The sequence below is a fragment of the Podarcis gaigeae genome, assembly GCF_964106915.1.
Source record: "Podarcis gaigeae genome assembly, chromosome: 6".
NCBI lineage: Eukaryota > Metazoa > Chordata > Lepidosauria > Squamata > Lacertidae > Podarcis > Podarcis gaigeae.
In genome coordinates this window covers 9,742,710-9,814,798 of record NC_139682.1, presented here as the reverse complement: position 1 = coordinate 9,814,798, position 72,089 = coordinate 9,742,710, and the positions used below count along the sequence as shown (strand labels likewise).

Below are 72,089 nucleotides of genomic sequence, written 5' to 3'. Positions count from 1 at the left end.
TGGAGCAGTACCTATTTATCTACTTGCACTTTGACGTGCTTTCAAACTGCTAGGTTGGCAGGAGCAGGGACCGAGCAACAGGAGCTCACCCCATCGTGGGGATTTGAACCGCTGACCTTCTGATCGGCAAGTCCTAGGCTCTGTGGTTTAACCCACAGTGCCACCGGCGTCCCAGGTGGGGTATTATTATTATAATTATTATTGACATCCCTGTTTTCATTGGAGAAATGTTGGGAGGGTCTGCAGAGCTACAGTTCCCAGAAATCCCTGTGAAGAGGGATTGACTGTTAAACCACTTCAGCTCTATGAACCTTTCAAGGGAGATGAAGCTAACCGCCCCAGCTACCTCATGACCAAGGGTGCAGTGAATGCATGTTTATATCTTGAGTGTTTATGTGTAGGGGAGGCACCCAGAGGCTTCAATAACACCAGGGGAGGGCATTGCACTTAATCCAGGGCAACACTGCACTCACGGGCACCACTTTGGCAACCCCTGTTCCTAAATAAGGGGGGGGATGTGTGCCTCGCACCATGCAAACAGACTGCATGCTTTACCTCTAACTCTCTGTCTTGGGAATAAGCCCCCCCCCCGCCTCTCCCCCCCCAATCCACCCACCCCACCATCCCTTCATCACTGAAGTAATTTATGTCCTCATTTGATTTTTGTTCTCCCACCAACAAAAGCCGACATCTCCAGCATCCAAACCACGGAGCTTCGCCTTATTGTTGAAGGTCATTGGCAAAAAGATAAATGCCCTCGCACAAAAGGCGACTGGGGTTTGGAAAGATCATCCGGATTGAAATACGCTCTCTCTCCCCCCAAAACCCCTTTTTTTATTTGTAAGTTGCCCTTTGTTTCTTATTTTATAGTATGATGGAGTAATAATCTTTTAAGCAAGAGCCCGGCGGTGTGGTAGCAAGTGCATAATGAACACACAATGGGAAATTAGACTGTTAAAACCTTTTGTCAGGCTAAATTCCCTTCCATTGATAACCCACGACCCTCGATGGGTTATTGTTCAAAGGCAAAGGTGGTCAATAGAGTATTCCCACCCCCCCATTCCTCAAAAGCCAAGAGAAATATCCAGAACTTCAAACTTTCTCGTGCTTACGCAGATTCACAAAGAGAGCAAAGGATTCCCTGATTGATAACGACCAGCATTTATATCGTACTTTAAGGTGCTGAAAGAGAAAACCTGCCTCCTGATTTTGCCACCTTTGGAGCACAATGCCAAGGTGTGGGTGGCATTCCAGCAATTTTTGAGTTGGTGGGGAAGAGGGTGGACCAGATCACAAGCTAAATGTCAGTAGTGATGGTGCTCCCAACCCCATCCGAAACATCCTTAGGATCACAACTATTTAAAGGGTTTTGAGTTCCAATCTCGCCATCTATCTTCCTCCAGTCCTGTGACCGGGGGAAAAGATCTCTGTACATGAATCGTGTACATAAAACACATCCCTGTAAGTTTACTTCTCCTGGTAATAGGACTACTACAAATAGCAACCACAATAACCTAGGAGCATACCTTTCTGCTCTTTGGTGCATAGGAATATGCCTCAGATAATTGGTCAGTATTGTCTGCAATGGCTGGGTTTTACACCATTGTACTGTTGAGAATGTATTAACATGGTCTGTGTGTGTGGTCTGGGAGCTGCACGGTCAGGGAAAAAACAATGCTGTCCAGGGTTGTAAAGACTGCTGAGAGAATAATTGGGTGCACTCTTCCCACCTTGGATCAAATCTAGGCTTCCAGGTGTCATAAGAAAGATGCAGAGATAGTGCAGGATAGAGCGCACCCCGGAAATTATCTCTTTCAGCTTCTGCCTTCTGGAAGAAGGTACAGGGTTATAAAGACTAGGACTAGCCACCTGAGAAACAGTTTCTATCCAAATGTGATTTTGGTTTTAAATGCAGTGTAAGGTAGTCTCTAGGGGACGTGGGTGGTGCTGTGGGTTAAACCACAGAGCCTAGGACTTGCCGATCAGAAGATCGGGGGTTTGAATGCCCGCGACGGGGTGAGCTCCCATTGCTCAGTCCCTGCTCCTGCCAACCTAGCAGTTCGAAAGCACATCAAAGTGCAAGTAGATAAATAGGTACCGCTCCGGCGGGAAGATAAACGGCATTTCTGTGCGCTGCTCTAGTTCGCCAGAAGTGGCTTAGTCATGCTGGTCACATGACCCGGAAGCTGTAAACCTGCTCCCTTGGCTAATAAAGAGAGATGAGCGCTGCAACCCCAGAGTCGGCCATGACTGGACCTAATGGTCAGAGGTCCCTTTAAATTTTTTAAGGTAGTCTCTATGGGAGCATTGTTCTTGTTGTTATTTAGTCATTTAGTCGTGTCCAACTCTTCGTGACCCCATGGACCAGAGCACGCCAGACACTCCTGTCTTCCACTGCCTCCTGCAGTTTGGTCAAACTCATGCTGGTAGCTTCGAGAACACTATCCAACCATCTCGTCCTCTGTCGTTCCCTTGTGCCCTCCATCTTTCCCAACATCAGGGTCTTTTCCAGGGAGTTTTCTCTTCTCATGAGGTGGCCAAAGTATTGGAGCCTCAGCTTCACGATCTGTCCTTCCAGTGAGCACTCAGGGCTGATTTCCTTCAGAATGGATAGGTTTGATCTTCTTGCAGTCCATGGGACTCTCAAAAGTCTCCTCCAGCACCATAATTCAAAAGCATCAATTCTTTGGCGATCAGCCTTCTTTATGGTCCAGCTCTCACTTCCATACATCACTACTGGCTATGGGAGTATATTGTATTTAATTATGGGGTATCAGAGTTTCTAGGGGGTTAACCTGGCTGGGATAGCAGGCTTGTTGGTTTTTTGAATGTCTGATGTAGATTTTTTCAATTTCGTTGTTCTGTATGGGACAATGACGTACACAGGGGAGTCACAGCCCCACCTGGAAATGCCAGAGATTGAACCTGGAACTTGCTGCAGGGAAGGTGTATACAAAGCAGGCCTCTGCATTGCAGCTTCCCCTTTTCACCTGAGCTTCCCATCCTTCCCTACCTTCCTCCCCTTCTGATGGTCCTTCCAGTGTCCCACCCAACACCTGCCTCTCCTTTCAACCCAGTGCCCTGTCCTGGACAGCCCTGGATTGCTCAGGGCTACCAAACCCAGCCCAGGGTGGTCCAAGGCTGCCTTCACCCAACTTAGCCAAAGCCTGGCTCCCATCCCCCACCCTCCTTTGAGAGCATTTCTGTTCAGGATTTGGGCAATTCTGGTGCAAGCAGAACCTGAGCACAACAGCACTCTCCTACCTGCAATTCCTAGCACCTGATATTCAGAGGCACACTACCTCTTTCGATGAGATAGTTTTGATCCCGAGATAATAATAATAAATAATAATCAATTTTTATTTATACCCCACCCTTCCCGGTTCAAAAAACCATGCTCAGGGCGGCTAACAATAAATTCAAAACACTTAATTGATGCAACAAAAAACAACATAAAATAAAATATAAAACGTGAATAACAATAAATTCAGGATTCAAACATCAATTTAGGGGGGGAAATCCATCCAATAAACATTAGATGATCACCAGGGCTAGCTGGCTAAATTAGTCCTATTTGGGCCAGCGAGGAGACCAGGGGAGAATTAGCTGTGGGATCCCAGAGCGGGTAATCTTCATAAAAAGGGGATGAAGGGGAATAAAATATCAGGCTAAGTTCAAAGTGAAAGCCAGGTGGAATAGCTCTGTCTTACAGGCCCTGCAGAAGGAAGTTAAATCCTGTAGGGCCCTGGTCTCATGGGACAGAGCATTCCACCAGGTCGGAGCCATCACTGAAAAGGCCCTGGCTCTAGTGGAGGATAATCTGACTTGCTTAGGGCCCGGGACCTCTAAACTATGATTATTCATGGACCTTAAGGTCCTCTGCAGGGCATACCAGAAGAGACGGTCCCTTAAATATGAGGGCCCTAAGCCGCAAAGGGCTTTAAAGCTCTTTGTTGGTACATTGCCTCATTCGGTTCCCTCTCCTCTGGCCAAAAGTGAGGCCAGTCATGTACAGCGTCACATCCTGCACAAAGAATGGAGTGAAGATGGACTACTGTTTGCACAGCTCTTTGAAAGTGATAAGTGGTAAATGTGCTCAGCGCTATGATACTAGTCTCTTATGAATACAGTGAAAACAAATAACGGGGAGATAAAGCTGTGTGTTGTTCAACTTACGCTGACATGATTAAAAGCCTCTTCATTCCTCCGCCTCTTTTAAATCTTGTGTGTAATATGTTTAAAGTTCAATCTTGCCTATATATTTTAATGCTTTAGCATTTCAGTGGCTTAGAGGTTGTCATGATGCCAGACTGCTGATCCAAAGGTATTTGGGCTGAGGCTGAGCAGTTCACTTCCACTATGACCCTAAGACCAAAAGCATCTAGGAGTTGGGGATAGATGGATGGACCTGTCTGTTCCTGGCATGTGTCAGTTTTGAGTATGTTCATTCAAAAGTCCTTTCCACCCTGTTTCTGTAGTTATCTGAATTTTTCCTTTAAAAAATAAACATTTCAGTATTTGCATTTAAATCTATTTTCTGGAATCTATTTTCTCACCATATACTCATTTATAAATATATTTTATCCAAAAATATGAATTTTGGTACTTAAAAGAAAAGAATTCTGGGCTGAGTACTGCATTGCAAAATTCAGAGATGTGCAAAATCTGAAGGTTAATTACAGTCTGCGTGTTGCTCAGATTGGAATGGCTCTGCTCAACAATTAGTTTCTGGGCTCAATTCAAAATCCTGGTTTCGACCTATAAATCCTTATGCAGCTCAGGACTCCAATACCTCAAGGACTGTCTCTCCCCATTTGAGCAGACCCAGGCCTGGTGATCATCATCTGAGGCCCTTCTTTGTGTGCTACATTCATGGGAGGTCCAGAGGCTGGTAACATGAAACTGGGCCTTTTTAGTGCTGGCTCCCTACTTGTAGAATGCTCCCCCCAGTAAGGTTCACCTAGTGTCATCATTACATACCTGTAGGCACCAGGCAAAAGCATTTATTTTTCACCAGGCCTTTGGCTTTTAATTATCTGTGGTCTTTTTGCAAAGGTGGGATGCTTTGGTCCAGTTATTTTAGAAGCACAATTGTCTTTTAGACTTTTAAAATTTCTTTTTAATGCTGGTTTGAATGCAGGCATGTGTTTGTCTGTATACTTATAATATTGTAAGGGACCAATAAACGTAATGAATAAAATACCAGAATTCACAAAGAACAAAGACTAGGCATCCCTTTGCGTGTTGAGACCCCGTAACCACCCTCTCATTGATTAATAAGACACAAGGACATGGATATTAACTTAATGGGTATTGGGCAAATTTTGGCCACAACTTTATTGGTTACAAAAGGGACGCGGGTGGTGCTGTGGGTAAAACCTCAGTGCCTAGGACTTGCCGATCGTATGGTCGGCAGTTCGAATCCCCTCGGCGGGGTGAGCTCCCGTTTTTCGGTCCCAGCTCCTGCCCACCTAGCAGTTCGAAAGCACCTCTAAGTGCAAGTAGATAAATAGGTACCGCTTTATAGCGGGAAGGTAAACGGTGTTTCCGTGTGCTGCGCTGGTGCTGGCTCGCCAGAGCAGCTTCATCACACTGGCCACATGACCCAGAAGTGTCAGCGCTGGCCCCCGGCCTCTTAAGTGAGATGGGCGCACAACCCTAGAGTTGGACACAACTGGCCCGTACGGGCAGGGGTACCTTTACCTTACCTTATTGGTTACAGAATGTGAGCGGTATTGGATTGACCCGACTATATCTGACTCCTGCCCGTTATGCAGGGAATCCGATAAGGGTGAACCACTGGAAGGGGGAGCACCATCAATGCAAACCAACTCAAGCTCCCCCAGGGTTCCCAATAGGGTCGTGTCATGGCCCTAACCCTGCCCCGGGCTTCGGACAAGATCCACACTCCCGGATTCCTTTAACGGAATACCCTTAAGCTTGGAGGGGCAGGTGATGGCCACACCTCCCCTCCCCCACCATATGATCAACCAATGCCTAACCGTAAAACCTTACAAAGTTGTGATGATTGCTATGAGGTAGGCGAAAACCAAATGGCCCATGCCAATTTGCCAAGTGGAAAAACTCCTACTAGGCCCCTCAACTGCGACCAACCAGGTCCATAGCAAGGCCAGATAAGAAAACCCGCAAATTAGGGAAGGCGGGTGGGAGAATGAGGAAGCGAGCCAAGAGGAGGCTCTCCGGCTCGTGCCTCCATTTAAATGAGTCCTGGCCACACCTCCCCAGCCAGCGGATTGACTGGCTGGTCGATGACGTGGCTGGGATCCTCCTTGCAATGTGGGACTCCTGCCCCCCACCCCTGGATGGGAGTGGGTAGCCTCGTGGTCCACCACAACTCCTCCCCACATTTAAGTGGAGCGGATTAAGTTGAAAAGAGCATAAAAACTGATGCTGTCCAAGCCATGACTGTATTGCCAAGTGACAGAAGAAAGGAACACAGGCAGTTGCTGACCAGGAGGGGAGAAGAGGAAACCAGGAGCTTGGCACAGTGTGGGTACCCTGTGGGAATGTAGGGTTGGGCTTTGCCAGTGCACTCACACAGTGCTGACCCCAACACTGCTCCACTCCTCTCTCTCCTGATAAGTCACGATGACACCAGTCACTCCTGAGAACCCATGTGATGGTGTTTCCCATGCTTACTGCCTATATGAGGTGAGCCTCCCAATGCCCAAAGATCGAGATCCCGTTCCAAGATGTGATGAATCTGGGTGGCATCTCTTCTCTGCGCCTGATCAGCTTGACCTAGCCAGCCCACGGTCTTCTCTAACCGGGGTATGCAATCTGGACTTTGAGGTCACCAAACACCAAACAGCCACCCAACATCCAAAACCCTGTTATTACCATTCAGAGTGTTTACATTATGGAAGTCTAACAGCTTAGAAGGCTATAAATGCCTCTTTATTCATCAGCAGTTCTTAAAAGTCTATAAATATCCACCACTATATTTGTTTAATGTACTCTTAAAGATTCCAGAGGAGCTGTTATTATTTGGCTTGTCAGCTCCTCGGTGCCTTGAACAAGCAGAACAATCCCATTCCCCAGCTTGCTTTGCTCCCCCGCCCAAAGTTTCGCTATTACAGCAGAGTAAACCGTCAAGACCCTAAAGCACAGGTTAGCCGACGTGCTGCCCTCTAGATGGTGCTGGACTAAAGCTCCCACCATCCCCGACCACTAGACATGCTGGCTGGGGCTGTTGAGAGCCGGAGACCAAGAACATCTCAAGGAGACTAGGAGGGGAGGTGCATCAGAGGGAGAAAGAATTGATACTGGCTTGTATTTCTTCAAAATTTGCATTAATGCAGCATTTGTACATGCTACAGTGCGAGGTCTTGTAGTATTTCATGGGATCATAGATTTGAAGAGTTGGAAGGGACTGTGAGGGTCATCTAGTCCAACCCCCTTTTGCCCTTTTGCCCATGACCCCGAGATTAAAATCTCATGCTCTACTGTCTGAGTTCTCTCTCTCTCTCTCTCTCTCTCTCTCTCTCTCTCTCTCTCTCTCTCTCTCCTGTTGTATAAGTTGTCTGCTGTTGTTTTCTCTATGCCTCTTAGAGATATTTTTATATATAAAGCAGTATAGAAATTGTTGAAAATGAACAAATGAAATAAATGGCATGTCATCAGCGAACCCACAGGAATAGTCCATAAAGTGCAAGAGATTTATAAACAGGCTCAGGAAAGTGAGGGTGTGTGGGTGTCTTGGTGGCCACTCCCCTAATTTTTTTAAATTTCTATAAGCACATTTTGAAGTGTGATACAGTCATACCTCATGTTATGTCCACTTCATGTTACATTCTTTCAGGTTACGTCCCACAGTGACCTGGAAGTACAGTGGTACCTCAGGTTAAGTACTTAATTTGTTCTGGAGGTCCGTACATCACCTGAAACTGTTCTTAACCTGAAGCACCACTTTAGCTAATGGGGCCTCCTGTTGCCACCGCGCCACCGGAGCATGATTTCTATTCTCATCCTGAAGCAAAGTTCTTAACCTGAAGCACTATTTCTGGGTTAGCGGAGTCTGTAACCTGAAGCGTATGTAACCTGAAGCGTATGTAACTTGGGGTACCACTGTACCGGAAAGGGTTACTTTTGGGTTTTGCTGCTCGCCGTGCACAGAAGTGCAAAATGACGTCATGCGCAGAAGCAGTGAATTGCAATCCGCATGTGCGCAGATGCGCTGCTGCAGGTTGCGCTCTTTTCATGTTGCGAACGGGCCTCCGGAACGGATCCCATTCGCAACCAGAGGTACCACTGTATTACACACTCCCACCTAAAAAAGACAGCCGTATAAGATAATTTCACGTGATGTAATACATGCTCACCATCTACAGATGATCCACCGTCTAAAATTCCATAATTGCACCACTCCAGGTAGGACCTTTCCTGATATGGCACCACAGTTGTGGAATGCCTGTCTGGAAGAGACCTGCCTGGCTCCATCACTGCTTACTTTTGGGTGAGTCCTGAAAACCTTGTGCTTCAGTTGGGCTTTTTCAGCATGGTAACATGAGCCTGCCAGGTGCTGGAAAGATGCACGTGGAGGTTTTAATGTTCCATTCCCCACCCCCTCTTTTTCTGGTTGCGATTTTCTCATTTCATTTTGTGGTGTTTTGAAATTGTTTGGTTGTTCTGTAGTGTTCCGCATTTGCGCACGCTGCCTTGGGCATCCCCTGGGACTGGAAACACAGTGTATTCAATGACAAGCGAACAAAAATCTCCAAAGTGCTCTTAAGCTCGGGAGGAGGTTGAGATCCACTTGGGACTCGGTTGTGGCGGAGACCTGCTCCAAGGATTTCTGGGGACAGTGAAGCTGTATTGACCCCATTGCCTGCTAAGAAGCTCTACCTAAGTTCAATAAATTCAAGATAGAATGGAATTGCGACATCACTGGAGGCATAATACATCTCTCATTATCTTCTATAATGATGTTCCACGTGTCTGAGCGTAAGCAAATGTCTGATTGCTTTCTCCTCCAGAAGTGCTTTGCCAGCACTGGCGGGGAGTATCACTGGGAAGCATGAGAGAGAGGGAGAAAGGAAGAGGAAAGTGCAGGGCTGTGTTTGAGGAATCTGCAACTTCTTTCCCTGGGGGTGAGTCTTCTCCAATGTCCCTCCGCTCTAGGAAATTACAAGTAGTGCTACCTTAGTGTGCAGAAGCATTTAAAAAAGTAATAGCAGCAACTAGATGAATCCCCTCTTTCTGGTCTCTTCCCTATTCACATGATTACAGATTCCAAACAGTGCTCTGATGGTGTTTCCTGCTTGGCAGGGGGTTGGACTCAATGGCCCTTGTGGTCTCTTCCAACTCTATGATTCTATGGGCAGGAGAGGGCTGGCCTGCAATCCTTGTTCAAAAGTCTTCCTAGCCATCGGTGGACTGCAACGTAATCCAAGGTTGGCTGTGCAGTTGTCTACCCTAGAAGAGTGACATGAGGTGGGGGATTTAAACACATCATTGAGTAGAAACTTAATACGACCACATCTGGAATACTGTGTCCAGTTCTGGGTACCACAATTTAGAGTGGTACCTCGGGTTACAGACGCTTCAAGTTACAGACTCTGCTAACCCAAAAATAGTACTTCGGGTTAAGAACTTCAGGATGAGAACAGAAATTGTGTGGTAGCGGTGTGGCGGCAGAGGGAGGCCCCATTAGCTAAAGTGGTACCTCAGGTTAAGAACAGTTTCAGGTTAAGAGCAGACCTCCAGAACGAATTCTTAACCCGAGGTACCACTGTATTCCGGATGTTGACAAGTTGGAACGTGTGCAGAGGCGGGCAACCAAGATGGTCAAGGGTCTGAAAACCAAGCTTTATGAGGAGTGTTTGAAGGAGCTGAGTATGTTTAGCCTGGAAAAGAGGAGACGAAGACAAGATATATAGCATAATAATAATAATAATAATAATAATAATAATAATAATAATAATAATTTATTTATACCCCACCCATCTGGCTGGGTTTCCCCAGCCACTCTGGGCGGCTTCCAACAAAATATTAAAATACAATAGTCTATTAAACATTAAAAGCTTCCCTAAACAGGGCTGCCTTCAGATGTCTTCTAAAAGTCTGGTAGCTATTTTTCTCTTTGACATCAGGCAGGAGGGTGTTCCACAGGGTGGGTGCCACTACCGAGAAGGCCCTCTTCCTGGTTCCCTGTAATTTGGCTTCTCGCAGCGAGGGAACCGCCAGAAGGCCCTTGGCATTGGACCTTAGTGTCCGGGCAGAACGATGGGGTGGAGATGCTCCTTCAGGTATATTGGACCTTCAAATATCTGAAGAGCTGTCGCATGGAAAATGGGGTGTTTTCTCCTGCTCTGGAGGGTAGGACTCGAACCGTTTTGTTCAGAAGGGGATTCCAACTAAACATCAGGAAGAACCTTCTGACAGTAAGAGCTTTTTGACAGTGGAACGGTCTCCCTTGGCAGGTTGTGGACTCTCCTTCCTTGGAGGTTTATAAGCAGAGGCTGGATGACCACCTGTCATGGATGCTGTAACTGAGATTCCTGCATTGCAGCAGGTTGGAATAGATGATCCTTGGGATTCCCTTTCAACTCTATGATTCTATGAGAAAGCAAACAGGAGATTTATTAGGCAAAGGAAAGGAGGTGTTGAGGAAGCAGGATGAGGAGAAAGGGAAGCAGAGACATGGTCAAGTGGGCAGGGTAGGGAAGGGGAAAAGAAGCAGAAGTTAAGGCAGTGGAGGTGCCCAAGTTGAAAGTGGTCAGAGGTCAGAGGTGTGGGATGTGATACATAAGTAGCATTCAAGTACAACATTCCTTGTTTTCCTAGAGTGGACATGCAGGGGAATGTTCAGTCCAGCCAGTCAAAAACTTCCTGTCTCCTCCTGGCTAGGACATACTTCCTTTGCATGTGACTAGAGGTGGGCGTGACCTTACGTGTCCAGGTAACAAAAGGACAGGGCATGCTACTCTCTCTCTCTCTCTCTCTCTCTCTCTCTCTCTCTCTCTCTCTCTCTCGACTTCCTCCGTCATTGGAGAACCTTTCTAGCTAGAGATGCTTTGTTGGCTTCCAGCCAACAGAAGACACTGGGATTATTCCCATATGGGATAGCTCCCGATGTATATACTGTACTTTGTAACTAAGTCTGCATTCAGGAATCCAGCTGTGAACTGAATGTGAGTAAACTACTTTTATTTACTTTACACAAGATTGTGGTGTGTTTATTCTTTTAAGAGGGATATAAGGGAACTTACCAGGAACCTAATAGTGAGAGGCTTACACAAGCCTGCAACCAGCTCCCTGCTGTGCGTTTAAAAGGGGAATGTGAAACTCTGCTACGTAAAGGAACTTGCTCGCACAAGTTAGGAAGGATATTAATATACAATATATCCTCTCCTGCCTCCCTGAACGTTCCCACAAGAGGTCCATAGAAAGGAGGAATTGGGGGCTCTGGGAAGAAGGAATCAGGGAGCATGGGAAGTGGAACCAAGGAAGAGAACTGAATGAAGTAGGAGCTAAATTAAAGGAGTGAGGATAAAACTAGCTAGAAAACCCTATAAGTCATATATGGTTGCCAGGCTTCAAGGCAGAATAGTAGAATGAAACAGTATTCTACTCTGCTCATAAATTCCGATCAAGGTTAGACTGAAAAAGAAGTCAGCATGGTAGACCAACTAGAACAGAAGAGTTTGGATTTGATATCCCGCTTTATCACTACCCGAAGGAGTCTCAAAGCGGATAACATTCTCCTTTCCCTTCCTCCCCTACAACAAACACTCTGTGAGGTGAGTGAGGCTGAGAGACTTCAAAGAAGTTTGACTGGCCCAAGGTCACACAGCAGCTGCATGTGGAGGATCGGAGACGCGAACCCGGTTCCCCAGATTACGAGTCTATCACTCTTAACCACTACACCACACTAGAGAGCCTCAAGATAAAACATTGGAAGGTAAGTCTGCAAGGCTTTTGCTCTGAGTTCCTCTAACAACTCAAATGCCCCAGGATCCTTTAAACTCCCGGGCAAACCAGCTGCAATGCTTTAGTTGCATACAATATCCACAGGTTATGTGGCTTACATGAGTGGATCACACTTATGAAAGATCTCCAGGGGAAGAAATGGACAGATGCAGCCACTGGAAAGGAGGGAGTGTGGAGTCAATTCTGAAGTGACATGAGTGGCGTGTGGTCTTCCTTCACTGCCCATTGCACGAAGTTTAATTGCAAGACAGAGAATATGCCCCAGTTGCTAAGGTAGCTCCTTGGATTCTGGCACCTGTGAGGGGCAATGAAACTGCTCTCATGGCATGCATTGTAAAGACAAGGAGTGTTACCCCATTGCTCCACAATACATAATCTCGTCCCCCGTTCAGGGAAATGCTCCTTCCTTGGCCCTCAGTGATGCTCTCCATAAGCATATCTGATTTGTTCCTAGTGGGAACACTAGCCAACAGCTCTCAGAGTAGCCAGCATACACACACACACACACACACACACACACACACACACACATATGCAATTTGCAATCAGATGTAAAACATTATAGCAGAGCAGTCAAAAGACTGACACCAGCAGAAGCAATAAAAGCTATCAGATTAAAACCACACAGCTGATATGCAAGGAAGACTAGGCTAATAAAAAGGCTTTGGAAAGATACTGAGTACCAGGTGAGCCACCCTGGGAAGGGTGCTCCAAATGTGGGGAACCAAAATGGGAAAGGCCTCCTCTTCAGCCCCCATCTACAGAGCATAAGAGGGCAGGAGGGTGCACTTCTCTGCCTGTGGATAAACTAGCATAACTTTAATTATGGACCACTTACAAATGCCATCTCCAACTCAAAAGATTAAATCAATGGTGTCTCCGAAAATTTTCACATATCACTTGGGAAGACAGGTGAACTAATGCCAGTGTACTGGAAGAAGCAAAGATCACCAGCAATGATTCTTCAGCATCAACTTTGTTGGTCTGGTCATGTTGTTTGGATGCCTGATTATCGTCTTCCAAAGCAACTACTCTATTCCAAACTTGGAAAGCGTAATGCTGGTGGTCAACAAAAGAGGTTGAAAGTGTCTCTCAAGGCAAATCTAAAAAATTGTAGTATAAACACCGACAATTGGGAAACACTGGCGTGCGAGAGCTCCAATTAGAGAACAGCCTTTACCAAAGGTGATCAAACTCAGAATGAAAGGGGAAAACGTGCTAAGAGGAAGGCATGCTTGGCAAACCCTCATTGTGATCAACTCCCGCCCAGAAACCTATGTCCCCACTGTGGAAGGACGTGTGGATCCAGAATTGGCCTCCACAGGCACCTATGGATACATTGTTAAGATTGTGTTCATGGAAGACAATCTTACTTGGCTACGAGTGATCACCAAAGAATAATAATACTAATAATAATGTATTATTTTAATATTGTTGAAGGAATTAATGGACTTGGCCCCCACTCCTTTGAGTTCTCAGCCCATCACTTCCTTCAGCCACCAATATGAACTAGCAACAGTTCCATAAAGCAAACCTCAATTTCTCAATGGAGAAAAAACTTTTTCAGGTATTCCAAAGCTGTTGAAGAATTCCCCCCACCGCCAGATAATATTCTAAATATTCTGCAATTCTTTCGCACGCATTCTCCATTCACAAAAAAGAATGGAGAATTTTGGGGAGGCTATTTTTTCACCCAACTCTGAACTTGTTTAGAGGATAAAACAGTAAACCAGCTTCCTTGAGGACCCATGGAGAACTTTCAAACACTACCCTCGTCTGGCTTCAGCACGGATCTGTGAACCCATAACTTCTTGACCACAGCTTCCATACATTCATTCAGGATACATATAAAAACATAAGAAGAACTCTGCTCTGTCCTGCGTCTTCCAACCATCATCTTCATTGGATGGTCTGAATGGGTTCAAGTATTATGAAAGGGGAGAGAAATTCTCCACATTCACTATGCATAATCTTATACAACTTTCTATTATATTGCCCCTTAACTTACCCTCTTTTTTCAATTAAAAAGCTCCAAATGGTGTAAACCTTTCCTCATGTGGAGTTGCTCCATCTGTTTGATCATGTTGGTTGCCCTTTTCTGTATCTTTTCCAGCAATAAAACACCATTTTTGAAGTGATGCAGCCACAGCTGTACATAGCATTCCAATGCGGTTGCCCCATAGATATGTATAATGGCAGTACCCAGATGCATATATTGATAAAAGTATAGAAACCAAAGCCATAGTTCCAGTTCTTTGTCCATCAGTGAGAGACAGGAAGACTTGGTGGTCTTCTTCCCTAGCTAGTGAGACATCCATAGTCCACCTGATATGCAATGCATTACAATAGAAGCATCTTGGGGACATATACCATTAATCCCATTAGAACTAATGGGTTAAACCACGGAGTCTAGGGCTTGCTGATCAGAAGGTCGACGGTTCGAATCCCCGTGATGGGGTGAGCTCCCGTTGCTCAGTCCCTGCTCCTGCCAACCTAGCAGTTCAAAAGCACATCAAAGTGCAAGTAGATAAATAGGTACCACTCCGGCGGGAAGGTAAATGGCGTTTCCGTGCACTGCTCTGGTTTCGCCAGAAGTGGCTTAGTCATGCTGGCCACATGACCCGGAAGCTGTACACCGGCTCTCTTGTCCAATAAAGCAAGATGAGTGCCGCAACCCCAGAGTCATCCACAACTGGACCTAATGATCAGGGGTCCCCTTTACCTTTCCCTTACCCATGAGAAGACCCTCCCTGGTCTGTTGCTCTACCCCCTGTACAGTACCATTTGGTTTGTTGGCTAGATGACAGCAAAGTCATCTCCAGGTTTTGGAGGGCCCTTGGGCAATATGCCCTCCATGATCCACCTTCTGGGTCTCCCTGTTTGTTGCACCAGGTCCAGAGTACCCACTGGTAAGGTATGGTTTGGGCCATACCTTTGTAGATGCCCACCCATGTCACCATTTGATGCTAAAATAACTGCGATAGGCAGAAATGATGTTCAGCTTGCACAGCACAACCAATCAGGGAGAATGTTCTGATACTTACTCTGTCCTCCCATTTTGTGTAGGACATAATATGGCAAAAAAGTTAAACTGTAAGTACACCTGCCAGGAGTAAGAGGAAATTCATTTCTTTCATTTATATCTTGCCTTTCCTCCTTTGAGCTCAAGGCGACATACATGGTACTCTTCCCATTCTGTCCCCAGAGCAACCCTGCAAGATTGGCTGCGCTGAGGAATAGCAACTGGCCCAATAACTCAGCTAAAGAGGTACTTGAACCCGGCTCTCTGAGGTCCTAGTCATTCAAAGGTGAACCTACCGAATTCACATGTTTGAAATTCAAGCTTCTCTGAATTTTGTAATGAATTTTGCAGAGCCGTACTCCAGCCACATAAAGCATACAAAAATGCATATAATTAGGTAAGGTGTGCACAGAAATTCATACCTAAGTGAAAATAATATAGAGAGGTGCATTATTTTAGAGACCTCCGCTTTGCAAAAAAATGTGTATATTGGGCAAAAATGCATACAAGCAGATGTATCTGATGTATCATATGTTCTTTATGTTCTGTTGGAAGTTGCCCACAGTGGCTGCAGCAACCCAGTCAGATGGGCGTGGCAGAAGTAACTATTTTTATATTATTATTATTATTATTATTATTATTATTATTATTATTATTATTATTAATTATTATTATTATTATTATTATTATTATTATTAGAAATGCACATTAAAATGCTGATGAATTTTCACAAGGGCTTATTTTGAAAGAAATCACAAATGATGTCAAATTGTGGAGAACTGAACTTTAGATTGAAAACGAAAAAGAGAAATGAAGAGGCACCAGAATTGACAGATCCATCCAAATCCCTATTCCCGGTTGCGAGTAGAAACGGAATGTTACTTCTGAAAAAGCTTTGTGTTTGTGTGTGTCTTTGTATACACGAGTACGTTTTCGTTCATTGCTAAGTAGGCTTCCTCCATGTGACATTTGACTCAAAGGTCCTTAACACCAAACAGAAAAACACACATAGAAATAAAAGTCATGGCCTTCCTGTCCAGCCATGCCTTGCCAATTCTTTGGCCACATCTTCTGGAGATGTTTTCATCCAGGAAGGAGGCAGGAGAGGCAGAGAAAAAGGAAAGAATGAAGGAGCCAGGACAGGGTAAGGATGTGCAGATGCCACAGAGGAGGGGAAAAGCCTTGCGTCTTTAATTGCGGCATGGTAGCAAATAACAGTGCTATCATTTGGAATATTCATTTTGACGCACGGCAGCGATGTGGCGATGTGGGGAAGCCTTGCAAATCCTCCCTCCCACAGAAAACAAGCAAAACTGTAGAAGCGTCCAGCCTTCCGCCACGTGGGGGTCACCTGAGGAAGAGGTGGAGCCCCAGGTGGTCACAAAATCGTCGTCGTCCCCCCACTGCCAAGCACTGGCCTGTCCCTTGTTCATATCAGCCTTTGAGCAACAGCTGCCCATACATAGCCAGGGCCTAGTGATGCCATGAGATGGACCGCGAGTGGTAAGCCGAGTGGGCTCTTTATTTGGCCTAGCTAAAAATAGACACGTCGGGCTGGTGGAGGGCAGAGGGTGGGGGTGGGGGAGGAGAAGAAGAGAGAGAGAGAGGGTAAGGGGGGGTTTACAAAAAGAGGCAGAGTCAGGACCCTGCAGGGCTAGTAGTCAATGGGCTGAGAGCAGGGATTGAACTGCAAATACTCCCCACTCGGCCATCCCCAGCTGGCAGGCTATTTTTTGCCATGGTTGACTAAATATGGTCAGGGAGGGAATGGCAGGGGAAGGGGCCACTTGCCTCGAGTGCATGTTTCAGATGCTTCACCGGGTATATAAGCACTAGAAAGGTGGACTCGTTTCCTGATCAGCTTGCTTTGCCCTGCACCTCTCGAGTGTGTGCAGATTCCCCCCCTCAAATCTCTCTCTCTCCCCCCCACCCCAAATCCTCTTTCCTTTCTTTTGTTCCATCCTGACCTCTACCTCAGGCTGACCTTTCGGGGAAGGGCAATTGGGGTGGGTGGGCAAAGCGAGAGGGTGTGTTGAGTGGGGGGGAGAGAAGAGAGAGGAATAGAGGGCAGGAAAGACTTCTGGAAACAAGACAGCCTTCCCCCCCACCCCACTTGGAGGTGTCCGACTGCCTGCACATGGGAGGTTTCTTCTTCTTCTTCTGAACTCCTGCTGCTCACCCTTCTCTTCCTGCTCTCTCTCTCTCTGTTTCTCCAGCCTCAGCTGTAAGCTTCCCCTCCCTCTCTACCTTTAACCGGAGATGCTGCAGGAGGAATAGTGATGTAGTAGTAGTGCCTGTTGTGGGGTGAGGTGGGGTGTGGGGTGTGGGTGTTTCTGTGTGCGAGAGGAGAGAGGGTGGAAGATGGCTGGGGGTGGGGTGGGGTTGCCTCAATTCTCTCTCTCTCTCTCTCTCTCTCTCTCTCTCTCTTCAAGTGAGGTCTAATACCATTACAGGGCCGCACTTTCTCCCTTTCCCCTCCTGCATTAGAGATTAGCTTTAAGGAAAAGGCTGACGGCTGCTGCATGCAACGCATTATTACCTTGTGATTCCATGACCCTCCTCTATGCATCCCTAACTCTCGAAAGCTGATTCAGCTTTCAGCTAGTGCTCTGGTGACTTCCACTGCTGCAACAGAAAATCTTCTAACTGGTATGTCTTTTTTTTTTAATTCCCCCTCCCCCTTTTTGCTATCTGCCTTCCTCTCTTTTTTCTCTCTCTCTCCCCCTATTTCTTTCTCTCTCCCCCCCCCTTCCAACTGCACCAAGCTTAGCTTTGTTTTAAAGAGACCTGCTGCAGAACTCTCCTTGTGCATGCATCCAACTTGTCTCTCTCTGTGTGCACTTAAAATGCATGCTTCCTAGATCTGGCAGAAGGGGCATAATCGGTGCATGCTTTCAGACAGGGGGTGGGTTAGCGTTAGGGCATTTTTCAGATTCTTTCTTTTCTCTCTCTCTCTTCTGTCCCTTCCCTTCTTTCCTCTTGTTGTTGTTATTCTATTGCTGTAGCACACACTCCGCATTTTTTTTTTAAAAAAAAAGCACAGGGGAGGGGGCTAAACTGCAGAGCAAGCAGTGGACTAGAATAATCGGAACTGAAATGCTAGAACTTTGACATGCAGTCATTTTGCAAGGTTAAACCAACCTTTTAAATGCCTCATTCAGATATGAGCCGGCTAATGACAGCTGGGGAAAGTGGTGGTGCGGGTGGGGGAGAGGAGGGGGGAGGAAGAGAAATCTTTTGATATTAAAAGCTAGTGGCTGTAAGCTGTAATGATACTGAGCCAAGGGAGGGGAAAAGTTGGGGGAGGGAGAAAGAGAGAGAGAGAGGAGATACAAGGTGGTTAAACTTAGCCTAACTTGCCATGATCTTAATGCTGCGGTGATTAACCATTGAAATGCCAAGGTTGTGATCATTAATTACCTGTGCATGATTTATGGGTAATCAAAATGGGAGGTTGAGGTGAAGGGAGAAACGCCCGTAGCCAGGAAAGGTACATTGGTGAGGCAAAGATACAGAAATGCAAGTTACACTTAAGAGCACCTCCTAGGTAGTTTTGGGTTTTTCTTCTTCTTCTTCCTTGGCCTTGAAGATGATCTTTCGTATGGGGAGTCAGATAGCACCCCATGCATACTTTTAAAGTCACACAATAACCAAGAATGCACTATGGATTTGATGTCGTGGATGTAAGTGATCATCTGTATAAATATCTAAAAAGCATGTGCAGTGTTTAATGCTTCAGCGCCACAGACTTAAGACTACTTTTGCAAAAGGAGGCGAGTGCAGGATCGCTGCCTCCCCAGAGAGAGTGTTTTCATGCATATGTATTTGTGTCGCCATAGTTGTGTGTCTGTTATCTCAGCACACCGATATGCATGTGTTCCAGATCTATGTCTATATAATGACTACTTATTCCATGCGTTGTGGCTGTGATCTCTGTGATCTTTGGATCGTGCACCGGGGAGTAACCCCATTCACTCCAGCGGGACTGCTTCTGAGTTAATGCATGAAGGGATTGCAGCCTCTGTCTCTCGATGTTCCCTCCCTCCTCTCCCCACCCCGCATTTCTTCTTCTGTAGTGTGCTCTCTGTACATGTGTGCAAGAGGAAGAATGAATTCCTAACACTCAGCAATAATGTGCAATTGCGTAGTCAGAGAAGCTGTCACTGTAATTGCTCTGTTTCTCCAGAACTGGCTCTATCACGCCTTTTCTTTCTTTCCCCTTTTCCTCCTTTTGCTCAGAATACCATTGCTAACGTTGAAAACTGAGCCAATCCAATAAGGAACAGGCACTCAATTTCAGGGCAGGTTTAGTAACCTTCCATTTCACTTGCAACTTTCCCACCGGTTACTTTCGCCAGAATGTTGCACCTTTGGACGCAGATGGCCATTTTGCAAATATTGGAGGTTGGCAGTTCGGCTCTCTGGGGGTTGAGGAGCTAAGCTCTGAATGGAAGGTGGGCGTGTGGTGCCTTTATGCCACCACACCCACAAGGAGCCAACTCTCACCCTGACTTTAGTGTCTTCCCCAGCCCTTCTCCTTCTTATAATTATTGTTTTAGAAGAAAGAAAGTGTGCCTTTCTTCCCCAGATATTCTGCACACTCCTTCGCCTTCTTATCATGCAGGGTTTCCCCCACTATCAATGAACTGAGCACTCCAGATGAACGTGAGGAACTACACTTGCCCTCTGTTACCCTTGAGGGTGTGAAAATGATAAATAACCCTGACTAAATGTAAAAGCAGCAGCTGAGCTATATAATTCTGCTGTGCTAAAAGAAAAGGAAAAAGACCTAGAGACAAGCACTTTGGGCAATAATAAACCCTGTGCAAAGAGTGAACGTAACACAAATTGCCCATCTCTCCTCCCACCCCACAAAAGCACCTCTGCAATGGCAGCAAATGGCTACTGAATTAATCCAAAGCCAGACTTGAAAACTTTGAGGTGACTTTTCTACAAAGCCTCTGTGCTGCTTCATAAAGAGGAACTGTCGTCCCCTAACCCTTTTGCATCTAGAGGGTTCTGCTCTTTCCCTTTGCACTTTCGCAAAGGGAATTCCCCTAGTTGCCAATTAGCAAATGCTCCATTCGTGAGGAGAAAGTGGTACAGGCATGTAGGGAAGAGTCAGGGAGGCAACCAAGTGTCCTTTGCAGTAATTTTAAAGAGGGAGGGATGGGAACAAATAGACAAATAAACACAGTGGGTTGTCGCCATCCACTTGTGGCTATTTTTTACGTGGCACTTTTTATTATTGGATTAAGGAGAAAGACACACGAAGGCCTCTGTGGCTCTGGGTAAGAATGATTCTTTCCCACGCCCCCTGGGTAGTTGCTGCTGGGTTCTGAGCAAAGGACACGTTCTCGCTATCTCCATCTCAGTCAACTTAATTCCACTGCCTTGGTGCATTTAGACCAGAGGGAGTTCCCTTCTGTTGAATCCAGACCGTAGGAAACTGGCCGCAGTTGAAATGAATACTTTTTGGGGGTGCAGTTAGGGGGCGGGGAAGGTGTAGAAGAAAAGCTAAGGAAATGAAGGAATTATCAAATTGCTATATTGTTACTGCTTCTTTCTTGCTTTCTTTTTTAAAAAGAATAGTTGTAGTAGAAGATATTCAAATAGAAATGATGCAATGTATACAAAACCACTCTCCTGCCTTGGCTGACTTGTGGAATGAGGGTGCCTGCTTTGCTTAATAATAATAATAATAATAATAATAATAATAATAATAATAATAAATATACCACTGATTTGAAGATTCTGGAGAAAACGGGGATGCTTAACAAACACAACTGTGTTTTTTAAAAATGCACCATGGAGGTTGTGAGGGTGGGGTTGCAAAGACCCATCAATACAATTAAGTATTCCAAAGTGCTTAGTTTGCCACTTGCTAAGTTTACTTAAACCCTCTTTAAAGGGTTCATTAGAAGACTGTGAGAAATGGTAAAATTCATTAACATTAAGGCAGCCGTTCTGCATTTGCCTGTAAATTGGTATTGATCTGCATGGCTCAGGCTGGTGGCAGGAAGGGAGGAGAAGGGAGGGAGGGAGGGAGGGAGGGAGGGAGGGAGAGAGAGAGAGAGAGAGAGAGAGAGAGAGAGAGAGAGAGAGAGGTAGCCGTCAGATGGAGCAGGTGAGTGGGCAAGCGAAGCACACCATTACAGCAATGCTGAACGAGCATTATGCACCCAGTGTGACCTCCTGCTTTGCTGGATGTCTAAATCCTGCTCATAATAGTCTCCTATTCAGTGCACTCGTCATTCTCAGTGGTGCTACTCGGACTTCATTGTTAAGGGGGCTTTAAAGCTCAGAGTGGCTGTGAGGTAACCAGTGAGGAGAGAGAGAGAGAGAGAGAGAGAGAGAGAGAGAGAGAGAGAGAGAGAGACCGAGACCGCCTGATGCAAACAGGAGGGAGAGGCAAGGTTTCACACACATAGAGACTCACGCATGCACACACACACACACACACACACACACCCTCCAGGGAGCAGTTCTTCCGACTTCCACTCCGGCCTACACTCAACAGCTCTATCCACCCATCCACCTTGGGCTTCTCCTGTTCTCTGTCTTATTTTCGCCTGTCCTCAGGTCTATTTCGGGCATCCTCTAATGTCACGAAGTTCAACCAGAAGATACTTTAGAGTGGGGGAAAAAACTCTTCTCCACTGCCCCCTCCACACCAAAAAAAGAGATGGGGGGGAAAACCCCGAGCCCTTTCCTTTTATGGGTTTCCTATCCTTCAGGCTGAGACTCATTTACGGTGACCTACAAAAAGGGGGGAAATTATATCAGTGGACACCTGAGGTAAGAAAGAAACTCCCTCCTTTTTCTTATGTTTTTTGCGCTGACTAAATGGAGGGGGTCTATCCTGTGTTTGAGTGTGTGAGCTTTTTTCTTCTTCTTTCCTTCTGATGAGCTGTCTTACACCCGCTGTACGGAATGTGTTGATTTCTTACGTATATAAAATGGACTCTTTGGTTTTTATTTGTGGATGTGCTGAACATTTTTGTTTAAAAGTGTGTTGTGGGGGGTGGGGAGGAGGGAGTCAGCACGGACTGTATTTATATATAATATGCCGACAGGAAAGGAAGAAATATGTTCTACTTGAGTGCGTGTGCAAAGAAATTAAACCTTTTCTTCACTCCCATGTGCATTGGGCATATTTATGATAGCTGAAAGTTTCTAGACTATGGTTTTAATAGGGGGGGAAAATCCTTCTTGAGGTGTGTGGATTTGCAAATCTGTGCTTGCTTTTGGATTAACACAGACAACTGTTTATAAGTGCATATTGCTTTTTTTTTTTAAGAAATAAACTGTGCCACTATGTGGGGAAATTAATTGTTGCGAAATTTGCTTGAAAACCCCATTTTTGCACACTGTATTGTCCTGTCCTGTTCTTGTGGGGGGAGGAGGGGTAGAAGGTGCCTCTACAGAGGTCTCTGTGGATGGTCAGAGATGAGTCAGAGGCAAGGTAGGTGACATCTCTGTCTGTGCAAGCTGGCAGCTGGTGGGATGGGATGGGATGGGGAGGCGAGGCGGAGACGCCTGCTCTTTTTCAGACCTCCTTGCGCTGTGGATTCTACCTGGCGAGCCTCTTAGATGCCCATCCCGAAAACTACCTGCTTGAGAGACATACTTCTTTATATGCCCATATGAACCTCACAAACTATGGAATGTAAAGAAGTATGTATTTCAGGTACGGACCTTCGCAATGGCGCTAATGTGGTGTGTGCATGTGTGTGTGGATATCTTAAAAGAGAGAGAAAGGTTTGCTCTTTTTTCTTTCTTTCTTTCTTTTTAATTTAATGCCTGACATGGCAGACTGACTGGGGAGTCAATTGATTGTCGTGTTCCAGCGCGTGTATTGTTCTGTCACTTTGCCTGTGTCAGCAGGTGGAAGTGTTCATCAGGAGGACATTAAATATTCAATATGCTGACTGCGGTATGGGCTTTGAAAGGCAACGGCAGAGGGAAGCACACTGTCCACTTCTGTGGGCTCTCGCTCTCTTTTCCTTAAAGAAGAAGAAGAAGATGAAGAAGAGGGGAAAGAAGCAGGGTTAGGGGGCCTCCTTCCTCGCCTGCTTGCAAGGCTCCCTTTCCACATAGAAGACGGACCTCAAAATCCTATAGGAAAGAAAACACACCCCAAATCTATATGTGCGGATATGTGCATGCGTCTTGCGTGACAGAGGCATATTGAGCAACGGGATGGCTTTGGAAACATGGATGGCATTTTTAGGGCTAATCAGAGTTCGGAAACTTCCGCCTTTGCTGGGTTTAAAAGTTATTTTTGTTTCAGCCTGTAAAAAGCAAATTCATACCGACCTCTTCTGCTTTAGAATGTAGGATATTGAGTAGGTGCATGATTACACACATGCCTCTTATTTTAAGAGGATTTGGGCATATGTGTGGTTCAGGCAGGTTTTCCCATCTATTCCAATGGTATTTTGGAGGGTTTTGGTATTTAAAAAGGATATAGTCAGGGGCCGCTGGAGCTTTGCAGCTTTATTTGTCACCACAACACATTTGCAAAATTTTTATTTTTTATTTTTTAAAAGAGGGGTGTCAAAAGGGCTGAATGCTTCTTGCTGGGCCTTTGAGATTATGACTCTCTTGTCTGTTTAATGTCTTAACACCTGTCCGCCACAACAAAAAAAGGACCCCTGTCATATGCGATAAAATTCCTAAAATCCTCAAAGAACTGTATTTTGTGAATTGAATCAAGTGACAGGCCCCACTGTCCACCTCCCCCTGGTGTGACACATTAACTCTTCCTTAACTTATTTCACCGGTGGCACCGTACTGTCTTCTCAAGTGGAATGCCTGCAGGTCTGACGTCAAGTTATTCTTAGTTTGCCAAGATGCTGCACGACACACAGCCATCTGACAAGCCATGAGAGTCCTGATGTCTTGATTCCTCTCCCCCCCCTCCCCACCGCCCCATTTCTGAGATGCTGATCAAGCAGCAGACAGATGCTGTCTTTGGAAACCTTAGCTCTGTGCGTTGTTTGGTGCTGCTAAAAGAGAAAAGCAGGATTTTGAAGGGCAGCCTTCTCTCCCCCCCTCCCCCCCAAATCCTTACCCAGATCTACTCAGTGGAAGTCCCATTGTCACTTGTTACATGCTTATGTGGAATGGGATTTAAGTGGATAGCAGAAACTCGATGATAAGTGGGTGTTGGTGCTGAAATTAGATAAATGTTTCCCCAAATATACCAGAAGTGGGTTTTATATTGTAGTTCATTCAACAAATATTGTGAAAAGGCTTCTTTCTTTCTTTCTTTCTTTCTTTCTTTCTTTCTTTCTTTCTTTCTTTCTTCCCTCTCATTCTTTTGCAAATTCTGTATCGATGATGTGACTGCAGAAATAGTGAGGCTGGTATCTCTAACGGCGGCCAATCAGATTTTGTTTAATGCACTGATTTGGATGAGAACATAAATTTGGGCCGGAGCCAAAGCTTGAGCTACTGCAGAGATCTAGAAAGTACATTTCTTTCTTTCTTTTCTTCTTTTTTAAAAAATGTTTTGATGTGCTGGCAGTGGACCAGGGAAGGCAAATGGCCTTGCTGATCCTGGCATCATGTGCCCTTTGCTCTTTAGGAGAATCCCACTCATGCCAGCCTCTCTGGAGCCTACAACAGGTGGAAGAGGGAGCAGTAATCTGGGTTAATGCTGGGCTGCCAAAAGGGGTGACCTTTGGCTTGAATAGCAAGTTCTCACTCTAAGTTTAGGCAGCTAAGTTGGCAAATGGTGGTGGAGGCTGCAGGAGAGGGGCAGAGACGAGAGAGCTGACTCACAGTCTTCCATCTACTACCCTGAGCAGCTTCAGGAAGGTCTAAGGCGAATTGCATGTGGCCAAGCCACCATTTATATATATATATCTCTTGGAGAGGCATGAACTGTCTATCATAAAGTGGGAGGGCATAAGCCCTCCTCTTTTGAAATCTAGGGACTGTGGTTGGCCGCAGTGGATTGCCCCATTTTAAAAGACACAAATGGCCCCATTTTCTAAACAAATCAAACCACCCCTTTCTTGAGCAAGCAGGGCACTCTTGACTAGATACACCGCTTACTTCCTTGCCATTGACCCACTCTGGAGACAATTAAGCACCTTATTGATAGGGCTTAACACTCTGAGCTATGCTCAGGGGCGGCCGATCCTGTTTTTCCACCTGAGGCAAAAAAAAAAAGGAAGTTGTTGTACATGATGTGCACCGCCCGCCTAATCTTGAGGCCCTGGCCCGAAGCTTACCAGGGTTTTGTGGCTTCCAGGTTCAGGTTGTGTGGCTTCCTGCAGCTTCTAGGTTCAGGGGAGATCACAGCAGAACCCCTTGAGAGCCAGTGTGGTGTAGTGGTTAAGAGAAGTGGACTCGTAATCTGATGAACCGGGTTCGCTTCCCCACTCCTCCACATGCAGCTGCTGGGTGACCTTGGGCTAGTCACACTTCTCTGAAGTCTCTCAGGCTCACTCACCTCACAGAGTGTTTGTTGTGGAGGAGGAAGGGAAAGGAGATTGTGAGCCGCTTTGAGACTCCTTTGGGTAGTGATAAAGCGGGATATCAAATCCAAACTCTTCTTCTTCTTGAGACTGCACAAAGGACTCCACAAGATCACACAGGGCTCTTGTAAGATATCACCGGAAGCCACTGCTGCTTCTTCTCTTTGCTTCTCCAGTGGCAGCAGCGGGAGCCCCTTGGATTCTGCCACCTGAGGCGGCTGCCTCAGTCTGCCTTGTGTTTACACTTGTCATGGAAACAGGACCTTCTGATTTTAGGACAGGCTAACCTAATTTGTGATCTACTATGGTGGATGCAAAACACCAGCCTGGCACAGTGGCCCACCCAGAACTTTGGGTTGTACCTATTTTAGCATTAAGCATTGTGTTCACTCAGTGGAAGTATTTCTGGAACTTGCCCCACCTTCTTTCCCCAAGCATCCTCTCCCCACTTGCCCCCTAAATCAGGCATAGGCAAACTCGGCCCTCCAGATGTTTTGGGACTACAACTCCCATCATACCTAGCTAACAGGACCAGTGGTCAGGGATGATGGGAATTGTAGTCCCAAAACATCTGGAGGACCGAGTTTGCCTATGCCTGCCCTAAAGAGTATCGGGTTTTCTTCCAACCGTCTGGAACAGATTTGGGATGGGCTAGGACATGCATGAGGAAAGGAGATGGGGGAATTTTCACAGAACAGAAATCATTGGATTGATGGGACATTTTAGTTGGATACCACCCTTTTTCTCTGTCTTTCTCCCTCTCATACACACATATGCATGTGGATCAGCACAGGCCTTAATTTTGAAGAAGACCTAATTCCAATAAAAGAAAGCACAGATCCAAATAATTTAACGGCTCTTAAGACCCCTGGAAAGTCCTTAACTTTTTCCAAATTGTGCCTATAATGTGGAAGTAAGGTCCAATGATTTCAGTGAGTTTTCTTACTAGGTAGATTTGCATAGAATCAATAATAATGTTTGGGATTTATATGGTGTGCGGGTTTGTTAAAAACACTACAGGTGCATGACAGCAGCTTTAGTAAGGCAGGTCGGAATATCTTATTGCGTATGGGAAGGTTGAAGCACAGAGGGAGTGTCTAAGATTGTCTAATGAGATAATTTAGGGGGCAGAGGGGGGGATTTCTGATTTATTAAGTTAAGGCAGAAAAATGAAGAGTTCTATCCAAGTCATATTTTGAGTTGACAAACTGAAATAAACAGGGTTGAGAAATCAGCCCACTGATTTCTATGGGCCTATTCTTAGTACGGGGACGCGGGTGGCATTGTGGGTTAAACCACACAACCTAGGACGTGCCGATCAGAAGGTCAGCGGTTCGAATCCCCGCGACGGTGAGCTCCCGTTGCTCGATCCCTGCTCCTGCCAACCTAGCAGTTCGAAAGCACATCATAGTGCAAGTAGATAATAGGCACTGCTCCAGTGGGAAGGTAAACGGCATTTCTGTGCACTGCTCTGGTTCGCCAGAAGTGGCTTAGTCATGCTGGCCACATGACCCGGAAGCTGTACGCCGGCTCCCTCGGCCAATAAAGTGAGATGAGTGACACAACCCCAGAGTCGGTCACGACTGGACCTAATGGTCAGGGGTCCCTTTACCTTTTATTCTTAGTATGACTTAGTTGGATTTAACTTTAGGATAGATTTGATCCAGCTAAACTGGTTTGGATTCAAATTCTATAACTCTGTAGTTCTGCATAACCCCTTAGAACATATACCATACATATTGCTGGTTTCTTTCCTCCAGAAAATGTTTATTTCTTCTTCCCTGAAGTCATCTGCTACTGATGGAGGAGCAGACCTTTGAGCCTGCTAAACTATTTCAGGGCGATAAAAGACCCCTAGTCCCTGCTTAGCATTAACATTTTATGGGATGATGTGGTGTTTAAAATTAAAGCATTAGTGTTTTGGAATTAGCCTTGGCAGAGCAGTAAAATGATATTTCCTAGGCTTAGGTTTGCAGCTTTCCCTGAACTATAAATCACCGACATTTGTCTGGGCACACTAAATTTAAAAGAGGGACAAATACTGTCACTGTCTCAAATATAAAACGAGATTCATCCCTCTGGGACACACCTTGCTTTGGGGGGTGGGATCTGCCTGTTGTTCCATGAGATATAGGTGCAAAATGTTTGAAAAGGAGGAAAACTGCAGAGCTCTGGACTTCTGTTGTGTAGAGTGCTGAAAGACGTCCATTATGTTCTTCATGAACTGCAATTATTCTGGAATAAGGGACAATCCTTTCAGGGGACCACTCTATGCCCCCTAGCTGATGGTCACATTTCCCTTTTAATGTGGGTTTCACTGACATATTCATTTCGCTTTTTTTTAAGGATTGCTCGATTTCCGGGGCTGATTTACTTGAGCGAAATGCATCTTCAATGCCATTTTGATTTACTTTTAATTCTCTCCCCTCTGAATTAATATGCTTGTTAATCAAAGGGAATCGCATTAGGAAGTGAGTAACTAAACCATGCAGATTTAAATGTGTATGTAAATATGTTGGCAGCTGCAAATTTGGGGGGCTTGCCTTTCTAGGTGTTTTAACAACTGGGTTAAAAAGGATGGAGGAAGGAAGCCTGAAAGGTGTAATTAGGTAGAAAACATTTTTAACAGAAGCCTGTGCGTATTTTAATTTAGTTTTCTGTCCCTCTAATTATGAGCTTTTTTTTTTTTTTAAGGGATGCATTAGTATGAAATTGAAAAAAATAAATACAGGGTAATTTTAAAACAAATGTTCGGAATGGATTGAACCGAAGTGAAGTTTTATTATTGTCTTTAATGGCCCATTTGGGGGATTTGAATTTCTTTTTATGACTTCCGTTGTAGATCTGCTGATCTCACCTCACTGGATTTCCTCCCTCCTTTTGCTGTTCAAAATGCAGTTGATTTCCAAACTCTTTCCCCTGTGAAATAATTATGAGAGGAGCCACTCAGGAAAAAATAATGGAATAAAGCAAACAGGCAAAAGACAGGCACCTAGTCCTGCTCACTTTATCACGGGCGTCGTTCCTGAAGTTCTTTGGCGCAGCTCAGCTGCGCGAGGCATGTCATTCCATCAGGACAAGTTGAGAAATTCGAGAGCTGTCATCCAAACAGCTAAGCGAGGATTTTGTTTTAAGAGGCCGTTGTGAAAAACAGTAGCTCCGAGGATTGTAAAAAGCCGTAAATCCACTGAACCAAATTAGTTACATTTTCATACTCTATGCCCCACAAAATCCAGACTTTTTTTAGAAATAAAAAAATAAAATCCATAAATGAACATTTTACGTGTAAGGTTGGAGGGGGAGAGAGTCCTTGAATATACAGTGGCTATTTTGCCGGCTTTTCGGGGCAACTTTCTGAATGGTTTTGTTTCCTTAAGCTGACACAATATGTGTGCAGACGTTTTTATTTCTTCTTAGCCCTTGGGAATCAGGTGACCAGATAAATACACTTCCACACCCTGTTTCTAAATAAATAATAATAATAAAGAAGATGGCATCTTGCAATTGAAGTTTAATAGTGCGTTCATCAAGAGCAATAAAGCATTTTATTGCGCAAATATCTCTGTGCATGCGCCGGCCTGGTTTTTTTTTAAAAAAAAATAAAAATAAAAAAACAAGCCTAAGAAAGGAGTGCATCAGCAGTCTTACTTAAAACTGTCGACCGAATGTGAAAAATGTTGCATTGAGGACTAAACTGCTATTAAGCATGATTAGATTGACCTGAAGGACAGATATTTTAGCTGCTGCAGCATAAGTCGATCACAGTGAGCATCGCTTGGATTGCATGTGCGTGTACACAGACACACAATAAATTAATTTTATAATGAAAGAAGCTTGGAATGTTTAGGTCTTTGAGGATTGGGGGGGAATATCTGTGTCTTCGAAGGGGGAAAGGATAGTGTTGTTTTCTTTGGAAAAGAGGTGTCTGGCTTTTTTTGGGGGGGGTTGTAGGGATGTATTAATTGCTGCCACTTTAGCAGAAATGGAAAATGTGGGACTCAGACCAACCAATCGAAAAGGAGGGGAGGGGGGGAGAATTGTGCTGACTCAGGGTTTGGGCTCGCGTGCACGTTTGGTTGCAGAACAGATCAGCACTGCAGTGCAGTGAAACTCTCTGCTCTGGAGTCCAACTTAACTGGGCAGGGCTTCCCTCGTGTTGAGACAGGTTGAGGAAGAGGAAGGCCGCATGAAAGGACTCCACCCACCCGCCATTAATGTCTTGGTTCATATCCTTCCTCCGAGCTAGCAGAGACTGTGGCTTTGATGCAAGCCATTCATACGTTTGGGGGGGGGGGTGGATGGCATGACTTTAAAGGACATGGTTTTATCACGTGGTGCATTTAAATCTTTTCAAGAAGACCAAACAATTACTTGCTGTTTTCCTGCGTTGATCCCCATTTCCTCTGCCTTGATCCCGCCGAACTTTGCTTTTCAAACCGGTTAAGCTGCAACATTCAGGCAGAAACTGGTATGGCAGCAAACTAGTCCCTTTAGTGTTTTCTTGCCTAAATAGTGTGCAAAATTTAGTTGAAATTTCATTTCAGACTGTCAGCTTTATAGGGCAGTGTGCAGGTTGTTTTTGAAGTCATGAGGTTGTAATAAAAAAAGCCCCCAAAGTCTAAAAACGACATTTAAAAATGTTTGCAATAAGATAAAAAGGATACATATCATTAGCGTACAAAGGTGACCTCACAATCTGCCATATCACTTACTTCCTATCATACCTTGATCCTAATTGTGTGACTAGATTTGAGGGTTTCATTTCTCAGTAAGTATGCTGAGGAAAGGAGGGTTAGTTTCTGCCTTTGCAAAAATGGATGATGGTGGTGCTTAAATTAAGCAAAAGCCTAGACTCAGTGCTTGATTCTATTACAAATTAAAACACAGTGCATTCTAACTTTTGTTATCCGTCCTATGACTCTGTTTGGCAAGTACATGCTGACAATATTCAGTAGTTGGTAGTCCTCATATTGCACATTGATAAATGACTGCACTGTGAATTCGACGCACACAAAAAATTGGCCGGTGGAATGATAAGGCTAAACATTAGTTCACACTGATTTGCTGAATTACTTTAAAGAACCTGCAGCTCAAAATTTACTAGCGTGCAGGTATGCTTGGGGAATTCAGTTTCTTTGAAACCACCTGATTTGCAGCTTTTGGGTTGAAGTGTAGATGGGAACGTTGTTTATCCTTCAGCTTCTGCACCTGTCCGAATTGCTCAGTACAGGCCTTGGCTGAAGATGTGTAATTTAGAATAAAATATTTTTGGAAGTGTGCACACCAAGATTAACTGCCTATTTAAATATGTATTTTGTGATAAAACACATATTTAAATATGATTTCTTGTGTATGTTTTCAAAAAATGCACATTAATGTGGGAATTGGATGGAATGAGCTTATTGGTGAACACGCATGAAACTGAGGCAGACCAGAAACAAACTGATCAGTCCATCTTGGATTCTGTAGTCATCTTTGTGATAACTAAGTTTCAAAAAGATCTTCCATGTGGCATGGGAAAACCATTTTAGCCAATCACCTAGCAGAATCCTCTGCCGATTCCCATTTTCTCCCTGTCTTCCCTCTCTGTCTCCTCCTGCCTCTCTGCTTCCCTTTCATTCCTTATTTCAAGAGCTTACATTCTTCCTTATCTTCTTCCTTTCTTTCCTCTGCTCTCCAATTTTTTGCCTCCACCCGCTTCTCCTTTTCTCCCGCTTCTAGAAGAGGAACAAAAATGTATCAATGGGACTCCTGCACTGACTGTGTGAGTTCGCTTCTTTGCTGACCTGCGGATTCCCAGGCTCTAAATGAAAATGTTATGGGAAACGCTCGTTTTGCTGCTGGAAATGTCAGCTACGTGTCTCATCCAGCCCTAACCCCTCCTCTCTCTTTAACATCTAGTTAGGGAAGAAAGTCTTCCCTGTGTTGGGTGCTTCCTCCTGCAACACCAGCTGTTATTGACTGAAAGCGGGGGAATGCACTACATGTTCTCATGCGATGCATTTCCAAATTATGGTATAGAGGAAGAGGGCACACGCCATTTTGAGCAGCAAACACATTTCTACCACATGTGAGAACAGAAGAAGACCAGAGGTCCATCTAGTCCAGCATCTCATGGTAGCCAACCAAGCTCACAAGGTGGACATGAGAGCAATATCATTCTCCTACTCAGTTGGACAGTCATTGGACATGCTGTCTTGAATCATGGAGGTAGCATAGGGCCATCCTAACTAATAGTCATTGGCAGTTTTGTCATCCTTGAATTGGGCAAATCCCCTTTCTAAGTCATATGTAATTTGAGTGTTCTCAGAGGAGTCACCCGGTTGGAGGGGGGGCACTCTCCCATAAAATCTGTACTTGCATCCAGTGCTGCTCCAACCCAGAGCAGACCCACTAAAAACAAGGAAGATGACTAACTTTTAAAAAAGAGAAAAGGTAAAGGACCCCTGACGGTTAAGTCCAGTTGCACTCTGGGGTTGCGGCGCTCATCTCGCTATACAGGCCGAGGGAGCTGGCATTTGTCCGCAGACAGTTTTTCCGGGTCATGTGTCCACCATGACTAAACCGCTTCTGGCACAACGGAACACTGAAACAAGAGCAGCACACAGAAATGCTGTTTACCTTCCCGCCAGAGTGGTACCTATTTATCTACTTGCACTTTTGGGCATGCTTTCAAACTGCTAGGTTGGCAGGAGCTGTGACTGAGCAATGGGAGCTCACCCCATCGTGGGGATTTGAACCACCGACCTTCTGATTGGCAAGCCCAACAGGCTCAGTGGTTTAGACCACAGCGCCACCCGTGTCCCGATGACTATCTTAGGTCTTGGGTGGCAAGTGGTTTTATTTGGCTGAGCATTTCAGGAGCAACGTAGGAAGCTTCCTTGTACTCAGTCAGATCATTGGGCCGTTTATCCCAGCCCTGTGTGCTCTTATTGGCATTAGTTCTCCAGGGTCTCAGATAGAATTCTTCAACATCACCGGCTAATTGGAGATGTTAGGCACTGAAACAGAGATGTTCTGGAGGCAAAGCTAATTCCCGGCCCCTTAACCATGGTCCTTACCCTTAGCAGTAACTTGTGAGAGCTATGCTATGTTATTGTTTGATTATGATTATGTGTTTAATCATTATTAATCGTTTTCGTTAGCTGCCTCACATACCTTCGGTAGAAAGGTGAGGGGTATCAACATCTGAAATAAATAATGGGATGATGGTGTAGATTCTCATCTGGTTATTTGGTAATATTGTGGTGTAGTCCTTAGAAGCACCAGTTCTTGCGAGAGAGAAAAGGAAACTAGCTATTTCTAGGAAGACAATAGCAAATTATCTTATCACAATTTAATTCTGTTTGCCTGTGAGTTTTAGTTTATGCTATGTTGCTTAATAGCTCTGGAATGTCAAACTTTTCCTGGGATTAAGATCAAAGGGCAAATTAGAAAAGGGGGAAATATGAAATAACAGGCTGTATCCATCAGTGGCTTTGTAGAAACAGAAAGTGACTTCACTTGGGCAAGGTAGGGCACCCAATTTTTGGTGATTCCCCCTTACTCAAAGCAGCCCTCCGTGTCATATCCCATAGTTCCCCAGTCACTAGGATCAGCTTTATTTGTGAGGGGGTTGCAGAAGGCTGCAGTGGATGAAGGTGGGAATGGGTGAAAACCAGGTGTCTAGTGTTTCCCGCTAGTACAATACAACCATTGGATGTAACCTCGTGCCCCAGATCTGTTTGCGTTGATAATTTGTCATGGGTTCCTCTGCGGTGTTTGAAAGTACTGCATGACCACACAGGCTGCCTGACTGAGTCAGTGTACCTGGCTGTGCGATCCATACAAAATTTGCAGTAAATGTTTGATGTGAGTATTAGTTCTGAGGATAGGACTGCTAGACACAGACTGAGTCCAGGATGTCACAGCGAGACTGCTTCACACTTGATTACTCAGCTCTGGACAACTTGCAACTGAGCATTTTGAGCCAATTCTATTGAAAAGCATCGTGCTTGAGGGGATATCAAAGTGATCCGGAATATTTGATCTGTGCTAATCAGGTGGTGTACAGTTGCATGTGGACTGGGCCTAAATATGAGCAAAACCCGGAGAATGTATATGGGCATGCTACTGGCAGTGCAACAGGCAGATTTTGTATATATGGAATTATAATTACATTATAATGAGATAAGATGGTTATATGACATCTCCCATCACATGTTAAGTTTGCAACCTTGTGGTATCGGCCATTGCTCCTCACCGGGAACAGGTGTAAGGTGGACTTGACTTTGAGAAGCTTAAGATCTCAGACTCAGATCTGGCCATTCTGACATTACAAAGACTTGTATCGCCAATATTTTTTGCCATGCGTCTTATAAAAACCAAGGCAGGGAAAAGTAATACAGAAAACTGACTCTCAAAACATACACGGTGGTAGTCTAGGGTGAGGGCAAGGAACCTCCTTCACAAAAGGAGAGGAAATCCAGAAGGGAAGGGGTTGGCAAACTTTAGCAAAGGGGCGAATTATCCCTGCGGTGAGAATAACTGACTCTCTCGTAGTTGCATCAGTCAGCAGGATGCAGTTTGGCTACATGCACAATCTCTTTTTTTGCTCACTTGTGTACAATAACCCTCCTTTTCACCCTGTGTCACTCTGAAAGCCAGGCTAATGGCATAATGTACGATTTTGCTATATACGATGCACAGCCTGATTGTATGTTCCAGACAGATACAGATGCATCAAAATCCATATCTTATTTTTATCTGGCCTTAGATCTCACAATTTCTTCCTTTCAGCAGCAAGCTTTTAGCGCATTATTGCAAGCTCCCTTTAACCAAATCCGGGCTTTTAGTCCGCATATCTTTATTTGCACCTGCTTAACAGAGCCACTCTCTGGAAAGTTGTTAGATAGATGTACAAATATGGCATGTGAGGACCCCTCTTTCCTTCAAAATGGGAATGAAGTGGGTTGACAAGCAGTATTTAAACAGGAGGGGAAACATTACTTTCAAAGCAATTGAGTAGCGGGGAGGAATTTATTTTATTTGCAATTTCTTTTTTTTTTAGATAGACCAGCCCTTTAAAAAAAATAGTAATTTGAGAGAAGGGAACCTATCTGTTTGTCTGTCTATCTCTCTATCTGTATTGTCAAGGCAGCTGACATCCTGAACAGATGTTAGGTTTTATAATAAACCCGGGTGTTGGATTTGCAAGCGTCTCTGTATGCCCAGATATGGCCAGTATTTGACAGAGCGTCTCACCCTATCTAAAAAAGCCCAGAGAGTCCCTCAGATGAGTCCAAAGGGGAGTATGGAACAGCTGATATAAATAGTCTTCATTCTCAGCTGCCCTTCTGGTGAAACTGTATTCAGGAGGCATCTGGGCAATCAAGTAGGGCAAGGCTGCCTCTTGATAACCGAGTGTCGAAGTGCAATGTGATCAGTGACCAAACAGCTGTGGGGACGGGAGCCACTCCTGCCAAGGCCTTACATAGGCAGATCAGCAGAGGCATTTCAGGGACTGAGGAATCCGGTGAGCTAACAGCGACCGAGAATAAAGTTCATTTCCAAAGGACAGGACACCAGAGCCCGATTGTGAAAGTCACACGTTCTCAGTTGGAGCCTTGGGATGACCGGCCGTTCTTTTTTTAACTTCTTTGGCGGAGATGTTAAAAGTTAGAGGTTCAGTCTTTGGAAAGAGCATAAGTCCAAGCAAAAGTTAAGCAGGGAAAAGGGAGGTGTGTGTGTGTGTGTGTGTGTGCGCGCGCGTGTGTGTGTGTGTGTGTAAGCCCTGCAGAAGTGACGCCAGCAAAGGAAGGTGCACAGACCCTGCTTCAAAGATAATCCTCTGCTTGCTCCATAGTAGTTGCAGTGGGACCCACAAAGGGGGGAGAAATTTAATTCAGTTCGCATTTGAAGGTGAACTAAACCAGTTTGCACTTTCCCAAACAACTTTCCGAAACAACTGAAACGCTAGCCATCCTCTGAAATTCGCACTTGTCTGAATTTTGCAGTGCAGTTCTCCAGCCAAGTAATGTGTACAAAAATGCATGTAAGCAGGTAAAGTGTGCAAAGAAATGAATCTATCCCTGAAAATAAAATGCAAGCATGCATTATATTAATGAAAATTGCTTTGCAAAAGCGTGCATTATATTAATGAAAATTGCTTTGCAACAATGTGCAATAGGCAAAACTGCATGCAAAAATTATGTATATTAGGAGAAAAGAGCACTAACATGCTGATGGATCTTCTTGAGGGCTTTAATACACACACACACACCACAAACTGATGTGGAAATGTGGACAACGGAAGTTATGGGTGGGGAACTGAGAGAAGCTGAAATTGACAGATTTCCCCATCCCTGGCACGTTATCATGAGAAGGATGTGGGACTGGGGTGACCAGCCCTAAGTTCAGAGGCAGCGTCCCACTGACTGCCAGTTGCCGAGGGCTTCTACAGTCATGCCCAATACTAGCAAATATCCCCTCTTGAGAAAACATTACGGCAAGCTGTTAGTCAACCAGAGCTGTGGGTGGGTATTATCCTCTCACCAGCACTAGTTTGTCCATTTCCAAGTGCCAGGCTGAGGGAGAAATGCTAACATGCAGCAGGAAATGTTGGTGAGGCTTGGGACTAAAGTTCTGGTTGAACTTCACCAACAGTGAGCTTCATAGGGCTTTGCTTAGGATGGGAGAAGTATCACGAGAGGCTTCGAAGGATGCAAAAGGGCTAGTGAAATTTCCCAGGGGTGGGAGGAGATTCTGCACAGCTGTAAGCAGGAACCTGCCTTCCATGAAGTCAGACAAATGGTCCATGTAGACCAGTATTGCCTACACCAGGCACCCTCAAACTCGGCCCTCCAGCTATTTTGGGACTACAACTCCCCTCACCCCTAGCTAAGAGGACCAGTGATCAGGGATGATGGGAATTGTAGTCCCAAAACATCTGGAGGGCCAAGTTTGGGGATACCTGGTCTACACTGAGTGCTGGCAGTGGCTCTCTAGGAATCTCCCAGTCCGACCTGGAGTTAATGGGGATTGAAACTGGGACCTTCTGCATGAAAAGCAGATGTTCCGCCACTGAGCTATAGCCCTTCCTCCAAACAAGGCAGCCTACACAGGACATCTTAGTGAAGATGTCAAGGAGAGCTGTCACTGAAGGAAGGTAGCCCCATGGCTGATTTACACGACTGACATTTCCTATGGATTTCTCAGCGTGTTCTCGGGCTCCTCTCCTGAATGCTGCAAAACAAATACAGATGGTGCCTAACTCCAGCCACTCCTTCCACTCATTTTCTGAAGCTTTTTCAGGACACAGTGTATTTTATAGTAACATGGCCATACGTAGGATAATTTACAAGACCAGGTCAAGCTATCAAAATCCACTGGAGAAGTCAATCAATGTTGACTGCACTGCGTCCAAAACACTTTCATAAATCAACTCCGGTTCCTGTTCTCATGAAACTGGCTGTCTTGATGTTAGATCTGTGCTGGATAACCTTTTGAAAAGGCTGGTTGTTTGGGAGGCGTTCTCTGTATTAAGATCACTGCCACTGGGGATAAAAGTTCGGAGGCAGAATACACGCTTTCACGGAGGAGGACTTGGGTTAAATTTGCAGCATCCCCAGATCTTAGCTAGCAGGAAAGATTCTGTAGGAAAGGTATCTGGCTGGTGTTTTGAAGAGCCACTGCTGCACTGAATAGTCAGAAATATTTTAGACCGTCCTATGACATAATGCGGTATATGGCAGCTCCTTATTTGATTACTACATTGCATTTTCTGTATTTGAGCCCGGCTGTCATTTCCACCTGAACCAGTATGGCAGAACAACTGTCAACACTATCATAGTATCCCTGCAAATCTGCCTTTCTGTCATAGGGAAATGTGGAACATTGCACAGTTCTTTGAATATTGACCATTGATAAAGTGCAACATGGTTTACTACACCAGTGGTGGTAATAATAATAATAATAATAATAATAATAATAATAATAATAATAATTAATACCCTGCCCATCTGGCTGGGTTTCCCCAGCCACTCTGGGTGGCTTCCAACAAATTTTAAAATACAATAGTGTGTCAAACATTAAAAGCTTCCCTAAACAGGGCTGCCTTAAGATGTCTTCTAAAAGTCTGGTAGTTATTTTTCTCTTTGACATCTAGTAGGAGGGTGTTCCACAGGGCAGGAGCCTCTGCCTGGTTCCCTGTAACTTGGCTTCTGACAGTGAGGGAACTGCCAGAAGGCCCTTGGAGCTGGACCTCAGTGTCTGGGTGGAACAATGGTGGTGGAGATGCTCCTTCAGGTATATTGGACCGAGGCCATTTAGGGCTTTAAAGGTCAGCACCAAAACTTTGAATTGTGCTCAGAAACGTACTGGGAGCCAATGTAGGTCTTTCAAGACCATTGTTATGTGGTCTTGGCGGCCGCTCCCAGTCACCAGTCTAGCTGCCACATTCTGGATTAGTTGTAGTTTCTGGGTCACCTTCAAAGGTAGCCCCACATAGAGCGCATTGCAGTAGTCCAAGCGGGAGATAACTAGAGCATGCACCACTGAACCCTTTTGCCTCTGGGTGGACGCAGACAAGGAGCAAGTTTGCGCTGTAGTGGAACGAAAACTCTGTATTGTGCCAGTTGTGTCTGTTTTGGTTTGCAAGGTGATCTGTCAATGCTATGGCCCTTCTGGATGTAGCAGCCCTGCCACTCACCAGGTCGGGAATGGGGCAGGGCAAAGGTAGGGAAGCACTGGAGGAGCAGCGGTGGGCACATAGGTGCATTCACTTACACCTGCCACTACCCTGGTGTCTCCCTCCACTTTCACCACTGCCTTGAGAGCCAGTATGGTGTAGTGGTTAAGAGCGGTAGTCTCATAATCTGGTGAACCGGGTTCGCTTCCCCACTCCTCCACATGCAGCTGCTGGGTGACCTTGGGCCAGTCACACTTCTTTGAAGTCTCTCAGCCCCACTCACCTCACAGAGTGTTTGTTGTGGGGGAGGAAGGGAAAGGAGAATGTTAGCCGCTTTGAGACTCCTTAAAGGGAGTGAAAGGCGGGATATCAAATCCAAACTACTACTACTACTACTACTACTACTACTACTACTACTACTACTATTCTTCTTCTTCTTCTTCTTCTTCTTCTTCTTCTTCTTCTTCTTCTTCTTCTTCTTCTTCTTCCCCACCGCCTACTCCATCCTGGTCTCAGCGAGTGGCAGCACTTCCGCAGCTAGGAGAGCACCACAATGGTGATATCCTGCTGACCTATGTAGAATCTCAGCTTGTTCTGTGTACTTGGGTGGAGCTGGGAGTAGAGCCTCTAGTCTGCTGGAGTAAAGAGAGTGGAGGACTGTGTGTGGTCTAGGTGAAATTGTAGGCAACTACACCAAGTGGTAAAACACATGCTTTTTATGCAGAAGGCTTGTGCATCAGAAAGACTGAGCCACTGCCTGTCTTTCGGCTGAGCTCGATGGCCCATTAGTCTAACTCAAAGATAAAGCCCTTTCCTATGTTCCTATTAGAGCCTAAATGAATTTGCTGGACATGGTGACTTGTTGAAATGGAGGAGCAGCCTCCTTGCAGGACAGCATCATGGGAAGGGTGGATCTAATGTGAAAATAATGAAGTTTCAGCTTCAGGGGCTCTAATTTCAGACAGGCCCCAGAAGTGACTTCAGTCAGATTATTTAAAATTTTGGGGTCAGCGGGTGGCGCTGTGGGTTAAACCACAGAGCCTAGGACTTGCCGATCAGAAGGTCGGCGGTTCGAATCCCAGCACCGGGGTGAGCTCCCATTGCTCGGTCCCTGCTCCTGCCAACCTAGCAGTTCGAAAGCACGTCCAAGTGCAAGTAGATAAATAGGTACCGCTCTGGCGGGAAGGTAAACGGTGTTTCTGTGCACTGCTCTGGTTCGCCAGAAGCGGCTTAGTCATGCTGGCCACATGACCCGGAAGCTGTACACCGGCTCCCTTGGCCAATAAAGAGAGATGAGCGCTGCAACCCCAGAGTTGGTCACAACTGGACCTAATGGTCAGGGTCCCTTTACCTTTACCTTTAGACCCAGTTAGAATCACATGGCTCAAATTGATTTATTTTTTGCTTTTTATAGATCAACAGTCCCAAAGGTTGAGAGTCAGTAACACTGATGTTGTAAAGGTGTAGTGATCTGACCCCACTGAAGAAGGTAACAGTGGTTACCCAGACCTCATTGCTGGTTGTGAAGGGGCCCCCATGACAGTTCAAGCTTCAGGGGCTCCCAAATGTAGGTCCGCCACTGGTTATAGAGCTGCCCTACTTACACTGGCACCACCGCCACTTACATGGGTGGTGTTTTCAGAGAGCGCAATGTAGGGGCATGGTCAAGATTGTATGGGCATATTAGTGGGAGTTCCACACTGCTTGCCCCTTCCCATCCAAGACCAGTGTCTGAAGAGCAGATATGCAGCACTGCCTCACTGCACTGGTCACTCCTATTCACATTGCAGATCTCTATGCTGATACTCTAAAGACCAGAGATCTCGGCTTTTCAAATCTAATGCCTGAGCTCTAGGTCCTGAATGCCTTTCCAAACATTTGAGATGTCAGAATTTGAGGTGTACACCATGTGCATCCTCGTTTACATTTGGGCGACCAGGTCTGAGCAACCGCTGCTGAACACCAGCTGTTTCCAAGACGAAGAACAGTTTGGGGTGTGTTTTGGTAGCATGCTAACTTTGCCGACTTTCCAATTCCCATTCCGTTTCCTTTCAGCTCTACAGGGAATAGAAGGGTGTACGTTGCTCTGTAGGGCACAGGGACCCCTCTATCACTATTGCAAAAAGCTGGTCACACAAAATGGACAGAAACTCATCTGCAGGCAATTTGTGGAGGGAGGCAATTTGTGGAGGGAGGAGAGAAGCCAAAAGAAGCTGCAATGAAGGTCAGAAGGAGGAAAGAGGGAGATGCAGTATAGATAGAAAGGATCGAAACAGAGGACTAGGAACAAAACGTTTCCATATGGAATGCTCCTGTTCAGGGTTCCAGCTAGCCACACCCTATCCCAGAATACTCCATTTCATTTCCACTATGTTTTCTGCTCCTCCAACAAACAGCCAGCATTGTATGACCTTTGAGCATGCCTGGTCCTCTTTGTATCTGTGAGTTCTCCGACTTAGGACTTTCCTCCCTTAAGCTTTTAAGATATTTTTCTATAGACTATCTGGTTGGGTTTCCCTAGGGCTGCTGCTACCTCCTTCTTGTGTGCTGTTTTGGCTGCACAAGGATCCATGCTGTACGTAAACTTTTTAGTCATAGATGTTAGAACTTAAACCTGAGAACTTCTGTGGCTCAGATGACCACGAGCAAGCCGCAGTAAGAGGAGAAGGTAGGAAGCTCCAACATCAGAAAAGATCACAGTTCCTTGTTCCAAACAAGCTGAGGAAACTGTGGTTTATTCGAAACAAAGTAAGTTAACATACCAACATATGAAATGTTGCAGTGAAGGCAGAGAGGTAGTCTGTGAGCTCAGGATTTGCTGTGGCTTGTGCAAAAATATCTAATTTGTGGGGATGATGATCAGCTAGGCTGGTTCCTAGCATTCTAGGTATGGTCTCTCCCCAAAAATCAGGATAACCAATCAAAGCGCATTGGAGAATGCAGACCTCAAGGAAAATGTGAAAATAGAGCAGTTTTGTCAGAGCAAAGATTTCCGCTTGTACAACACCATTCTCTCCCCCTTCCCATGTATGACCCCCAAATCTGTTATAGGGGTTCCCCTAACTCTCTGGAGTAGATTTGGGGAGGGTGCATAGATTTTGGGGAGGAAGCAGCAGGGGGTGGAAGTCCTGTTGCGCAGATGTAAATCCTTGCACTGTTGGGAAGTGTTAGCTGAATACCACCCACAGTTTTGTACACTCCTCGCTGAACAATGTCTAACTATTAATTATTGAATGGGCAGGAGTATGGGGGCAGGTTTTTGCATGTATCACTTTAATGAAAACTCACATCTTCTTAATTAATTTAAAGTCAGAAGATACGCTCCTTCCTGTGATTATGATTCTTTCAAAGCTGTGACCTCAGATACATTTTATTCCATCACACTGCCTTTTTAACTAGGGCAGGTGCTTTCTTGGAAGTAATGAGACCGAAACGCCCATTTGGCCATTTTTGCAAAGGGCAGCAAAACCATCGTCCAGGCTTCTCCTGACTTCATGCTCTGCATTCCTCTGGACTGTTTGAAATGGGAATTTATTCCTTGGGAAGGCCCCCATCAATTTGCTTTGCTCTTTTGTTGACACGTTTATTAAAAAGCTGAGCATCTTGGTATTAAAGTTTTATCGGCGTTGAAGAATAATAAGCCTTTTGAACAGATTCAGAAGTTATGGGTTGGGTCTTAGCTCTTCTCGTTGTGCAGCTTGGCTGAGTCAGCACTGAAAAGTCATCTCTGATTTCCCCCCCTCTCTCTGTTCCAGACATTTGTCCTTAAGCAAAACAGATAATAACGAAGTCAAAAGCAAAATTTTCTTTGATTTGCGTAGGCCTTGCTGGGCTGGTGTAGAGGTAAAGCATCAATCACGGGGCAGTGGATTTCTATTTGCACATAATCTCCAGTGGAATTAACAGAGATTGCATGTTGCATTTTGATCGGCATACAGTGCCTTTGCCCTCTGAGAAAAGGTAACATAGCTCAGTGGCTTTGGCTGCAGAAACTTCTGGGTTCGGACCCCGGAATCAGCAGTTTTCAAGTACCTTTTCTTGTAACCTTAACAAGACAGTATTCCATGGTAGTCTTTCTCAGAGTAGACCCATGGAAGTTAATAGACAAGATTTACTTGGGTCGATTAATTTCAACGGGTGGAATTCGACATCACGCTAAAGCCATTGTTTATTTCATTTATTTATCTTTCTATATACCGCCCTTCTTCCACCGATCTCAGAGAGGTTCGCAACATGAAAATACAAGATAAAAACAAAAACACTTTTAGAGGCTTTTTATTTGCGCTTTCCATCTGTGAGTGTAGCAGCTGTTTCGCATCATGCGAAAGACTTTTCTGCTGGTGCGACACGTCTTAGGATCAGGCTGTTAGTCAGCATGGTTAAATGCATGCCTCTTTCTGTTATGGGCCAAGATATTTTGTTATTCGTTTTAATAATTAACCAAAAGATGGGATTAAAGATTCATCTGGTGGCAAATCACCGCTTCTTAAAAGTCATTGCGATACAATCAGCAGGAAGCCGTTTACATTTAAAAACTGGAGGTAATTGCTGTAGAGTACTCTGCACTTGAGAAAGGTCTCCAGAAACAATTAATAATTGTCACAATTTTGTGTTTGTGTGTGACAGAGAGAGAGGGGGGGTCTGAAACGAGTCTCTAGATTGGAATGAGAGGTAACTGAATTAATTGGGTGACTGCTCAGAGTTAACTTGTGATTATAATTGCTGTTGTGTCATCAGCGTAATGAGAAGCAGAAGCAAAAAGACAGGTCTCTGCCCCCATGGAGGTTACAGTATATATTTCGGTAAGGGGAAAACAGTAGTGAGACAGAGAGAGAAGCAACAGACAGTTTGCAGTAAGAGGACCAATGATAAATATGAGTAAATGTATTTTTTGCTTCGGTTGAGTAGGGATTAAACCATAGAGGGTTTTTAAAAAAATAAATAAGAAAGGCTTTTGAACATAGAAATGGACTAATCTGTCAATTTCATAATCTCTCTGTTTCTCATTTTTTTTCCACTCTAAAGTTCAGTTCATGACATTTCTGCATCAGTTTGCATTTTTTGTATATCTAAAAAAGCAGATTCACCAGCATTTTAGTACACATTTATCCTAGCATTGCATTTCTGAATGCAATTCTGCCTGCTTACACACATATTTTTGCAAGCAGTTCTCCCTCACGAGAATACAAACGTTGCGTATGCTGTTTCACCAATAGCTGCATTTTTATGCATGCTTTCGAGGTGCACATTTCTGAGTTGGGGAAACTGCCGTGCCAAATTTGGGAAGGCAAAAGATGCCAAGGGACAGCTGCATTTCGGTTTGCACGTTGGCTTAGGAGGAATGAATCGGGTCTATTGGCATCAAAATGCGAACTGTACCAAATTTCTGCCCCATTCCTGATTGACTGAGCAGAGCAAATAAGTGTGCCCCATGGTGTACTTTGAATGTGTTCTAGCTGTAAGGGGCGGTAAGAAAGAATAAGCAGAACAGATTCCTAGAACAGGAGACCATGGCCAAGTGAAAGCAGTGAAGGAAGAAGCCCATGGCTTAAGGGCAGAAAAAGATATTGAGTAGTCTGAAGCGTCAAGCTGGTTGCTTGAAGCTGTGTCCTGAATCTTTTCCCCACAACAAAGTAATTTTGGAGATTTCTGGAAGCGATGGACTCCCTGTTGCATGCTCAAGTTAGGGAAAGCATTGCATGGAATTCCAGCTGCAATTATTCTTAAGGCAGTGGCCAATATGGCTCTCTGGCTCTGTGGCAGAAGGGTTTGCTAGCCTGTTTAGATTGCAGTCCACCAAGACCTTTTTTCCACCCCTTCTAAGCACTGTTGGACTTGGGGGAAGCTGGGCAGGAACAAAGTCATGAATTTCCATCCAAAGTCCATAAGGAAAATTCCTTGGACCCAGATCCTCAGATAAATATTGTGTTGTTGTTTTTACAGTGGTACCTCTAGATGTGAACAGGATCCGTTCCGGAGCCCTGTTTGCATCTAGAAGCAAATGTAACCAGCGACGGCACATCTGCACATGCGCGCGTCGCTTTTTGCCGCTTCTGCACATGCGCAAGCGGCGAAACCTGGAAGTAACATGCTCCATTACTTCTGGGTTGCCGTGGAGTGCAACTCGAACGTGCTCATCCCGAAGCACATTCAAACCAAGGTATGACTGTGTTTTGGTTATGTATTTTATGGTTTTATATTTTGATTTCAATCTGTGAACCGCCCTCAGACCTCAGGGTATAGGGCGGTATATTATTATTATTATTATTATTATTATTATTATTAATAATAATCTCCTCCACTTTAGGTTCATTCATAGTTTAAGTTACATCTGCTCTTGCAGGACTTTGGAGCACAGCGTAAGTGACTTTGTTTGTTCAAGTGTATTTCACGGCTGACTGAGGTGTTACGGTTATATTTTAATTCTGTTTTAATCCATATAAATGTTTTTTAAATCTAATATACACTTAAAAACATTTTGGTACATTTCTGAGCCAAGGAGTGCATTGCAAAATACAGCCAAGTGTGAAATCTGAAGAATAATTGCAGTCCAATTCCGTTAGTTGAGAGGGTGCGGGTCAGTTCAGTTTGCAGGGGAATTTGCAAAGAATGACTTGCTGAAACATCCTTCTTCACAACAATCTTTCTTTCTTTCTTTCTTTCTTTCTTCTCTCTCTCTCTCTCTCTCTCTCTCTCTCTCTCTCTCTCTCTCTCTCTCTCCTCCCTGCCTCTGCCCCACCCTTGTAAAAGCTAAGGTACGATAAAAGCAAAGGAACTGTTCACTGCCACTACAGTTTCTGCATTTGATAAAGCAAACAATTAAAGGGGTTTCAAACATCTGCTGACTGCATAATCCCATCCAGGGCAGTGTACTCAGCATTTTTAAACAGCGACTGATACCAGATACTGCTCTATTCGACAAAACAGCAGCAGCCCCGTTAAAATCAATAGAAAATTAGATGCTATGAAAATGCAATATGTGTCCAATTAGTTATAATTGGAGCAAATGTTGATGTAGATAAAGTTCCGGAGTAAGATGTATTTGCCCGAAATGCTCTCCGCTTAGCTTATGCATGGCTTTGCAATGACAGCTCCTGGGCCCTGATGGATCCTATCACATAAACGATGGCCCATCAGGTGCACACATGTTAAGCGTTATCTAATTATGTAGGTGTGCAGGGCCTTTAAAATAGCTTTGGTGTGCTTCTGTGCCTTTTGAAAAATGGTATCCCATCATGCTGAGAACTCCCGGTTGGATGTGACAAATTATGCCTGCGACTTGCGGTTATAAATTCACAGGTTATGCACCCGTTCACCCTGATCCAGAGCTCTGTGTGTTCTGGTGAGTCATAAACTTAAAAATGGACAATCATGCAGACCCGATCCACTGAGTTAGTGGGAAAGCACTTGTGATGGAAGGAGCTCTGTGTATACCCTGAAGCCCCCAAGCACACAATAAATCACTCAGTCATTGCATGTATGTTTGGGAGGTATTAAGCAGTATGTATGAAATAGAATCATAGTACTTGGAAGGGACCCTACGCATCATTTATTTCAATCCCCTGCAATGCAGGAATCACAGCTAAAGACACCTTGGCTTACGGTTATCCAAGCTCTGCTTAAAAACCTGCAGAGAAGGAGAGTCTACCACTTTTCGCCATAGTCTGTTCCACTGTCAAACTGCTCTTATAGTTGCACTCATGCAAGGATTAGCACTGATGCAATGGGATCCCCCCTCCTTTCCCACATTTACCCCATGCCACCCCCAAATGTGCTCTGGAGGATTGGGGATTGGCACCCACAGAACAGATTTAGGAGGTGCACAGAGGGAGGAGAGAGGGAGATTGTTCCATTATGCTGGGAGAAGTCTCTGCAATGATGGAATGACCTGCTTTACACAACACTGAACGCAAGCTATTTATTCCAGGACAAAACTGTTCTGTTCTGGAAGTGGGCAGTTTGTTCAACAGAGAGGACCATACTTCCAAACCTTAATCCTCACAGCAGTCAGAAGCTTAATATTATTCTGGTTATTTAGATTGTTAGTTGGTGTTTTAAAAGACAAACAAACAGAAAACCTGGATGCTTAACTTCCTATTCACGGGATCAGAAAAAGATGCAGCTGCTAGATTTTTTAGAAATAATAATTTTATTTACATGCCTGGGAGCTATTTTTTTTTTTAAAAAAATAACCTCAACAATATTTTCCCATTAACAAAAACAAAAAGTCATCTATTTAATTTACTGTTTTTTTCTTTCTAGCTGTGTTGGATTCCAAGATTCTAACAATAAGTAGCATGCTATATCTACAAATGATGCAATACTATGAACCCAATGGCTAGCACTTTTGCGTGAATTTCTCTCGATATACACATTTTGGCAAAGCAATTTCCCTTTACCTAATGCAGTTTGTATGTTATTTTCATTAATATATGCATTTCTATGCACACTTTATATCCTAGTATATGCATCTGTTGTACCTATCGCATGGCTGGGGAACGACACTGCAATTTTTGTAAAAGTGTGAATTTTGAAGAATGGGTGTGTTTCAGGTTGCATATTGCTTTGGAAAGTGCTGGTTTTAAAAAAAATATTATTATTCATTCTATTATTTATCACGGCTTTTCCTATACCAGTTAATCACTGAAGTTTCTAAGAGGTGGGGTTCACCTTTAAATGCGAACTGCCTCAGATTTCTTCCCATAGCTGTCAACCACCTTCCCTTTTTTTGTGGGAAATTCCCTTATTCCAGCGCCGTTTCCCGCTGCTTCCCGCTGCTATCCTGGATTGTTAGATATCCTGTAGACTGTCTCCGGGACAGGTGAGGCTGCTGATCCCTTATTTTCAAATCTGAAAGTTGACAGCCATGTTTCTTCCCCATCCCAAGATAGCATGCCTATCAACACACCCTGCCCTATAGATGTTAACTTACATGGAAATAACACTTGGGGAAGGTTGCAGTGGGGCTTTAGTGTGGCTTGCAGCAGTTTCTGCAGAATCTTACTGCGCCGCCATTGCAATCTGGCTGAATAATCTGCATTGCATTCACAGTACTGTTGGCGAATTGTCTCTTTGGACAAGGGAGAGATAAGAGATTGTCTGGGTTATCAAAGACTCTTTCATCTGTGGCAGGACTCCTTCAGATTTAGCAGCATCAAACACTACATTAACTTGGAGAAAACTTCTCAAAGCTAATTACTAGAGGAACGTGCACTTCATTAAGATAAAGCTGTAAAAAAAGAATCAATATTTAGCATTGTTGTTTTGACTGGATTCCCCCAATGATAAACTGTGAACGGGTTTGATCCAAAAAGGAAGGGGGGAAAATGATCTCTTTATCCAGATGACGGATATCTGAACTGCCTCAAATGTGAGCCATCTGTGCTTGAAATGAATAGTAGCTTGAAGGTCAGCAGTTTTGTTCCTTCACAGCTCCCCCCGCCCCACAAAAACAGCTTCCAGGTATGGGAGGGAAGGTTCCCTTTCCCTTTATTCAGAGAGAAAGACATCAGGTTGACGGTTCAATGTTCTTTAATTCTACTGCATGCTGGGAATCTTCTGCTTCATTAGCGATATTGACATGTTGTGATTTGCGATGACAATTTGTGATCCTTTGGCTTGAAGACAAAAAAAAGTGGGGGGGGAGAGAAAAGGGAAAGAGAGAGCAAGATAAGAGCACCGGGATCCTAATGGAAGTGCAAAGCAGAAATGAATCTCCTCGTCTGCTGATGCTGATATCATGAGAGTCACTGTCACAGAGTGGCTAAAAGTCTTGCAGAGAAACACTGCGCATAGTTATTCAAAGTCAGTGTTCCTCCTAGGAAGCTGCATATCGGACTTCAAACAAACCCCTGTGTTGCAAATGTCAACAATGCTTAGGCAGCACGATGACCATATACATATGTAATAGACAATCTTTATAGAATTCCTTCAATCAATAACAAGTTTGAAATGAAATCTTACTCTCAAAGTCTCTGAAAATCTTTAAATGAAGCGAGGTACCAAACTTTGTACGATGGAAGATAAGCTGTGAAGCTTTGTGTATTCAGCAAATATAATGTCCAACACTGAACAGAGATTCCGGATATTGACTGCTGTTTCATAGATCTTCATCAGCGTGGTGGGAGAATATAGAATTGTTTCATAAACTGAAAATAAAATTTTACAGACTGCATGACATATCAGTTTACAAAAATTATAAACTGCAATACAAACAGTAATGAAAAAGCTTACATACTATTGTTTGAAGGAATTCTATAAAGATTGTCTATTACATATTTATATGGTCATTGTGTTGTCTAAACATTGTTGACGCACATAGGACTTCAGCTAGGAACTTGGAAGCCGAAGCCTCAAAGCTACCTTTGCCTCAAACTTATGAGGTGACCACAAGCAAGCTATGAACCTTAGTCTCCTCCCCCGTCCTTCTGCAATATGGAGGCCATATTAAGAAGATGTAAGGCACTGCTTTGCACTGAGTCAGGTCTTTGTATTGGTCTATCTAGCCTCATCCGGTCACCTCTGTATCCTAATGTACACATGTGCTTACCATCAGCAGAATGACAAAAGGTTTCAGAAGGGAAACCGTGTTAGCCGCTTGCAGTTTCTGCATTTGAGAGTGGCAACTGCAGGATTTTGCGGAATAAGCACAGTGCGCTGTTGCGCAGCATGTGATGTGCTTGTGAAAACAGTGCGCAAATAATGCTGACTACATGCAGCTGTGATGTGCAAATGAGGTGCAGCCATCAAGCTCTTTATAGATTTCCAATGAGGGCCTCAGAAATAACCAAGTTTCTCATCCCTGGTTAAAATACATGTTACCAGACATGTTTGACATAGACACAAAACAGTTAAGGTGATATATATTTTTATCCCAGGTTTCACCAACTTGGTGACTGAGACTGATGGGAGTTGTAGTTCTGGAGGGCACCAGGTTGCAAAGATAGTTGTATTCTAACAACTGGTTGTGTAGGTTTTGAGTCCTTCTGGGGAATTTGGGTTAGGCAGTTCTTGGGAATTCTTTTAATGGTGAGCTCTGGAAACGTGGGTGTTGTTTGCTGCAGCACCAAAGAGGCAATAGAATAAAATAATGTGTCACCTTAAGAGAATAAGGGCTGTTCTGAATATTTGCAAGCAAGCTTTGGGCTGGGAACCTGAGCTACAGCACAGAAGCAGTAAGGAGGGGTGGATTTGCTAGAAGAGAAATGGTGGCTTGGGGTGCTTAAATATTTTGCTTCCACCAGTCATATCCCTCCCTCCCTACTTGATGCGATCATCATGGCTTTGGAAAACCTTGTTGGGAGAAAGGTAGTTGTGGGGAAGGGGTTGTTGAGACAGGGAGGATTAAGCACAATCCTCCTCTTCTCTCCCCAAAGCATTTTGCAGTGAGTGGAGAATCCGTGGTCCTATTCCCAGGCCTTCATTTGCCATTACACTTTTAGATGGACCCAGAGAGGGAATTTTGCTGTGTTTTCAACCACCAGTGCACATTATGCTGTTCCTGCATTCCAGCATAAAGCCACAGAACAGTTGCATACAAATACTCTGTACTTTTTCAGCCATGCAGATCTCCTAGAGTTGTTTGCAATGTTGCACATGGGCTGATTTCCTGGGTTGCAGGTCAACAGCAGATTGTTTTGGGGGATGTATAGGATGGCTGTGGAGCTCTATGTATATGCATTGCCTCTGTGAAGGTTTCTAGACCTGAATGTTCTGCTCTGTTTCCTGCACCATCAAAGATGCCCACATTTGTTTCCAGAATCACCACCGATGTCATTTTGCTTTTCATCATCAAGGCCTCAAAATGAGCTTAGAAGGGCATCAAGTTGCTGGTGTGTGAAACGGGAGGTTGTCACTCCTTGGCAAAAGGAGCTGTTTCTTCTTCTGTGCTTTTAAAGAAAAGTTAAAGTAAGTTTGCCACATTTCAAAAAGTAAAAACTAGAACACCCCAAAAGTTGTGGAGCTTCTTTTTTTTTTAAGAACCCCAAAATTGTTGAGCTTTCGTTAGGCATACCCCAAACTTGTTGAGGACATGTGGCAGCCCTAAGTTAGAAGCTACAAAGAAACAAGCAAGATGACTCACTCCAGTTTATGCTGGGTGCATTCCAGTCCTTGGTATTATGTCCTCACCTTTTTCATATTAATTGAATGATTACATTTATCACCTGTCTTTATTCCAGTGAGCTCAAGGCTGCATGCATCATTTCCCCCCACCTCCACTTTATCCTCACAACCTTGTGAGGTAGGTTAGGCAGAGAGAGAGGGGGGGGCTCCATGAGCTTCATAGCAGAAGGGGAATTTGAACCTGGTTTCCCCAGTCCTAGCAAAACACTCTAACCAGTACTTTGGGCCTCCAAACCATGAAGAGATCACACACACACACACACCCATTTGCCATTGCAGTCTCTGTAATGGCCTATGAACACCTTCAGTAGTAGCTTTGAGAAAGATACGAGACCTAAGATAAAATAAGAAATAGTCAATTTAAAATAAAAGTGTGTACTGGCAACAAGTAATATATAATTGAAATAAGGAATAGACGGGAGGTTGGGTCTATAGTCTAAAGACCATTTTTTGCTTTATTGTTTTGTAATTAATATTGTGTTTATCGATATTTTCATTTGTATTTTTGTTTTGTTTCTTTTTTGGTGTATCAATAAAAAGAAAAAAGGGAGAAATATAACACCTTCGGACCAGTGTAACAAGCCCATTGAGGGCAAGCACTGGCCATCTCTCCCCAAATTACAGAAATGCCTTTAAAAAAATTATTTCATGAAAATATATATTTACCGCTTGAATGCAGAAAACCTCAAACCTCAGCGAAGTCTAGGAACATAGGAAGCTGTCTTATACAGAGTCAGACCACTGGCTGTATATTGTCTACACTGACTGGCAGCTGCTCTCCAAGGTTTCAGGGAGAGTCCTCTCCCAGCCCTACCTGGAGATGGCAGGGATTGAACCTGGGACCTTGGGACCTTCCGCTTGCAAGGCTGATTCTTTACCCCTGAGCTACGGCCCTTGCATCTTCTTCCAGAGGTGCTGCGAAGCTTTTTATTGATATTTTCATTACTTACAGATAGGCGGATATGCTGCATCTCTGTGTGTATTTGTGTCTTTTGTGTCTCCATTCAGGTGATATTGTATTTGTGTCTCCATTCAGGTGATATTTCTTGAGCGGGCTTGTTATATACTGTATTTATTTAAAGTAGGCGAGATATATATACATCGTATTTTCCGGCATATAAGACGACTGGGCGTATAAGACGACCCCCCAACCTTTCCAGTTAAAATATAGAATTTGGGATATACTCGCCGTATAAGACTACCCCTCTTCCAACACACACCAAATAAAAATAAATAAAAAAGTATCCAGTCCAGCTCAGAAATCCGCTCCACTTCCCAGTGGCCGGGGGCTTCTGGGGCCAATTTTCAGGCGTATTTCTGCTTCATCTAGAGAGCTGGGTGTCCTCTGATTTAATTGGCTGTCGTTTTATCCTTTGGTGGGGAGTTGCTGCAGGAGCTGCTGCTGTAGCCAGCGTATAAGACGACCCCCGACTTTTGAGAAGATTTTCCTGGGTTAAAAAGTAGTCTTATACGCCAGAAAATACAGTGTGTGTGTGTGTGTGTGTGTATATATATATATATATATATAGTCCCCCTCCTGGTAAACTGTAATAAGGAAATAGTTGCCCCAAGGGAACATTCTCGTGTCCGAATGCTCAGCCTGCAGGCAAAAGTAGCAGCACGGAAGCCCTTTGTAACAAACTGCAAAGCCTTCAGTGGCTATTTGCAGTTTTGCCACTAAGGTCTCCCTGGTGGAAAGCACATTATTATTTTTGATTAATGGTGAACAAAAGGGGGGGGGGTGCGACTGCTTTTCCAAAAAGGGAACCTCCAACCATAACTCATTGCAGAAAGCTAAACAAATGCTACAACACATACACACACTTTCTCTCGCCAACTCTGCAATTGATTTCAAATACATTACGTGGGCCCTCTTCTGTCCTTCCTTATGAGAGTGGTGAACTGGTGCTAACTCATCGGCTACCAGGATTGCCTCGGCGCCTCAGCCTTGTGTCCTCACAATTCTCTCCCACTGTAGCTTCCGAGTTCTTAGACCGCCTGCAAGATGCTGAGGTCATCCAGGTATTCCCAGTTTATGCAGGGCATTTTCACAGTGTTAATCCGACCATCACGGACCAGCAATTGCTCATTTTCCAAGGCACATCCATGTTCAATGTCCTCTTTTTTACGATTCAGGCCGCATGCTTCCAATTACCACTCTGCTTGCATGGAAATGTGATTAATTAAATCCTTTGGTTCTCCAAACGACTCGAGAAAAAGGCTGAATTGTTTCATATCTTTACTTCGGCTAGGTCTTCATTTCATTCCTTGACTTTGGGCCTCTCTTGAAAGAGTATCTAGAAATAACATGATTCAATTAATTGTAGGGCTCTCCTTTCAAAGCTATTATATCTCCTCTCGGTTTCGCTTTTCCCTGTAAGAGCAGATAAGCATCAGAATAACTTTGCTGGTTGCAGATTGTTATTAGTAGTAGTACTTTTAGTAGTACTGGCAGTAGTGTTAGTACTGGTAATAGCAGTGATGTGTAACAGTGGTAGAGTATATTCCATTGTGCATTGAAAAAAGACAAAGGAACCTCATATATATATATATATATATATATATATATATATATATATATATAAAATTTGTGGGGAGACAGCAGGAGGGATGGAAAGAAACTAGGCAAGATGAACGTGAGTAAATTGAATTTTACATATGTAGACTTCAGTGCAGTTGAGGATAAAAATAATCATGGACTTCAAAGTATCGAAGGAAGAGAAATTTGTTTGGTTTGCAGCTGAATGCAAATTTACCTAATCTGCATTTCCCAAACCAATTCATGAATCAAAATGCCACTCTAAATTTTTGCATTTCTCAGGTTTTTTTTTCTAAGGTACTTTTCTAACAACAACAACAAAAAATAAATGTGTACATAAAAGTGCATATTAGGGAAAATGGTGTGAAAAAATGTATATGTCGGTGGAAATAACAAATGAAACTGTTAGGGGAAATTGCTTTCAAAACATGCTCATTGCATAGCAAAATGTCTATATAAGGCACAAGAACGTATATGTGGTTTTGTGCAGATTAAAAAAATAAATAAATAGCAAGCTGGTTTGGAGGTGGGGAAAACTGAATTTAGGGGCGGCAAAATGAGTAGCTGAAAGAAACTGAAAATGGCGAATTTGTACATGGGGGAAGCGAGAGTTAGCACACCACAGAAGTGCTATAGAAGGGAGCAGCCTTGGAAAAATTTAGATGGAGGATATTTATTCCAGGGCAGAAGGTTAGATTAGAGCAGGGGTTGGAGGACTGGAGGATATTGCTGGATTGCAATTTGGAGCCTACCTGAAATTTGGAGTCTACCTGGAGGGCCCACTTACGGAAAAGAGGATCAGTTAGACCCTGTCCAATTCTATGACTCCCCCCCCCCCCACAACATGCTATCTCCCCACTGATACTGTTTTCACCCTCAACAGGCTTTTAAGAATTACATATCTCACTAGTTTTTACAATATGTTGTTGACAGTCCTGGATGAAATTAAGTCAGGCTTTAATTGAACAGCATGGCAGAAATGCTGAAATGCTGCTGTGTGTACCCCCTCCCCACTTCCTGCAAGGGGGGGGGGGGAGACACAAAAGCGATGACGAAACCATTTATTTCCAGTAATGGGGTTTAACTCAGCAGAGCCCTGGGAGAGAAGCTGTTCCCAGGTACAAGGGATAAAAAACTGCCTTGGCTGCAATTTCAGCAACCTGAGTTCAGCAGTGTGCTATGTATCGTATTATGCTTAGGAAAGCTCACACATCTTTCTTTTAAACTTTTTATTTGTGATTAATCACGTCTTGATTTTCTTCTACCCTCTCACTCCAAGCCGCAAATCAGAGAAAGTAGGATGCCGGTATCAAAATGCAATGACTCCTCCCTCCCTTTTTCCTCCCTTCCCTCCATTCTTTCGCTCACCTCTCCCCGCTCCTTGTTAACCTTCGGTATGGGGAGATATAGCAAATGCAAGCCATGAGCTATTAAACATGTTGAATGGAAACATTGGTGTGAATGCGTTTTTAAAAAGACCTCTGTCTGTTTTGCATCCCGGCTTAGTAAGAAATACTAGGATTTGAACCAGTGGCTTCATTGGGACTGAAAGCAAATACACACACACACAACTTTCTCAACAACTGATGACTACAGCATCAAGTCATTTATTGCAACACAGATACCCACCCTTTGTCACTCCAAGCAACATTTTATTCTCACAATAGTTTGCCCAGAGAGGTAGCGAATTCCTATCCAGACACACTTTTGAATCTAGGGCTGTGCACACACCATGCATTTAGAGCATGTGACTTCACCCAAAAGAGCCTGGAAGCTGTAGTTTACTCCCCACTGAGCTACAATTCACAGCACCCTTAACAAACTACAGTTCCCAGTTTGGGGGGAAGTCGTGCACTTTGAATGTGTTTGCCTTGTTAAGTCCGTCATACTATCCCTTCCACCATAGCAAACTACTTACAGAAAGCAGTAGTGAGCGCAGCACACTCTCACAACAAAGATCAGATCACACACACACACTTTTGTGTAACCTCCAACAACACAGTCCCCCCCCCCCAGCTAAACCATCCACATGGTTGTGAGGCATTGATCTGCATTTGTGGCTTGGCATCCAGCCTCATTAATACATATGGCCGAGTCTAGGAGTCTACCTCACATTGCTGCACCCAAAATGGTATATGAGGAGCAATTAGGGAGAAGTCTGCCATGCTGTATTAGCCTGTGTGGCAGGAGCAGCTGTAAGGTATGGATTTTACATCTCAGGTACTACAAGGTACTGCTGGAATCATTTTCCATAATAGCAACTGAAAGGTCACTGGAATTAATCCTAAGCGCGCTATCCTGTGTTCCATCCTTCGTTGGCCATAACGCTTCTCAACATATATTTCGCCTACATTTCCTATGAACTTAACATGCTGCAGCTGGGAGAGCGGAGTTAACCATTCGGCTTCAGAGTGCTACATGCTAAAGGCTACGGCTATGCACCAAATATTCACCCCAAAGAGGAGCATGGCGACCATTTCCTTTTGCTGACAGTAGCCACACTTCCTCTATTCCAAATGTTTTGAGTGGGGAGCCTCGACCTCATATGCGCCGAATTGAGCTAAGGTGCCACCTTCATGCCCGTCACTTTCCCTCCTGGTCTTCCTTACTGAACTTAAGTCTACGCTATCCGTTTCAACTCTCCCACTGAAGCACAGCCTCAGTTGCTAAAGGACAGAGCTGCTGGATCGCCTAAGGAACCCCCCTCCGTCCCTTCTAAGTTCCCGTGAGGAGGCCCAGAATGCTTTGCTAAAGCTGGTAAAATGGAACCAAATCAACTGTTCAATGGATTTGGTCCCCTTCAACCAGCTGTAGCTGCGCATTGATCACGCTCTCAAAGGCGGCTCTGAAGGATGAAGTGCTCCAAGTGGACCGAGACAAGCAGAAGACAAATGGCTCCTATGGACGTTGTCGATAAGGAAATTATGATGAGTGGCACCTACAGATCTATCACCCTAGCTCTAAACGGGTGGGCTGGGCCCAAAGTCATTATGTGGTTGCCAGTCAATTCCATGTAACTGAGGCCACTCAGAGATTGATAATCTCCATCTTCCTACTGTTATTGATCTGGGTGGTAATTTAGAACTGTATATTTTAACAGCACACGCTTGCAAGTTTCCATGCCATGTTAAAGCGCTCTGTTCAAAAAAGAGCTCTCTGTGCTACACTGTTTCTGTCTTGATTCTTTTTAAATGATTAATAAAGAAACATTTTCATGCAATCCTCCCTTTCTGTAAACTGTTTCCCCCCCCCCTCTAAGACAACAATGCCCCACCTCCTCCAAAAAGGGGGCCTTTACTGTTGAATCAGCAATTCAGCACAACGGAGGGATGAAGCAGCAGGCAAGATTCAGTGTGTGATGGAAAACGGAGCAAAAAATAAAATAAAATTCCTATTAGTTACTGATGAAGTCTAAAGCTTGCTTTGCTACCATGCAAAGAGACATGGGATTTGCCTTTTTTAAAAAATATAATGGTGGAAAGCTCAGTTTAAAAAAATGGTGTTGTGAAATCAAAAGGAACAAAGGCACATTCTGTGTTGGGGATTATCAGAAAAGGGGACGAAAATGCATTGCAAATATCACAAAACCTTTATATAAAATATATGGTAAGATGATAAGGCCACATTTGGGATACTGGACTCAGCTATATAAATAAAACGTTTTAAATGTGTTGTTGTAAAGTGCAATATACAAATGTGAGACTAGATGGCGACACTGGGCTATGCAAAATTCAAGGTTATTTTTCAAAACTTTTTTTAGAAAAGCATTTTCACAGCGTTTTTTTTATATGTGTGTAGATTCCACCACAGTGAGTAGTGCTGGCCAATACAGATATGGCACAAAAGGATAACCTTTACCAGGAAAAGCGAAAATGTTTAGGAGGTGTTTTTTTTTTTGGGGGGGGGGGGAGATTGCTAAGGAAGGGTACTTATGACTTACAATTTAAGGATATTGACAAGCTGTGTGCAGATGAGGGTGACCAAGATGATTAAGGGTCTGGAAACTAGGTTTTATGAGAAATAGTTGAGGGAGTTGGGTATGTCTAGCCTGGGAAAGAGGTGATATGGTATCCATCTTCAAATATTATAAAGGCTGTCAAATGGAAGATCGAGCAAGCTTTTTTCTCCTGATCGGGAGGGTAGGGCTGCAACCAATGGATTCAAGTTACAAGAATGGAGATTTTGACTAAACATCAGGAAGAACTTTCTGACAGTAGGAGCTGTTCGGCAGTGGAATGGTCTACCTCTGGAGTTGGGGGACTCTTTGGAATGTTTGGTGTGAGTCACAAAATGGCGACCATAGGTGGGGCATGCCACAACACAAAATGCCTGCTGTGGGGTTGTGGGCTAACACACAAAGTCTGGCCCAGAAAAAGAGACCCAGTACAAAACAGTACAGTCATACCCCCAGCTTGCCCTTCATCAACAGAGAGAAAGGCACCTATACCTCCCACTGCCATACAAACACAGAGACAGAAGTTCTTTGTACCCCACCTTTTATCAGAACAGAAAGGAGTGTGGGTGTCCAATCCTGTCCTCCAATGAAATGTAAGCTTTCTTTCTTGGGGGGGGGGGCATGTCAGTGTAGGAGAAGAGAAAGCTGAGCAAACTGTAACGCACAGGAACAGCAAACACTCTAGTGCAGGCATAGGCAAACTCGGCCCTCCAGATGTTTGGAGACTACAATTCCCATCATCCTTGACCACTGGTCCTGTTAGCTAGGGATGATGGGAGTTGTAGTCCCAAAATATCTGGAGGGTCGAGTTTGCCTATGCCTGCTGTAGTGCATTGTGGAATTTTGAGGGACTATTTATTGAGACCTTTCACAGGTGCCATAGGAGATGCTGGTGGGCAGGCTGGCACCCATGGGCACCATGTTGGTAACTCCTGGACTAGATAATCCCTGACCATTGATTGATGTCACTGGCTGGAGGGCACCATATTCGGGAAGGTTGGCTAGAAGGAGCCCTGCTCTTACCATGTAAGCAATATTGTTTGTTGATTATTATCTATCTTTCTATACATTTTTGGGGTATCTGCATTTTGGGGTATCTGCTCTCCCAAAGGAGCTCAGAACTTGATCAATGATAATTTACACTATACAAAAAAACAAAAACCACCACCCCGAATTAAAGCAGTGACTACAATAGAGCGACATTAAAATTATCACAAGAGCATAAGAAGAGCCAGAAAGATCCAGAAAGGCTTCAAGACTCTCCTGAAGGGCAGCAAAGAAGTGGGTATGTGGATTTCCCTGGGGAGGTTCATCTAGATAGCTGGGGCCACCACAGAACAGGTCCCATCCCTGACCCTCACCAACTTGACAGCTCTCACCAGTGGACCACCAGTTGATGCTTTCCTAACTTAGTAGAACAATACAGCTTCTAAGTATTGTGGGCTGGTTTAAGATCCATAGGTTATCCAGTCAATGGGATGCTGTTGAAACTGAGCACCTGGGGCATTTCTCCAGGAAAAAATTATTCCGAAAATCAGTCTCTCCTCCCACCACCCCAGTTATTCTTTAAGTGGACCTGGTACTCATAGGGACCTGGCATAAGGCATAAAGCCCTGTTTGGCTGTAATAAGCATTGATGTTATGTTAATGGCTTAAAGAAAATCACTCACTTTCTCATGTTATAATGATTGGGGGAAAGTAAACCGAGTGTCATCTTTTCCTAACTTTATCGTAAATCCATACAACTATCACAAGCTACAAATGCTGTTGGTGTAACAGGCCATCGGAATGCAAATACGAATCCCAGCTTATAGGCCTCTTTTCCTTGCTAGGGATTCGGTGGCTGTGGCTCAATCCTCAACTAAGGCCATGTCTGCTGCAATGACTCCCTCCCCTTGCCCATTGTGGGAGGAGCTGTATCTCGGGAATGGATCTCTGTTGAAACAATGACTATTGAACTCTGTGTAGCGCATTACCTGGCTGGTGTCAGCCTAGAGGGACCCCTAGACAACCCATCGCTGAACCCAGTTGTATGCCCGGAGCAGGGGGATTTTAGCTAAGTCTTAACAAAACACAGTGAGTTTGTATCCAGTGCTTCATGAATGAAATTCCACTCATGCAACAGGACTCCTCCTCCTCCTCCTCCTCCTCTCCCTATCCTCTTCCCAAAACAATCCATTTCAGGGAATCCCCCAGTCCTCTGGAGAGCTTGAGGATGCAGTTGGGTTGTGCAAGTTGAGTAGCAACATTGAATACTCCCCAATTAGAGGGAATTCCCATAATTAAATGTCCTGATATAGGGAGGTGTCATAGCTGTCAACTTACAGATTTGAAAATAAGGGACCAGCAGCCTCGAAAATAAGGGATCAGCAGCCAAAATAAGCGGTTTTAGTCAACCAGCAGCCAAACGAAGCCTCAAGCGGTGGTTCCCACAGTGCAGCAACCTGGCAAAGGGGATGCAACAAGGAAAACCACATCACCTCTCCGCTGGGAAGTGCTGAGCAAAGGCGAATCCCCAGGCAACGCGGTCGATTTGATCGGCACAAGGCATGCAAGCTCCACCCCCCAGTCGTTCTTAGACTCCTTATTGGGTGAGCAACACAGCCAAGCAACACAGTTGTAGTTGGCCGGCAGGGAGCGAGGGAGAGGAGCTGCTTCCTTTGAAACCCAGGAAATTTAAGGGACATCATCAATAAGGGACAGCAGTGGGACATGGCGCTGGGATAAGGGACTGTCCTGCCAAATAAGGGGCACTTGACAGCTATGGGAGGTGTGTGTGTGTGTGTGTGACAACCACATGATGACAGCAACAAATCCCAGGTCTTTCCTACACAGTTGTTTGCCAGGTGAGCTAATTCCATTCATCACAATGACGTTTGTGTTGAGGTTCCTGGTTCATCATGCTCACTTAGTATATCAGAAACACCCTATTACATTCATTGGGTGATATGAGATGAAATCACCCTGGAAACATTTTTCAAAAGTAGGGATGTTGAAGTTAGTCTGTCCTCTCTTATGCATAACTAGCTGCTTAATTGCGAATAATCATGTCAGCAGAGAAGGAGACACATGAAGAATGGATGAGGAACCTGCTTACTTATAAGAAATACATCTAAACCCATGTGGAAGCACATTCATCAGACTCGAGAAATGCTATATTTCCTAAATGTCTAAAAAAGAAAGAGCAAGCTAGTTTCCTTTTTACAGTGTTGAAGATGAAACACTTTGTAACATCAACATCTGACAATGCTTTTATAATAGATTTTACTCTGGATGAATGAATGTAACCTAGATGCAATCTTGCCACAGTGGATGGGAGGCCTGGAGGGGGAGTTTTTGACCTTCCAGATGCCACTGGACTGCAATTCCCAATCATCCATGGTCACTGGCCAGGCTGTCTGGGGCTGATGGGAGTTAGAGTCCAACAATTTCTGGAAAGCCACTGGTTCCTCATCCTTGCAGTATACTGGGCAAGCTCACACCACACAAGTTAGGTCATACAAAGAGCCCAGGTGGAGCAGATCAAAAGTCCATCTGTGGGAAGACTCCTCTGCTCCACAGTACATGCTTACAACAGCAGGGCTCCAGTTGGGAAGGTCATTTATTTCTTTGTGGGGAAGGAGAAAGGGCTCAGTTTCTCACGCCCTCTTATTAGTCCCTAGCCTCCCATGAAACAGCTTAGTAAAAGGGCAAAATGAATTGTTCTTGGTCTGTTCGAGACACTTAGATGTCTATTTGTGACAAAGATATGTAATCAGTTTGGCTCTGGTGTGTTGAACAACCTGATATTCTTCTTCACAGCCCTCTAAGGTAGGCTAAGCAGAGAGGTGGTGACTGGCTAGAGATCACCCAGTGGACTGAGATTTGTACGCAGCTCCAGTGGCGTAGCGTGGGTTGTCAGCACCCAGGGCAGCACCCCCCCCTCCAGCACCCCCCCTCCACAGTAGGCGGCGACCCGGCGGCTCGGATAGGATTTGCACAGCCAGCACTGCAGAGAGAGAGAGTGAGTGAGCCAGGTAGGGGCAGAGAGCTGCGAGTGCGACTGCGCCCCCCCAGATGTTGTGCCCAGTGTGGCCGGCCCCCCCTGCACCCCCCACGCTACGCCACTGCACAGCTCTCCCTGATCCAAGTCAACCACCCTGCTGTAATGCCCCACAATACAGAGTAAAACCATCACAAAAATCTAAGCGCAGCCACTAGCTCTATCAGCCAAAATACACAACAATGCAAGCTGCCAGAAGTTTGTCCTCTGCTTCCTAGACCATGGGGCCAAAGCTGCAACTGTTTAAGTGCACTTACTCAAGAGTAAAGCTAGTTTGGAGGCAGGGAATCTTTTGCAGGGTGAGGGTCATGCAAAAGATTCCTAGACCTCTCCTTCCTCCATCCATGCAAGGAAGAAGCGCTATCACCAGCAATCCATTCCAGCTAGGTAAAAGTACTCAAGGAGAGAGTGAAGCAGAGTTGTGGCCTTGGGAAAGGAGCATGTCCTGGGAAGAGACCAAGTGGCTGGATAGAGAGATCTGGGTGGTATTGGTGGTGATGGGGTGTATTGTAGTTCCCCATCTCTGGACTATATCTTACATTACAGTCACCACAGGGATGTCAACAGAAAATGGGGAGCATTTGCAAGTCCCATTGTGCTATGAGTCTCCATCAGAAATGGACGCTCGGGACCCCACGGCATAGAGTCACATGGTGAGCATCAGCAAACACATACCCTCCAACATTTCTCTGCTGAAAATAGGGATGTCCCAAGGAGAAGCGGGACATTCCGTGGTCAAATTGGAAACTGGGACGGCTTCTGTAAATCCAGGACTGTCCCTGGAAAACAGGGACACTTAGATGGTCTGCAGACATAAAGTCCATGTGACAGTCACACACAGCAAAGAGGCAGTGTTCTCAAGACAGGCACACTTCACCACATAGTGCATTGTTAGGCTATGGAACCACTAGATGGCCACCAACTGTCAAAGGTAAAGGGACCCCTGACCATTAGGTCCAGTCGTGACCGACTCTGGGGTTGAGGAGCTCATCTCGCTTTATTGGCCAAGGGAGCTGGCATACAGCTTCCGGGTCATGTGGCCAGCATGACTAAGCCACTTCTGGCAAACCAGAGCAGCGCACGGAAACGCCGTTTACCTTCCCGCCGGAGCGGTACCTATTTATCTACTTGCACTTTGACGTACTTTCAAACTGCTAGGTTGGCAGGAGCAGGGACCGAGCAATGGGAGCTCACCCCGTCGCAGGGATTCGAACCGCTGACCGATGACACCCAGCTCTATCTGTTGATGGACGGCCATCCTGACTCGGCCCAGATACACTGACCAGATGTCTGGAAGCTGTGGCTGGATGGTTACGTGGGAGCCGGTTGAAGTTAAATCCTTCGAAGACAGAGGTCCTCTGGCTGGGACGGAGCGATATGGGATTGAGGGGGCAACTCCCATCTCTTGCGGGGGTGCAATTAGTGCCAGCATCGTCCGTTAAGAGTTTGGGTGTAATCTTCGATACCTCCCTCTCTATGGAGGCGCAGATTACAGCTATAACAAAGGCGGCATTTTTTCATCTCCGCCAAGCTAAGCAGTTGGCTCCTTATCTCTCTCGCCCTGACCTAGCCACTGTGATCCACGCGACGGTCACCTCCAGACTGGATTATTGTAACTCGCTCTACGTGGGGCTGCCCTTGAGACTGACCCACAAACTCTAGCGGGTGCAAAATGCCGCAGCGAGACTCCTTATGGGGTCTTCGCTGCAAGATCATATTCATCCAGTACTATACAAGCTGCACTGGCTCCCGGTGGAGTACAGGATCAGGTTCAAGGTGCTGGTTTTAACCTTTAAAGCCCTATACGGCCTAGGACCCTCGTACCTACGGGACCGCCTCTCCTGGTATGTCCCACAGAGAAATTTACGGTCTGCAAATAAAAACATCCTAAAGATCCCAGGCCACAGAGAGGTTAGGCTGGCCTCAACTAGAGCCAGGGCTTTCTCGGCTGCGGCTCCAATCTGGTGGAACGCTCTGTCACAAGAGACTAGGGCCCTGCGGGACCTGATATCTTTCCGCAGGGCCTGCAAGACAGAGCTGTTCCACCAGGCCTTTGGTCAGGGCGCAGCCTGACCCCCTCCTCTGGCAACCTGCACAGAATTTTGCTTGATGGTTGCCATTAATTTGATTTTAATTAATTTTATAATGAATGTTTTTAGAATGTTGAACTATTTTGATTGTTGTTAGCCGCCCTGAGCCCAGCTTCGGCTGGGGAGGGCGGGATATAAATAAAATTTATTATTATAAATTTATTCTGATCAGCAAGTCCTAGGCTCTGTGGTTTAACCCACAGCGCCACCCACATCCCTAACCACCAACTCGGATAACTTTAAAAGCGGATTAGACAAATCATGGAGGATAAGGGGACCAATGGCGCTAGACATGATGCCTAGCCCTATTTCCAGTGTCAAAGTCAATATACCTCTTAATACCAGTAGCTGAGTGTGCTGCTTCACTTAAATCCTGCTTGTGAGCTTCCTATAGACATCTGGTTGAACAGGATACCAGAATAGATGTTCCTTTGGCCTGATCTAGCCTTCTTCTTACATTTGTAAAAATGGTTGCAGCTCCCTGTTGTGATGCGTCCAAGGGAATGGGGGAGATTGGCAGGCCCCCAACTGGCTGTAGCCCACCGGTCGGCAGCCGGTCGAACTCTGGTCCTCAGTTCTGCACCAATCTGTGACTCAGAGCTTCAGAAGCCTTTCAGAAGCTGAGGATGCAAGCCAGCAGAGATAACAAACTCTTAGCAACGGAAGAGCAGACAGAGGCATATGTAAAGCATATTTACAAGCAGTTTATTCAGCATAGATATGGCCAAAGAAAACATGTCTGCTCTCCTTCATGTTCAAGCAAGGAGCATAAGCAAAAGCTATACACAAACAGAAGTTCCCAGCAAGCTGTGCTGGAATGTAAACAGATATGTGACATACAACAGCTCCACACATCTGTTTAGGTGGAATGGGACATCAATATCCTAACACTCCCATCATCCCTGATTGCTGGCTTTTAATGCAGTCTCTCAATGGCTACGAGTCATGGCAGCTATGGTCTACCTCCACTGTCAGACGCAATATGTTTCTAAATACCAGTTGCTGGCAACTCTAACTCTGGAGAGTGCTGTTGCATTCATGCCCTGCTTGTAGACTTCCCTTGGCCATCTGGGTTGGTCAATGCAAGAAAAGGATTCTTGCCTTTGACCTGGTCCAGGCAATGGATCTTCTTATGTTGTCATGTTAAGCATCACCTGTGGGGCTGCCCGAAACCACTGAATATACGTGGCTCATAGATATTTTGTCCAATTGCAGTCAAAGAGAATGCCCACTTTTCTTTACAATGTCTCCGCATCTATGGGGAAGCCCGCACAAACTCTACAGTCTCAGAATCACTGATCTAAGCTTAGAAACACATGGGGGGGAAAGGTGTTTAAATAAAAGATACACGTTACCGTAAGATGTGTAGGCAGGCCTGTTGCTTAGACTTGGGTTCCTAAATTGGAGCAGTCAAAGGCTATATTTAGCCTCCAAGAAACTGCCCTAATTTTTAGCATGTGCTGCACACCTACAGTTCCCCTGGAAAGCAAGAGGATCTAGATTCTCCTGGCATAAGGAAAATAAAATCACGGGGGCTCCATCTATGCAGGCTTACATGGGAGCAACATTTTAAGGCTGCACCCATGGTTCCTATTGAACTCAGGGTTTTTTTTGCCAGTGTCATACTCAGAGCAAAGCCACGGAAATTAAAGAACATGACTTGTTAATTGCAATGGTTCCTCTCCAAGTAAAATTTTGTTGAATACAACCCAGAGAGAGAGGGGGGGGGGGTTTCCGAGTAAACAACTCAGACAGGATTCAGCTGCAGCATATTATGTTAGCTTCCCACCCAGCAGGGGGAGCTGCAACATAAAGCTGTGCTGCTCTACTTCCTGTGACTTCTAAACCTCCAGGTCTCCTCTGCCAAGTGATCTTTTCACTGGCAATGTTTTGCAGAGCATCATTAGGTTGCTGCATCCTCTTTCCTTTCCTCATGTTCATGTTGGCACAGCAGGGCAGGGATGCAATGCCATCCCTGGTTTGAAGTCATATGGCGTGTGTGTGGATTTTAGCTTCAGTAGCCTTAAGGAGGACAATATTGGCATCAGTCCTCCAGGATTTTAAGAACGCATTCCACTGTCCCCTGCCATTTCCCCTTAAGTTCCTGAACTTACTGCAGAATGCGGCACCCAAATGCACATAGCTCTGCTGCGTTATAAGTATTGCTGCAAATATGAAATGAGAGACTCTTTTCAGTCCAAGGGTTACATTCTGTTCTGGGTAACACGTCAATGACCAGAGGGAACAGTGAGAACAAAAAATTGCATATATTACATTTGTACCACAGGCTAGTTTCCAATCACGCACAGGTAGCAGAGATCAAGGGCACATTAGCAGAGATCAAGGGCACATTCCAGCCAGGCAAAAGCATTCAAGGATGGTGAGAAGCAGGGCTGGTGTACCCCAGTAGAGAGAAGGTGTTGCTGGTGAGGGAGTGGTGTGGGAAGATTCCCAAGGGCCAGTTAGAGGGGTTTGGAGGGCCACATTCAAGTCCCAGGCCTGAGGTTTCACACCCCTGCGGGAAAATGACAAAATCATTAATAGTGGACCCTGGAATAAGAACACAAGAAGAGCTTGTTGGATCAGGCCAGGATACTGTTCTCACAGTGGCCAACCAGATGCCTGTGGGAAACATGCAAGCATTATTTAAAAAAACCAAATAATTAAAAATGCACTTCCCCCTTCAAAACTGGCAGTGCCCAATAGCAGGGCTTGGCATTGTGGGCTACCTGCTCAGAAACTTGGAGCAGATGGAACTAAGCATTGGTCTGTTCTTACAAGGAAGGTTTGGCTAATCCCCACAGTTTCTTCCCATTGCCAAATGTCCCACAGGGCTGGCTCAAGACATTTTGGCCCCTGATAAAGGTAAAGGGACCCCTGACCGTTAAGTCCAGTCGCGAACGACTCTGGGGTTCTGGTGCTCATCTCGCTTTACTCGCCGAGGGAGCTGGCGTTTGTCCGCAGACAGCTTCCGGGTCATGTGGCCAGCATGACTAAGCTGCTTCTGGCGAACCAGAGCAGCGCACGGAAATGCCGTTTACCTTCCTGCCGGAGTGATCTCTATCTATCTACTTGCACTTTGTTGTGCTTTCAAACTGCTAGGTTGGCAGGAGCAGGGACCGAGCAATGGGAGCTCACCCCATCGCACTGATTTGAACCGCCGACCCCCTAGGCTCTGTGGTTTAGACCACAGCGGGCCCCTGAAGCAGACCCCAAAATGATGCTCCCTTCACCAACAGAGGAGAAGGGGTGAGGGAAGAGCTACATCATGAACAAGGGGGGAAGAAAGATCAACATTGAGATCTTCCACCCCAGTGGATCCTGCTGCCTGAGTTAGTCCGTTACCTTTATGGTGTGCCATAAAGAGTGTTTTTCTGTGGCTGGGGAAGAAGTATTTTGGTTTCTTCTTCAGCCCATATTTTCGTATCATCACAATATGTTTCCAACTAGAGGGGGTGACTTTTGCACGCCAGCCACCAGGTGGATGTATAGAAAATGTCACACGCAATGAGTTTGCTAATGTTTTCCGTGAAGTCGGCATTGCGTGTTTGGGGCAAACTTCAGCCGGCCCCGTCTTTGACCGCTGGAGGGAGCAAAGAGAAAGAGGAAGCCAAAATACTTTCCACAAAAGTGAAACCGAGCCAAACTGAGAAAGGCAAGTTTTAGAAAAGAATGGTTATTTACTGCACTTACTAGTCATTATGCCGCAAAGTGACAAAAGGAGTGCAGAAATTAAAATCAACATAAAACGAAAACAGAATAAAAGCTAAAAATAGTAATAATATTTACTTTAAAAAGGCACAACATAATGCATGTTTCTGAGCACCAGCTTTCAGGGACTTTCAGGGTTTATGTCTTCTTGGCAACCCAAACACATGAGAACTTCAAGCAGAGAGGCCCAGACAAGCTCTTCCTCTATATCCCATAGAGGCCCCTCTTCAGACCTTTGTACATTCAGGGCAAGGTCTGAAGGGGCTCTTCTCTCTGAAAAGATAGGGTTAAGAAAGATTGGGGAATTCAGGACAGGAAGGAAGGAAGGAAGGAAGGAAGGAAGGAAGGAAGGAAGAAAGAAAGAAAGAAAGAAAGAAAGAAAGAAAGAAAGAAAGAAAGAAAGAAAGAAGTAGTTTGCATTTGATATCCCACTTTATTACTACCCTATGGAGTCTCAAAGCGGCTAACCATCTCCTTTCCCTTCCTCCCCCACAACAAACACTCTGTGAGGTGAGTGAGGCTGAGAGACTTCAGAGAAGTGTGACCAGCCCAAGGTCATCCAGCAGCTGCATGTGGAGGAGCGGGGAAGCGAACCCCGTTCACCAGATTACGAGTCCACCGCTCTTAAGCACTACACCACACTGGCTCTTATTAATTTATTAACACAGCACATAGTTAAACTATGGAACACACTTCCACAGGAAGCAGGGATATCTTTCAAGAGGCAGGTAGGTAGCAGTGTTATATATATATATATATATATATTTGCTTTCGTAGATTTTCGTAGATTAGCAAAATCCTCCATAAACACAACATCAAAACAGCCTTTTGCACCAACCAAAAAATAGCCAATATCCTCAGAAACCCCAAGGATAAAATCCAGTTGGAAAACCAAGGGATCTATGAAATACCCTGCAAAGTCTGCCCAGCCACGTACATTGGACAAACAAACAGACGAATAAATGCACGTATCGCAGAACACAAGAATGCCGTCAAAAAAGAAGAAAAAACTTCCTCTCTTTTCCAACACATGAAAGAAACAGGACACGAAATTAATTTTGCAGATTCCAAATTGCTCTTTAACACGGAACATCACCACAAGAGAATAATCATGGAAGCCATCGAGATAGAGAAACACCCTCACAACATGAACAAGCGTGACGACACATCCCGCTTGCCAGACATCTGGAAATTAGCCCTCCCCACAAAAACTGACACCAGATCCAGAGGCACACAGAACGCCAACACCAATCAACCACACCAGACCCAAACCCAGACCCTCTCCACAGATGAATTACTGACACCATCCAGTAGCCAATCCATGGTGGCACCTCCGGATGCTGCACCCCCCTGCAATCCCTACACAGATCTGGCTGACACAAGCCACAAAACCACAGCTCGCCCCTATACACGAAGCCAAGCCAAAGCACAACTAAGTGCAATACAGCCATCTTCTCAGGAAAACTCTTCACAAAGTTCAAGAGGTCAAGACACAAAGACTTTAGCAACTAATCCACACCTAATGACCCACCTAAGTGGTACTCAGGATATCACTCAAGAAATCACTCAAGGTATCTCTCAAGTAATTAAGGAACAAAAGAAGAAAAGGCACACTAGCCTGGGAACTTCCTCTCTGCCCAGAACATTGGAGGCTAGACACCACACCCCCTCTACAGTATTTATAGGAACTCAAACATTGAGATCCCGCTCTGTTCCAGTAACAAGAAGCCGAAAGCACCAGCCTGAAGATGACGAGTGAGACCTCGTCGAAACGTCGCCTAGACACCCCAACTTTTACACGGGAAGACACCCGAGGACACCAAAACCTGCATATATATATATATATATATATATGCTATATATATATCCTTTCAAGAGGATCAGACAGATCTATGGAGGAGATCCAGTAGGCTTTTCTTATGTCCTTAAACATTGGTCTCAACATGGAAACTATTCATTCCACTGAACATACAATGGTTGGACAGCACCGGGGACAAGTGCTGAACCAGGACTAGAAGTGTGGATGGCTGATTGGCTAAGCTGTCTTAATCAGGGCACATGAAATAAGTTTTGTGGCCATTGCAGTGGGGATCTGGTCTTCCGCTATAGCTTTTATGCCTTATGCCTTGCACCAGATTTCAGGGGAAGAACAGCCATTTTTGGGCGTAGTTTTGTTCGTAAAAAAAATGTCCTCTTTTTGCATCTCATAAATCCATCTGAAGGGGGGAGGGGAGGGGGGAAATAAAACTACAGAGTGCAACCAGATGCAATGTTCGAGGGGGATGTTTAACCCAGAAGCAGGAGCAGATTTCCATGCCGAGCGATGGAAACTGCCTGAACAGACGTTCCTCCCTTCTTTGCTCACAGCTGCCATTGACACACATATAGCCTGAAGGGGCTATCAGAATACAAAGCTGAAGATGGCTAAAGACATTAAAAATTATATGATGTGAGCACCATCTACGCTCGGCGCATGATCAGAGGGGGAGATGCATTGTGATGCATTGGGCAAAAGAGAGTTTCTGCTGACATTACATATTGCAGTTCTCCGGTCAAAGATGTTTTTAACAGGCCATGAAATATACATAGCTTGACAAGCTGCTCATAAGGTGCATATGTATTTACTGAAACATGCACACTGCCTATCTGGATATAGCAAATGTGCCGTCTCTTTTTGGATTCTGTTTGCTTTTCTCTCCCTCTCTCTCTTTTTAAAAAATTACCAGTAAATATAATGGGCTTCTTCATCTTTCCGGCTGAATTGTGACTCCTTTGGGAGCATTCATCACCAAATGTGATGATAGGACTGATCATATGAGTGATCTTCTCGGCGCGGGGCTTTTTTACATTCCCAGCACTCTGCTGAATATCCCTCTTGTGCCTCTGGACTGGCGGCGTTTGCAAGGTCCCTTCATGGGCTCCGTTAGGCTAAATAATAAATATCCCACTTAGAGGAAGGTTGTAAATCTTGCCACAAGGCTGGGACAATTTGCATTTTTCCACTGGGCGACACTGGTGCTTTGTAAGTCTATAATTTACTTGTGGAGGCAGAAAATGGACTCCGTGCTAACCAAATGCTTTAATAAGGCATGCGGTTATTTGTTATGTATCAGATGCGAAGAACTCCGGAGTGGGAGAGGTTACTGTAGAAGCCCATTTCCAACAGGATGATTTACAGCAGTGATTTCCTCATATGGGTGCATTATATTGTCATTTGTTCCAGATTAGGGTTCAGCGAAGGTGGCCTCCCCAAATTCTTCATGCTATTTCTGGGTGGTGCATTCAGGAGGGCAGCTGTGAGCAGGGCCATTTCACCAAATCTCCTTGGAGAGTTGTGGAATTATCCAAAACTCTCTTCTGAGAAATACTGGCTTAAAGGTAAAGGTAAAGGGGCCTCTGACCACTAGGTCCAGTCATGACCGACTCTGGGGTTGCGGCGCTCATCTCGCTTTACTGGCCAAGGGAGCCGGCGTACAGCTTCCGGGTCATGTGGCCAGCATGACTAAGCCGCTTCTGGCAAACCAGAGCAGCACACGGAAACGCCGTTTACCTTCCTGCCGGAGCAGTACCTATTTATCTACTTGCACTTTGACGTGCTTTCGAACTGCTAGGTGGGCAGGAGCAGGGACCGAGCAACGGGAGCTCACCGCGTCGTGGGGATTCGAACCGCTGACCTTCTGATCGGCAAGTCCTAGGCTCTGTGGGTTAACCCACAGCGCCACCTATGACCATCAAAGATCCTAAATTAGGGAGCAGACAGACTGTATGGTGGCTTAAATTCGCTTGAGTTTAGGAGTGAGACTACTGCTGGCTCAGCTAACCTGAAGCTGGTGGGGGTGGGAAACAAGCCTTTAAAACAGAGTTTGATTCACACAACGTATTTGGGCCAGCACATATTCCACCAGGTTGCTAGACTGATCTGGAAAAGGTGTCACCCTCCCCTTTCCTCATCACGCCAATTTTGAAGCCTGCATCTTGTTTTTATGTTGTGTTGTTTGTGTCATTTGGTTTTGCTTTAGGCTGAGGGTGAGGACCTTTTCTGGTCAGTGGGCCAGATCCTTTTCTCTCTACCCACAGGAAACCCAGTTTTTACAGCCGGACATCATAGTGAAGTCAGGTCATGTTCCCCTTTGACAGCCCAACTGTTGGGACTTTGGCACACAGTGTGAGGCTGCTTGAAAGCCCTTTTGCAAACAGCCCCATGCCATTCTTTAAACCTCCAGTTTTCAGAGGAGCTGTCTGCAAAAAGGGCTCTCAAACAGCTCACGCTACTCATTGAACCTCTAGTTTTCAGACGTTTAAAGAACAGCATGGAGTGTCTTGCAGAAGGGCTTTCAGCCAAACTGAGCAGGACTGAACCCTCAGCTCACCAACTCCAGAGCAGAGAGTACAATCCTGCTGGCTGTGGGGCTTTGCTTCACCAGTATGTTCGTCACTGGGGAACATTTAAATACATTTAAAATAGGTGTGTGTTTTGTTTTGTTTTTTTTAAAAAAAAGATCAATGCAGAAATGGAAGGGAAGTGAAGTAAGGGTAAAAGTATGCAAAAGTGCCATGGACCAGGAGCTGCCAGCCCTATTCATGGTCAGTCTGTGCACAGTGATGGCAGTCTCTTGTGTCCTAGCACACCACCTCACTGGCCACAGCTGTTTTTACATTGCAAATGGTCTCGGGAATGGCCTGTCATGTGGTAAAGATCATTATTCACCACTTCCTGGTAGATGTAATTTTTCACATGTCTTCAAGGATATGGTAATAGCAACCTTTCTGAGAACTGCTTCATGCTTCAAGCGGCAATTGTGGTTGCAGCGGAATACTGGTGTAACACCAGTGTTCCTATTAGGAAAAAAAGATAAATGAATGGACATGTTCACACTCTGACAAGCCTCAAATGCACATGGTTTCCCAAGGTGTGATTTCTGGGGAACTAGTGTGTGTCGCCTGCATGTCACACAGCCCTTGCAGAAAATAATGGTGTAGTGACAGCACATAACTTCAAGGGGTGGGCCTGTAATGTTGTGGTCAAGGACCTGCTTGTGTGCAGAAGGTCCCAGGTACAGACCCTCCAAGTGTCCTTATTTTCCAGGGACGTCCCTGATTTAGAGAAGCTGTCCTGGTTTCAGATTTGATCCTGGAATGTACCACTTTGCCTTAGGCTGTCCCTAAGGCATGTTGGAGAAATGTTGGAGGGTATGGAGTTATCCAACCCCAGAGCCATCTGAAGGCAATCCTGCATAGGGAAGGTCCCCCCCCCCCCAATGTTTTATGTTTTATTATGTTTTTGTATATGTTGGAAGGGGTGTGGGTGGCACTGTGGTCTAAACCACTGAGCCCAGGGCTTGCTGATCAAAAGGTTGGCGGTTCAAATCCCCGTGATGGGGTGAGTTCCCGTTGCTCGGTCTCAGCTCCTGCCAACCTAGCAGTTCAAAAGCACGTCAAAGTTCAAGTAGATAAACAGGTACTGCTCCAGCGGGAAGGTAAATGGCGTTTCCATGCAC

At 45.0% G+C, this 72,089-nt stretch overlaps 1 long non-coding RNA gene across 1 annotated transcript; it reads left to right on the top strand.

The window, feature by feature from the left end:
- The first annotated feature begins 18,164 nt into the window (after positions 1-18,164).
- Positions 18,165-31,898, top strand: LOC310847251. Its single transcript, XR_014565726.1, has 2 exons — positions 18,165-21,772; positions 31,186-31,898. It is a non-coding gene; the product is annotated as an uncharacterized lncRNA (long non-coding RNA).
- Positions 31,899-72,089: the final 40,191 nt, after the last annotated feature.